This window comes from Trachypithecus francoisi, unplaced genomic scaffold (assembly GCF_009764315.1).
Source record: "Trachypithecus francoisi isolate TF-2019V2 unplaced genomic scaffold, Tfra_2.0 Lachesis_group12, whole genome shotgun sequence".
In the NCBI taxonomy this organism is placed as follows: domain Eukaryota; kingdom Metazoa; phylum Chordata; class Mammalia; order Primates; family Cercopithecidae; genus Trachypithecus; species Trachypithecus francoisi.
The window spans coordinates 11,412,370-11,484,458 of record NW_022681457.1 but is presented as its reverse complement, the minus strand read 5'-3'; the positions used below and the strand labels follow the sequence as shown (position 1 = coordinate 11,484,458).

The 72,089-nt window shown below is 46.4% G+C and overlaps 1 protein-coding gene across 1 annotated transcript; it reads right to left on the bottom strand.

Moving 5' to 3' along the window:
• Positions 1 to 12,244: 12,244 nt before the first annotated feature.
• Positions 12,245 to 70,503, bottom strand: NLRP5 (NLR family pyrin domain containing 5). The gene is made up of 16 exons (XM_033224525.1): positions 70,463 to 70,503; positions 68,552 to 68,562; positions 66,574 to 66,966; positions 62,689 to 62,754; positions 55,443 to 55,499; positions 51,540 to 51,596; positions 50,505 to 50,561; positions 48,551 to 50,144; positions 42,676 to 42,846; positions 41,714 to 41,881; positions 38,233 to 38,403; positions 35,353 to 35,523; positions 25,580 to 25,750; positions 21,661 to 21,831; positions 16,085 to 16,255; positions 12,245 to 12,499 (listed from the first exon to the last, which is right to left on the bottom strand). Exons 1-16 carry the CDS (start codon positions 70,501 to 70,503, stop codon positions 12,367 to 12,369), a joined length of 3,603 nt encoding a protein of 1,200 aa, XP_033080416.1. The 3' UTR covers positions 12,245 to 12,366.
• Between the last annotated feature and the right edge of the window lie 1,586 nt (positions 70,504 to 72,089).

The window sequence follows — 72,089 nt, the reverse complement described above, 5'->3', positions numbered from 1 at the left end:
GAACCTAGGAGGTGGAGGTTTCAGTGAGCCGCGATCACACCATTGCACTCCAGCCTGGGCAACAGAGTGAGACTTTGTCTCAAAAATAAATAAATAAAAGTTGATACAGTAAAAATGTTACAGTAAGCTAAGGTTAATTTATTCTTGAAGAAAGAAAAATATTTTATAGATTATTGTAGTCTAAGTGTGCAGTGTTTATAAAGTCTACAGCAGTGTAGACTAACATCCCAGTCTTCACGTCACCCACCACTCACACACTGACTCACCCAGAGCAGCTTCCAGTTCTGCAAACTTCATTCACGGTAAGCGCCCTATATAGGCATACCATCTTAAAATATTTTCTTCTGTATTTTGTTGTAACTTTTCTATGTTTAAATACACAAATACTTACGGTTGTGTTACCATTGCTACAGTATTCAGTACAGTAACACATTGTTGAAGTTTGTAGCCTAAAAGCAATAGGCTCTAAGAGCAAATAGGCTCCAACCTGTGCAACATAGCGAGAGCCCATCTCTACAAAAAATAAGAATTATTTCTTGAGACAGAGTCTTGCTCTGTCACCCAGGCTGGAGTGCAGTGCTGTGATCTCGGCGCACTGTAACCTCTGCCTCTCGGGTTCAAGCAATTCTCCTCCCTCAGCTTTCGAAGAAGCTGGGACTACAGGTGTGTGCCACCATGCCCAGCTAATTAAAAAATAATTATTTTCTGGGCCGGGTGTGGTGGCTCATGCCTGTAATCCCAGCACTTTAGGAGGCCGAGGCAGGTGGATCACCTGAGGTCACAAGTTCGAGACCAGCCTGGCCAACATGGAGAAAACCTTGTCTCTACTATAAATACAAAAAGTAGCTGGGCATGGTGGCACATACCTGCTTGGGAGGCTGAGGTGGGAGGATGGCTTGAGCCCCGTAGTTCCAGGCTGCAGTGAGCTGTGATTATGCCACCACTCTCCATATAGGCTAGGTGTATGGTAAGCTGTATTATCTAGTTGTGTGTAAATACACTTGATATTTGCACACAACTGATGACACAGCTCTCAGAACAGAGACGGGGTTTATTACGAGATTTGGCTCCCACGATTGTGGAGGCTGAGTCGTCTCACGATCTGCCGTCTGCAAGCTGGAGAACCAGGAACGCCTGTGGGGTGGTTCCAGTCCAAAGGCCTGAGAACCAGGGGAGCCGAGGGTGCCAAATCCCAGGTCCAAGGCAGGAGAAGATAGGTGTCCCCACTCCAACAGGCAGGCGGGCAGGAAGCAAACAAGGTGAATGACTCCCTCCCTCTACACCTTTTTGTTCTGTTCCGACTCTTGGATGAGATGAGTCCACTCACAGAAGGGAGGGGAATCTGCATTACGAAGTCCACAAATTCACACCCTAAACTCAACCGGAAATACCCTCCCAGATACACCCAGAAACAATACTTAATCTGGGAACCCCGTGGCTCAGGCACGCCAACACATAAAACCTACCATCACAGACAAGCAGGTCCAATGTGGTGGGTTCGGCCAGGGGATGGGCTAAGGCCTTAACCTGAGCAGTCCTGTGTACCTTCAACTGTTCAAGCTGCCAGGAGGCCCCCTTCCAGGATTGTACCACTGATCCCTGGCACCCAGCTCATAACCCTTTCAGAAACACAGGTAATAGCGGAACAGTCAGTCCAGGACAAACAGAACACAGACAAGCCAGTCTGCAAGATCCTCATATCCAGCAGGGGTCAGCAAAATGTCCCAAAGGCCAAATTGTGCCAGCTGCCTCTTTCTGTAAATAAAATTTCATGAGAACACAGCCACGCCTGTTTGCTTTTGTGTTTTGTTCAAAATGTTTATATGTTTTTAATTAAAAAAATTTTTAATGGACAAAATTATATATATTTATGGTGTGCAATCTGCTGTTTTGAAATATGTTTACAGCCAGGTGCGGTGGCTCACGCCTGTAATCCTAGCGCTTTGGGAGGCTGAGGCAGGTGGATCACCTGAGGTCAGGAGTTCAGGACTAGCCAGCCTGGCTAACATCATGAAACCCCATCTCAACTAAAAATACAAAAATTAGCTGAGCGTGGTAGCAGGCACCTGAAATCCCAGCTACTTAGGAGGCTGAAGCAGGAGAATCGCTTGAACCTGGGAGGCAGAGGTTGCAGTGAACCAAGATCCTGCCACTGTACTCCAGCCTGGGTGACAGAGAGAGACTCCATAAAAAAAAAAATAGAAAAAAGAAATATGTATACATTATGGAAAGGCTAAATTGAGCTGATTAACTTGTACATGACCTTGCATGCTTATTTTTTTGTGGTAAGAACATTTAACATCAGGGCTGGGCGTGGTGGCTCATGCCTGTAATCCCTGCGCTTTGGGGGGCTGAGGCAGGAGGATCCCTTGAGCCCAGGAGTTCAAGACCAGCCTGAGCAACATAGGGAGACCTTGTCTCAACAGAACAAAACAAAAAAACACTTAACATCTACTCACTTAGCACGTTTCAAGTACATGATATTTTGCTGTTAACTGTAGTCACCATGTTGTACAATAGCAGGTCTCCTGAACTTTTTTCTCCTGTAACATCAAAATTTATATCCTCTGACTAACACCTCCCCAGGCTCCACCTCCCCATCACTTTCAGCCTCTGGTAACCATCATTCTGCTCTCTGCTTCTGTGAGTTTGACTTTAGATTCCACACAACTGAGATCATACAATACAGATGCTTTTCAAATTATGATGGGGCTACATCCTGATAAACCCACTATACGTTGAAAATACAGATTGAAAAAAAAAATTAAGATGGAGTCCTGCTCTTGTCACCCAGGCTGGAGTGCAATGGTGTGATCTCGACTCACTGCAACCCCCGCCTCCTGAGTTCAAGCAATTCTCCTGCCTCAGCCTCCTGTGTAGCTGGGATTACAAGGTGCCTGCCACCACACCTGGCTAATTTTTGTAGTTTTGATAGACACAGAGTTTCACCATGTTGACTAGGCTGGTCTCAAATTCCTGACCCCAAGTGATCCACCCAACTCGGCCTCCCAAAGTGTTGGGATTAGACTTGAGCCACCACACCTGGCCTAAAAAGTTTTCAGACAGTGTCTCACTTTGTTGCCCTGACTGGAGTGCAGTGGTGCAATCATGACTCACTGCAACCTCGATCTCCTGGGCTCAAACCATCTTCCTGCCTCAGCTTCCCAAGTAGCTGGGACTACAGGTGTGTACCACCACACCTGGCTAGTTAAAAAAATTTTTTTTAGAGATGGGATCTCACTATGTTGCCCAGTCTGGGAAAATGCATTTAATATATTTAACCCACAGAAGATCATAACGTAGCCTAGCCTACCTTGCACCTGCTCCTAATGCTTACATTATCCTCCAGTTGGGTAAACTCATCCAACACACAGTCCATTTTATAGTAAAGTGTTGACTATTTCATGTGATTGATTGCACACTGAAAGAAAAGTTCTGTGGGTACTCAAAGTACAGTTGTCACTGAATGTCACTTTCATACCATTGTAAGGTCAAATCCATCACAAGTCAGGGACCATCTGTATCTTACTATACCTGACTCGCAAGTCAGGGACCATCTGTATCTTACTATGCCTGACTCATTAATGTAATATCCTCCAGGTTCATCCATGTTGCAAGTGACAAAATTTTCTTTGTATTTTCTATGCTTGCTTTTACATCAGCAGAGTTTAGCAGTTACAACAGAGACTAAATGACCCTCAAGTCTAAAATATTTACTGTTTGGCCTTTTTTTTTTTTTTTTTTGAGACAGGATCTCACTCATTGCCCTGGCTGGAGTGCAGTGGTGCGATCGTGGTTCACTGCAGTCTTGACCTCCTGGGTTCAAGTGATTCTCACCCCTCAGCCTCCTGAGTAGCTGGGACCATAGGTGTATGCTACCACGCCTGGCTAATTCTTTTCAAGTTTATTTTTTGTAGAGACAGAGTCTCACTACATTTCCCAGGCTGGTCTTGAACTCCTGGGCTCAAGTGATCCTCCCGCCTTGGCCACCCAAAGTGCTGAGATTATAGGCGTAAATCACCACATACCTAGCCTATTTGGCCTTTTACAGAAAAAAATTTACAGACCTGATTTACGGTCTTGGGACTTGTCTCAGCTCCTCTCCTCCAGAATTTCCTCCTCTTTTCTGTCTCCATCAAACAGGGTCCTCACCCTCCAGCCCTTATTCTCTCTGACCAATACGTGTGGTATGCTCAGAGCTTCCTTTCTGCATTTCTGGCTTTGAGAGTGTGATCCGAAGAGTACTTGCATCAGAATGGCTTAGGAAAGCTTTTTAAAATGCATAGTCCCAGGCTTCACCTAGGTTCCGCTATACAAGAATTGGCCATGGGGCCCAGGAACCTGAAGCTTGCTCTCTCCCCAGTTGAGACAGTCTCACTCTGTTGCCCAGGCTGGAGTGCAGTGGCATGATCTTGGCTCACTGCAACCTCTGTCTCCCGGGTTCAAGTGATACTCGTGCCTCAGTCTCCCAAGCAGCTGGGATTATAGGCGCCTGCCACCACACCCAGCTGAATTTTTTGTTTTTGATACAGACGGGGTTTCATCACATTGGCCAGGCTGATCTTGAACTCCTGACCTCAGGTGATCCACCTGCCTTGGCCTCCCAAATTGCTGGGATTATGGGCGTGAGCCACCATGCCCTGCCAGGTTTACTGTTATATTTTCAGGTTAATGAAAACTTCACAAGCCCTAGATACTGCGCTGATAATACCCCCTGCATAAAAGTACAGCCCTGAGCTCTCTCCACTCTGCACACCACATCTTTTTCACTTTCACCATCTAATAAATTTCCAGCCCAATTTCCTGTCTTTTAACTGCCTCATTTCCTCAGGAGTTCTGAATCAGATCTTGGATGGAGGCAACTATAGTGGTTCATCTTTGCTTTTTAAAAAATAATTTACAAACCATGTAATTCACCCATTTTCAGGTGTACAATTAAATGATACTTTATTATATTCACATAGCTGTACATCTATCACTCCAAAAGGAAATCCCCTACCAGGAACAGTCACTCATTCCTCCCTCCCCTCCCAGCCCTGGGCAAACTCTCATCTTGTGTCTGTGGATTTGCCTCTTCTGGTCATTTCGTGTCAATGGAATCATACGAGTGGCCTTTTGTGTCTGACTTCTTTACAGAACATAATGCTTGTGAGGTTGATCCATGTTGTAGCATTTATCTCTACTATATTCCTTTTTTCTTTTTTCTAAATTGAGATGGAGTCTTACTCTGTTGTCCAGGCTGGAGTGCCGTGGTGCTATCTCGGCTCACTGCAACCTCCGCCTCCCGAGTTCAAGTGATTCTGCTGCCTCAGCCTCCCGAGTACCTGCGATTACAGGCACACGCTACCACTCTGGCTAATTTTTGTATTTTTAGTAGAGACGGGGTTTCACCATCTTGACCAGGCTGGTCTTGAACCCCTGACCTCAGGTGACCTGCCGGCCTCGGCCTCCCGAAGTGCTGGAAGTACAGGAATGAGCCACTGCACCCGTTTTTTTTTTTTTTTTTGGGGGGGGGCTTTTTAATAAGACAGGGTTTCATTCTGTCACCCAAACTGGAGACCACAGTGGTACAATCTCCGTTCTCTGCAGCCTTGACCTACCAGGCTCAAGTGATCCTCCCACAGGGCTGAGACTACAGGCATGTACCACCACACCTGGTTCATTTTTAGTTTTTTTTTTTTTTTTTTGAGGCGGAGTCTCGCTCTCTCGCCCGGACTGGAGTACAGTGGCCGGATCTCAGCTCACTGCAAGCTCTGCCTCCCGGGTTTTTACGCCCTTCTCCTGCCTCAGCCTCCCGAGTAGCTGGGACTACAGGCGCCCACCACCTCGCCCGGCTAGTTTTTTTTTTGTATTTTTTAGTAGAGACGGGGTTTCACTGTGTTAGCCAGGATGGTCTCGATCTCCTGACCTCGTGATCCGCCCGTCTCGGCCTCCCAAAGTGCTGGGATTACAGGCTTGAGCCACCGCGCCCGGCCCATTTTTAGTATTTTTAGTAGCGATGGGGTTTCACCATGTTGCACAGGCTGGTCTCAAACTCCTGGGTTCAAGTGAGACTCCCAACTCAGCCTCCCTAAGTGCTGGGATTACAGGCATGAGCCACTGCACCCAGCCTGCATTCTTTTTTCATGGCCGAATAATATTTCATTGTGTGGATAGGCCACATTTTGTTTACCCGTTCATCTGTTGATAGACATGTGGGTTGTCTGGACCTTTTGGTTGTTGTGAACAAGGATACCCTACTTCATCTCTTACCTTGGTCACGGGCGGCCTACAGGTCATTAGGCAGCTTAAAGACGGGCTGTCTTTCAAATGCTCGCTCCTGGTCCAATCAGCTGCAATGGAGGCCAGCTGCTTGGGTCTGTGGCCTGAGCATTTCATCCAGGGCTCCAGCTCAGTATAGTGATTCACAGTCATCTTGAAATTCTTAATTTTTGAACAAAGCACCCACATTGTCATTTTACACCTGGGCCTCCAGATTATCTTGGTTGATTCCATTTTGACAATGGGGAATAAAGCTAGAGAGATAAAGAATAAACCTACATTCTTGAGTGTCTGCTAAGCAGCACTCACCTCCAATAGAACCAAAAAGGGGCTGATACCTTCTGAGCACCGCCGACACGGATTTCCTGTGAACCAGTCGCGTCCAGCGAGGGGAAGGGGAGGCCACTGGGTGTGTTGGTGAGGGAGGGTTTCCTGCTTCACGTGGACCAGCGGGTCTCAGGAAGGTGCCCCGGTAACATCTGGCTGTGTCTGAAGACTCTTTTGGTTGTCACAAGTAGGGGAGGGAAGGCACCTAGCAGGTAAAAGCAGGGACGTCACTGAACACCCTACAGCTCACAGGCGGGACCCCGATGTGGAAGTGACCGACCCCACTGTCAGCGGTGCCTGCGGTGAGAAAATCCACAGCAGTGGGGATGGCGAGGAGGAGCCCGCCCTGCTCCCCGGAGGGTCTCAGGGAAGATGACGCTCTGCTGCCACCCAGCGGGCATCAGGGGAAACTCACCAGCAGCACAGGGAGTTGGTGTCCGGCAGGGTTCACCGACCCAGGAAGCTTCTTTCTACTCAGTGAGCTCAGGTGGACGTTCTGTGCCATGCAGCTTAAAGCATCGGAGTTTGTGCGGCTGTACACACACCCCAGCTACAGAGCGTGGCAGGCGGGTGGAGGTGAAGTCTATTGACTCACGGATGAGGAAAGGGTCCTTCTTCAGAGATGATGACAAGAGCCCAGATCAGCAGGGAGACAGCGCTGCCATGTGTCCTACCCATGGTGTGATGCACCAGGCCGGTGTGGGGTCTGGGACTCACCACGGTTGCCCTCCAGGACCGTGTCCCTTGCCTTCCTGACGCTCTTGCCTCCCCGTGGTACAAATGTCAAAAAAACAAAAACAAAAACAAAAAAATAAACACTATGTAGGAAGGGGGAGGTTCTCATTTTTTTCATTGTATGTCATGTCCTGAACTTGATGAAAAAACAGTGCAGAAAAGTGTTTTTCTCTCAGACCTGGTAAAGACAGCTAGTCTAGAAAAACAGAATAGTCCTAGTCTCTTGCTAACCTGCCATTTTAGCTGTCAGAACACCTGCAGTTCACGTATTTGTCCATTAGAAGGTAATACATTTTAGGAGAACAGGGATCTTTGTGTTGCCCCATCAGCCTGAGGGCAGTGGCCAGCACATAGGGTTTCTACAGACTAATCATTACTTCAACCTCTACTTTTAGAATTTAGAGTAATAAACAAGGAGTTGGGTAGAAGTCAAGGTGTCATCCCTATTATTCAAAGCTCTGAGGCCAGCTGGGTATGGTGGCTCATGCCTATAATCCCAGCGCTTTGGGAGGATAAGGCGGGTGGATCACCTGAGGTCAGGAGTTTGAGACCAACCTGGCCAACATGGAGAAACCCCATTACTACTAAAAATACAAAAATTAGCCAGGCGTGGTGGCATGCACCTGTAATCCCAGCTACTCGGGAGGCTGAGGCATGAGAATTGCTTGAACCTGGGAGGTGGAGGTTGCAGTGAAGCTAGATCGTACCATTGCACCCCAGCCTGGGTGACAAGAGTAAAACTGTCTTTAAAAAAACAAAACAAAACAAAAAACCCCACCACACACACACACACACACACACACACACACACAGACTGAGGCAGGTGGCCTGTATCTGTAGCTTCCTAGCACTCTGCCACAATCAGTCTTCTGCCCACCCATCCCATCCAAAGCAAAGCTTGCTGCATGAAACAGGCAAGTGTGTACACATCTGGAGACAGGAAGCTTGTGAAGAGCACATAGAAGGTTCAGTTCCTCCCTCCCAGCCGTACCACCTGGGTAACTCCCTCCTCTACCCTTGGACATGGCCAAGAGGCTCAAGAGAAAGAAACTCTTTTCCAACAGGCAGCAGTGAGTAGAACACAGTTTTCTGCCAGTGTGGAACTCATCAGATTCTAGGCGGTTTCATGATCCTCACCCTGGTGTTCCCATCTTGCCAGATCCCCTTCCCTCGAGGGGCTTGTAACTTACTTCTGTCCAAACAGGATGCGGCAGGGTTGATGGGATCTGACTTGTGATGCCATGAGATTCTGTCTTGCTGAGCAACTGTCTTGCTGGCTTTGAAAACGCAATCTGCCATATGGAGAAGGCCAAGCAGAAAAGAGCTGGGGATGGCCTGGGGCTAACAGTCGAGAAACCAAGGCCCTCAGTCCAGCAGCCTGAAAATAGATGCTCCCGGGACCTGCATGAACTTGGAAGAGGTCCTTGTCCCGGTTGGGTCTCAGATGAGACCACAGCCCCGGTCAACACCTTCATTGCAGCCTTGTGAGACCCTGAGAGAGGATCCAGCTGAGTCGTATCTGGACTCAAACGCTGAGATCATGAGTTTTAACTGCCGAGTTTGTGGTAATGTTGTAAACAGCGACAGACAACTAATACATGTGGGTAAATATTGGTGGAGTGAATTCTCCAGCCACTTCTAGAGCTGCTTTACAGAGATTCATCTCTTGTTGAAACTCATTCTATAGGGTAAGTACAATTTTTCCTACTTTACAGATAAATCAAAAGCCCATGGAGATTGACCTTTGTATAGTGTCATGAAAGTTATTAAGAGCAGCCAGAATTTGAACACAGGTCAGCATCAAGAACTTGAAGCTGGGCACAGTGGCTCACACCTGTAATCGCACCACTTTGGGAGGCTGAGGCAGGAGGATCACTTGAGCCCAAGAGTTCAAGACTAGCCTGGGCAAGATAGTGAGATGTTTCTAAAAAATAAAAATAGGCCGGGCGCGGTGGCTCAAGCCTGTAATCCCAGCACTTTGGGAGGCCGAGACGGGCGGATCACGAGGTCAGGAGATCGAGACCATCCTGGCTAACACAGTGAAACCCCGTCTCTACTAAAAAAAAATACAAAAAACTAGCCGGGCAAGGTGGTGGGCGCCTGTAGTCCCAGCTACTTGGGAGGCTGAGGCAGGAGAATGGCGTAAACCCGGGAGGCGGAGCTTGCAGTGAGCCAAGATCGCGCCACTGCACTCCAGCCTGGGCGACAGAGCAAGACTCTGTCTCAACCAAAAAAATAAAATAAAATAAAATAAAACATTGTTTCTAAAACTTGGCTTTTCCCTTTGACCTTCCCTTTAGCTACAACTTTACAAAGTGAGATATTTGTCACAGTTGAGGGTGGGGTAGCAGCAGTGCTCAAGATAATTGACTGGACACAGGAGGAGGACATTGTGTATTTTTAGCTATATAAAAGGTGATAGACAAGACTAACATAGTAATGCTTTGTTAACACAAACATTAATGGTGGTTTTTTTTTTTTTTTTTTTTTTTTAAAAGACTGAGTCTTGCTCTGTCACCCAGGCTGGAGTGCAGTGACCGGATCTCAGCTCCCTGCAAGCTCCACCTCCCGGGTTCACCCCATTCTCCTGCCTCAGCCTCCCGAGTAGCTGGGACTACAGGCGCCCGCCACCACGCCTGGCTAATTTTTTGTATTTTTAGTAGAGACGGGGTTTCACCATGTTAGCCAGGATGGTCTCGATCTCCTGACCTCGTGATCCGCCTGCCTGGGTCTCCCAAAGTGCTGGGATTACAGGCATAAGCAACCGTGCCCAACCTCCTTGCCTTGTGTTTATGTTAGATGGACATGTGTCCCACGTGGGAGAAAAGGTATCCTGAAGACAGATATTCTGATTCGGAAGGGCTTTTTCCCCACTACTCCACCCATTCACCTCGTAAACCCCATCACACCGGTCCAATATCCAAGTATTTTATAAACAGACACTCCCAGAACACGCAAGTATTTAAAAAGTATTCCTGCGAAGAAACCATACGTTGAAGACAATGCTTAGAAGAACAAATAAACTGCAGAGTTGCCATTTCTCCTATACCTGATATAAACTTTACCAGCTGCATTGCAATGAGAGCAGAAAAGGGGCATGCCAGTCCTTGTCTAATATATGCTAACAGGGACTGATGCTAAAACATTCCCCAGTTTGAAAGGGGTTGCCGGAGTTATAGATTTACACACAGTACAGTGAGTGGCTCGTGGAAGGTGGTTGTATGGTAGAGGCAACATTTCAGTTAGTAGAATGAACCCCAGAAATGGATTTCCTGGGTCTGAATGGCAGCTCTGCTACTTATTGGCTGTGCATTCTTTTTTTTTTTTTTTTTTTTTGAGATGGAGTCTCACTCTGTCACTCAGGCTGGAGTGCAGTGGCATGATCTCGGCGCACTGCAACCTCCACCTCCCGGGTTTGGGTGATTCTCCTGCCTCAGCCTCCCAAGTAGGTGAGATTACAGGCATGAGCCACCACACTGGGCTAATTTTTGTATTTTTGGTAGAGACGGGGTTTCACCGTGTTGGCCAGGTTGGTCTCAAACCACCGACCTCAGGTATTCCACCTGCCTCCGCCTCCCAAAGTGCTGGCATTACAGGTGTGAGCCACTGCGTCTGGGCTTGCTGTGCACTGTTATTTTCTGTACCTCAATGTCCTCACTGCGTCTGGGCTTGCTGTGCACTGTTATTTTCTGTACCTCAATGTCCTCATCTGTAAGATGGAAGCAAGAAATATCCTTACCTCTAAGGTGTTGTAAAGATCAAATAAGTAATTCATACTGCTTAGGACAGGGCATGGTATACAGCAAGGGCTGTGTTAGATATCATCATTCATCATCGTCATCATGGATGAGAGAAATAAATACAATAAATCATAAGTACATTTTGGCAAGAATCTAAGAGTTTTCCACTCTTCTAGGAATAGACCGATGGTTCTGTAGCCATGGTAATAAATAACTACCTAGACAGGCTGAAATCCATTCAATGGATCCAAGACAATTTACCTCAGTGAACATGCTTTTTTGCAGGCCAACCAACAGTTGCTCTTTGCATCTGAAATTCAGCCAGTCGGGAAGGGATGCACTCTGAATAACACACCTGTACCAATCAGCCTCACCTGAGTAACCACAGGCTACCTTATACCTTCAAGGTTTAACCTCACTCTGTACCCTCCCCAAATTCCTGCCTACAAAGATCAGAAGTCTGCTCTACTCAGAGAGACTGTGGTAGACCAAGTTTTCATTACACTAAGGAATAAATTCGACTTTATGTTTATAGTTCAGATATTGAGTGACAGTAACACCATCCTTTGGTATTCAGGTATGTGCTTTAAAAAACCAGTAGTTGGCCAGGTGCGGTGGCTCATGCCTATAATCCCAGCTTGGGAGGCTGAGGTGGGCGAATCACGAGGTCAGGAGATGGAGACCATCCTGGCTAACATGGTGAAACCCCATCTCTACTAAAAACACAAAAAAATTAGCCGGGTGTGGTGGCGGGCGCCTGTAGTCCCAGCTACTCGGAAGGCTGAGGCAGGAGAGTGGCGTGAACCCAGGAGGCGGAGCTTGCAGTGAGCGGAGATCATACCACTGCACACCAGCCTGGGTGACAGAGCAAAACTGTCTCAAACAAAACAAAACAAAAAACAAAAAAAAACACCACTAGTTGTGGTACCCAAATTCAGGGGCTGCTTTTGAAGATCTAGGTCCTCCTAACCTCTCTACTCCTAAACCATATCCCCACTAGTTAAGAAAACCACTACTTGACACCTTTTCCAAATGCTCTGTGTTTATTTCATTCCCTCTGTATGCTCTGAGGTAGGACTGACATTTCACAGATACTCAGTCCTACGACTTGAAGGTCTCCAGCCTTCAAATCCAGTAACCAAGGTATATTGAACAAAGAATCACTACCATTGAGGGCTTCATGAGAATCAGAAATCATTCTCCATCTTTGAGAAGGAACTCCCAGGGGCATGGCTTGCTCTGAGAAAACAGCATTTAAAGTTCCTCCATTAGATGGGTGTGAGTGGGGCAGGTTTCCGTATCTTCAGTTTTTCCACCAGTACCGGTCATCTTCATCAAAAGAATGCCAACTACCGTCAATTACGATTCGGGGCTTGAGCAGCTGCACTTCCTCCAGCAGCTTCTTTATTTGCACAGGGTACTGCCATTTCCACAGCCTGGGGAGACAGGGGGAGGACTTGCTACTGAGACGTTGCTTTCGACTCTTCTCCCTTCCTCAAAATTCCTGGAAGCCTCATCAAGGATCTCAGACCTTTTCTTGTACTCTTAAGGAACAGTAGTTAAGAGTTAAAGAAACCAATGACTAACAGAAATTCTTGAGTTTGCAGGATGGCAGACAATAAAAGAAACAGCTTGCTGAAACATGGAGACTCCCCCCTCTACTTATGAAACAACTGGCTAAAATTGGCGAGAAAAAGTATGGCAGGCTAGAGTTTGCAGAGAATGAGCTTGCTGATGTCACAGCCTGAATTTCCACCAGGTTTTATACTAATTCTCCCTAAATTGGCACATGCAACCCATGAGGTAGCATGAATAGATCATTACACATGCCCAAGAACTTTCCAGACCTCCCCTTTTCTTCCAATCACCTACTAATCTCAGAATCTACTTCCTGAACCTTTTCTAATAAAAATACTGCCTTGAAGCCAGCATGGGGAAACAGATTTGAGCTTGACTCCTGTCTCCTTGTGAGCTGACCTGCAGTATAGGGCTTTTTTCCCCCTCAAATCTCCAATGTCACAGTACTGGCCTCTAGCACATCAGGCAGTGAGCCACTTTTGCTTGATAACAGTAGCATGTTCCCTATAGAATAAAAGTAATTCTCTGCATGTAAAGAATCTTGGACATGTCAGATACTATGCTGAGCTTTTAAAGGCATCTGTTCCTCACAACAGTCCTAAGATGCAGGCATGATCCTTCAGTCCATTCATGAATTCCTTCCTTAGAGTCTCTGTGCCAGGTCCTGTTACAGGGTTTGGGAAGGTACAGTAAGTTCTCCCTTAATGTCATTGATAGGTTCTTAGAAACAGTGACTTAAAGCAAAACTACTACAGCAGATTCTCAAAGAATGTCATTTTCTTCAGAGTCATTGTCATAACCATGAGAAAACATTGGTTTCATTATATGTCGTTTTGCTTAAAGTCACAGTTTTTTTTTTTTTTTTTTTTTTTGAGACGGAGTCTTGCTTTGCCACCCAGGCTGGAGTGCAGTGGCCGGATCTCAGCTCACTGCAAGCTCCGCCTCCGGGTTTACGCCATTCTCCTGCCTCAGCCTCCTGAGTAGCTGGGACTACAGGCGCCCGCCACCTCGCCCGGCTAGTTTTTGTATTTTTTTAAGTAGAGACAGGGTTTCACCGTATTAGCCAGGATGGTCTCGATCTCCTGACCTCGTGATCCGCCCGTCTCGGCCTCCCAAAGTGCTGGGATTACAGGCTTGAGCCACCGCGCCCGGCCAAAGTCACAGTTTTTAAGAACGTATCCATGACACTAAATGAAGACTTCCCATATAGGGATGGGCAAGGTAAAATTCCCACCCTTACCAAGCTTACAGTCTACTAGAGGAGAAATAAACATATTTAAATAGATACGTAGCACCACCTCCATTTCACAGATGGGGAAACAGAGCCACAACAGATCAATCAGTAAATCTAGGTCTGACTTCTGTCCTACTTCAACTGCTAAGTCCCAGTCACCACTGATCTTGTCAACGGCTATCATGCCTCGTACATCAAGGATACAAACACATTCTTTCGACAGTACTCCACACCTTTTCAGCTCATTTTGTCACTGTAACAGTTCTGACCACACCAAGACTCCCAGATTCATTGAGCCATGTTTCTCAATCCATCTTCCCCATCCTGTCTTCACTTTCCTCCTATGATTCCAGGGTCTACCACAGCCACTTTTGACTTCTTCCTGGTTAGACTCATGTGCTAGAATTTGAACCCTGGATGAACTCAACTGCCATCAGCTGGACCATACCGGGGAAAACAGTTACTCAACTGAGAAATTTTCTATTGATTATAAATATACCACAAGGAGGTCAGGTGTGGTGGCTCATGCCTGACATTCAGCACTTTGGGAGGCTGAGGCTGGTGGATCAGATGAGGTCAGGAGTTTGAGACCAGCCTGGCCAACATGGTGAAAACCCGTCTTTACTAAAAATGTAGAAATTAGCCGGATGTGATGGCATGTACCTATAATCCCCACCACTCAGGAGCCTGAGGCAGGAGAATTGCTTGAACCCGGGAGGCGGAGGTTGCAGTGAGCTAAGATTGCACCACCACACTCCAGCGTGGGCAACAGAGTGAGACTCCATCTCAAAAAACTTGAAGTAAAATACATAAATACACCACAAACAACCTCAAATGGGCTATCAATGCTGCCAGCTATATATTTCTCAAGATTTTACTCCCTTCAAGTACAACTGTGTTCCTTCATGCTCAGGGATATCTCTGAACTCCTGTTTGTGAATATGAGGTCCTACATGACAAATGCGTTTTCTACCACTAAACACTGAAGACATCAATGAACTGCCACTTTCTCATGAAATAAACTTCTAGTCTTAAGAGATGGTCCTGAATAACTTCTGTGAACTCCACCAGCTCAGCCTTCCAGACTTGTACAAGGAGTGAGAGGGGAGGCTGAAATGTTGTATGGGAGCTACTGAAGAAACTTTCTGCTAGGTGAGTTGTTCAGTGGTGTTAAGTACATTCATACGGCTGTGCAACCATCACCACAACCATCTATCGCCAGAATTCTTCATCTTGCAAATCAGAAACTCTGCACCTGTTACACAACTCCCCAACCCTTTGAAAATCACCATTCTGTCTCTATGAATTTCACTCTTCTACGTACCTCATAGAGATAGAATTCTACAGTATTTGTCTTTTTAGGACTGGCTTATTCTACTTGGCATGTCAAGATTCCATCATGTAGTATGCGTCAGAATTTTTTTTTTTTTTTTTTGAGGTGGAGTCTCACTCTGTCACCCAGGCTGGAGGGCAGTGGCGCCATCTTGGCTTACTGCAAGCTCTGCCTCCTGGGTTTACGCCATTCTCCTGCCTCAGCCTCCTGAGTAGCTGGGACTACAGGTGCCCGCCACCTCGCCTGGCTAGTTTTTTGTATTTTTTAGTAGAGACGGGGTTTCACTGTGTTAGCCAGGATGGTCTCCATCTCCTGACCTCGTGATCTGCCCGACTCGGGCTCCCAAAGTGCTGGGATTACAGGCTCGAGCCACCGCGCCCGGTCAGAATTTTCTTCTTAAGGCTGAATACAATTCCATTGTAGGTATAAGACCACATTCTGTTTATCCTTTCATCCATGAACGCCTGGGTTACTTCCACCTCTTGGCCATTATTGTGAATTAGGCTGCTATGAACATGGGTGTGAAATCTGAGATCTTGCTTTTAATTCTTTTGGGTACATACTCAGAAGTAAGATTGCTGGATCATACAGCAATTCTAGTTTTTCAGCATAAACATTTATAATGTTCTTTCTGTTCCCTTTCCAACATACTCAGAAGTAAGCTCCATGATATTAGGCACCTGGCCTCTATCTCCCGTATTCCTGTATCTCCAGCATCCAGCATGGTACTCAGAACATTGTGGTCACTCACCAACAGAGTAAAATCTGGCTGCCAAGCCATGACCTCAACTTTTCCCCTAAACTGCTTCTCCACCAGCTAACAAGCTTGGAACAGAAGCAGGTCTGTGTTTCAGAAGACAATTGCTGGAAACTTACCCAATTATTTGTAGGTTAGATGTGGGACAGGCAAAGGCCGAACACAGCTTCATCATTCCTTTGGGACTGAAGTTATTCTGCACCAGGTTTAGACTGGTCAGGTGCCGGTTGCAAGAAAGGGCCAAGGAGAGTGCCTCACAGCAATCAGAAGTCAATCCACATGCCTTCAACCTGCAGGGTCAGGACACCCAGGAAATAACCCCAAAGATCAATGATGGATCTTTCATTCAACCCATATGAATTTCACCTTGATACTTTTCCTTTGGAAAAAAAAAAGTGGTGGGCTCTGTCTCCCAGTTTTTGTTTAGTTGTTCTGATGAAAGACCCAAATATTTGTGTGTTTTTTTTTTTTTTGAGATGACGTTTCACTCTTGTTGCCCAGGCTGGAGTGCAGTGGTGCAATCTCGACTCCCTGCAACCTCCACCTCTGGGGTTCAAGTGATTCTCCTGCCTCAGCTTCCCAAGTAGCTGTGATTACAGACACATGCCACCAAGCCTGGCTACTTTTTTGTGTTTTTAGTAGAAATGGGGTTTCATCATGTTGGCCAGGCTGGTCTTGAACTCCTGACCTCAGATAATCCACCTGCCTCAGCCTCCCAAAGTGCTGGAATCACAGGTGTGAGCCACCGCGCCCAGCCAGATATTTGCATTTCTAACGAGTTCCCAGGTAAAGCAACCGTGCTTGGTTCTCACTTTGAGAAACGGCAGGTAACTCAAAGTAGAGTTGTAGAAAACAATGAAAGAAAGGCTGAGTGTGCCTGTCGCAAGGGAACGTAACCAGGAACGCAGACCTGCAGAGAAAGCAACACGGCACCTGAAGAAAGGTGAGAAGGCAAGAAGGACATTGACAAATGCACGGATATAAAAATTCACCTCTACACAGTGCTTGTGGAAAGAAGGGGACACATCTGAGAAACAAAGATGACTAGATAGCCAGAGCAGAGCCAGACAGTAGTGAGAGTAGAGGCTGGGCACGCAGGTCATACTAAGCGTTTAGAATTTCACCTTAAGAGCAACAGAAAGCCAAGGGACTTCATTAAATATAATCATGGCATTATATAGGAGTGTTCTCCTATTTTGAGGGGAACATGCTGGTTATTTTGGGGCGGGATGTCAAAATCCATAAGTTGCTATGAAATAGTTCACCTGAGACTGGGCACAGTGGCTCAAGCCTGTAATCCCAGCACTTTGGGAGGCCGAGACGGGCGGATCACGAGGTCAGGAGATCGAGACTATCCTGGCTAACACGGTGAAACCCCGTCTCTACTAAAAAAAAAAAAAAAAAAAAAAAAAAAAAAACTAGCCGGGGGAGGTGGCGGGCGCCTGTAGTCCCAGCTACTCGGGAGGCTGAGGCGGGAGAATGGCGTAAACCTGGGAAGCGGAGCTTGCAGTGAGCCAAGATCACGCCACTGCACTCCAGCCTGGGTGACAGAGCGAGACTCCTTCTCAAAAAAAAAAAAAAAAAAAAATGTTAACTCAAATAGATATACTAAAAGACTAATGATTGTTTAAATTAGGTGGTGGCTATATAGGTTTTACATGTCCTAATCATTCTAGATTGTGCATTTTGGATTTTTTTTGTTTTTTTTTTTTGAGACTGAGTCTTGCTCTATCCCTCAGGCTGGGGTGCAGTGGCATGATCTCGGCTCACTGCAACCTCCACCTTCCCAGTTCAATCGATTTTCCTGACTCAGCCTCCTGAGTAGCTGGATTACAAGAGCCCGCCTGTATTTTTAGTAGAGATGGGGTTTCATCATGTTGGCCAGTCTGTTCTCAAACTCCTGACCTCAAGTGATCCACTGGCCTCAGCCTCCCAAAGTGCTGGGATTACAGGCATGAGCCACCGCACCCAGCCAAATTCTTATGATAGAGTAAAAAGTTAATGAGATGCAGCTCAAGTTATTTTAGCCACGTATGGCTAGATGGTGAGATTAGATTGTTTTTCATTTTGCTTTTAAAATAGTATCTGAACATTTATAAGACAAAACATGCAGCAGGGAGGCTGAGGATAGATGCAAGGGGAGGTAAATCCGTGAAGGTAAAAGGTGCTGCACACAAATGACTGTGGGATTCCCAACGTGGAGGAAACTAACCTCTGATTAACATGGGTCAAATTAACTACTGCAGGGATACTTTTGTTTTTTTGAAATGGAGTCTCGCTCTGTTGCCCAGGCTGGAGTGCAGTGGTGCAATCTCAGTTCACTGCAACCTCTGCTTCCCGGGTTCCAGCGATTCTCCTGCCTCAGCCTCCCCGAGTAGCTGGGATTACAGGTGCCCGCCACCAAGCCTGGATAACTTTTATATTTTTAGTAGAGATGGGGTTTTGCCATGTTGGTCACACTGGTCTCGAACTCAACTTCAGGTGATCCAACCCCTTTGGCCTCCCACAGTGCTGGGATGACAGGCATGAACCACCACGCCCGGCCATGCTTTATTTATTGTGGGTAAATAAAGACATAGGGAAACCCTGTCTCTACTAAAAATACAAAAATTAGCTGGGCGTGGTGGCAGGCACCTGTAGTCCCAGCTACTCAGGAGGCTGAGGCAGGAGAATCGCTTGAACCTGGGAGGTGGAGGTTGCAGTGAGCCGAGACAGTGCCACTGCACTCCAGACTGGGTGACAGAGCTAGACTGTCTCAAAAAATAAAAAAGGAAGTGCTGATATATGCCACAACATGGATGAGCCTTGAAAATGAAGGAGCCAACCACAGAAGGTCACATGGTGTATAATTCCATTGGTATAAAATACCCAAAATAGTCAAATTCATACAGAAAGTAGAAAGGTTGCCAGGGCTAGAGGGAATGGGAAATAGAAGGGGGGACAGCTAAATGGGTACAGGGTTTCCTTCTGGGGCGATGGAAATAGTCTGGAAGCTAATAGAGCTGGCTGCACCGCACTGTAAACTACTCTGGAATGTTTGCTACTACGTGTGAGCACTGACCATCCACTAGTCTTGTATGTATGCTGCTTATAACTCTCCGTGGCTCGGGGGGGGGTCACATTCCTATTGTGTTAGTAAGAGGCTTTAATCTGGGCACACACCCCCCTTTTTTTCGCACAACAGTCTCTGTCACCCAGGCTGGAGCGCAGTGGCACGATCTCAGCTCACTGCAACCTCCACCTTCCGGGTTCAAGCCTCAGCCTCCCGAGTAGCTGGGACTACAGGCACCTGCCACCACGCCCGGCTGTGTGTACTGGTGCAGATCAAAGTTGGCTTCTCGAGAGGTCGTTGAGGGCTTTCAAAGTAAATGGTTTTATATTATTTGAAGGGGTGGGGGTCGTTTGTTAAGCATCCAGAAGAACAAGGTAGGTGCACATGTCTCCAGGGAATGAAATTGTTGTGAAATTGTCTCAGGTAGTGGGGAAAATGAGTAGACCAGATGACTAATGCTGGGAAAACAAGTTTATATCCATAACCCCTGATTGCACAGGACAGCAACTTGCCACGGCCTGTTTTGGTCCTGCGATTCTCAGCTACCGAACGGCAGGTGCTGAGAGGGTGGAGAATGTGGTTCATTGAAGCTTGGAGTGTTTGTAGGTGGACACACCCAAGAACAGAAGGCTAAGGGAGAGACTACATTTAAAAGAAAAACAGGCCGGGCGCGGTGGCTCACACCTGTCATCCCAGCACTTTGGGAGGCCGAGACGGGCAGATCATGAGGTCAGGAGATGGAGACCTTCCTGGCTAACACGGTGAAACCGCGTCTCTACTAAAAATACAATAATTAGCTGGGCATGGTGGCGGGTGCCTGTAGTCCCAGCTACTCGGGACGCTGAGGCAGGAGAATGGCATGAACCCGGGAGGCGGAGCTTGCAGTGAGCTGAGATCGCGCCACTCACTCCAGCCTGGGCCACAGAGTGAGACTCCGTCTCAAAAAACAACAAAAAAATGCAGAAAAAGAAAAATAGAACATGGAGCCAAAAGATAAGTGACGGTATTACAGTAAGATAAATAAGCCTTGATTTAATAAGAAATAAGATAAAGTTTAATAAAATCGTAAAAATAAAACACAAAGCTAGATAGAAGGGGAACTAAAGAAGGGGCATGACCACACAGAAAGATGTTGAGGGGACAGAGAACCAAGGCATGATGAACTTGAAGAACAATGCGTGACTTCAAGAAGGAAAGGGGTCCTGGCCAGGCGCGGTGGCTCACGCCTGTCATCCCAGCACTTGGGAGGCTGACGCCGGCGGATCACTTGAGATCAGAAGTTTAAAAGCAGCCTGGCCAACATGGTGAGACCTCGTCTCTACTATATGTATTAAAAAAATTAGCTGGGCGTGGTGGCGGGCGCCTGGAGCCCCAGCTACTCAGGAGGCTGAGGCTTGAACCCGGAAGGTGGAGGTTGCAAGTGAGCTGAGATCATGCCACTGCACTCCAGCCTGAGTGAGAGAGAGAGACTCTGTCACACACACACACACAAGTTTGGGGGGTGCCCAGATTAAAGTCTCTTAACACAATAGGAATGTGACCCCCCTGGTGCCACGGAGAGTTACAAGCAGCATACATACAAGACTAGTGGATGGTCAGTGCTCACACGTAGTAGCAAACATTCCATTCCAGAGTAGTTCACAGTGCGGTGCAGCCACCTCTACTAGCTTCCAGACTATTTCCATCACGCCAGAAGGATACCCTGTACCCATTTAGCTGTCCCCCTTCTATTTCCCATTTCCTCTAGCCCTGGCAACCTCTCTACTTTCTGTATGAATTTGACTATTTTGGGTATTTTATACCAATGGAATTATACACCATGTGACCTTTGGTGGCTGGCTTGTTTTCAAGGCTCATCCATGTGGTGGCACGTAGCAGGACTTCCCTTTCTTTTTTTGAGACAGAGTCTAGCTCTGTCACCCAGTCTGGAGTGCAGTGGCACAGTCTCGGCTCACTGCAACCTCCACCTCCTGGGTTCAAGCGATTCTCCTACTTCAGCCTCCTGAGTAGCTGGGATTACAGGCATGTACCACCATGCCTGGCTAATTTTTGTATTTTTAGTAGAGACAGGGTTTCCCTATGTTGGTCCAGCTGGTCTTGAACTCCTGACCTCAAGTGATCCACCCGCCTCAGCCTCCCAAAGTGCTGGGGTTACAGGCATGAGCCACCGCGCCCAGCCTCAGCACTTTCCTTTTTACGGCTGAACCATAGTCCACCATACTGGAGGTCTGTCTTAAGCCCCCGGGTGGTTCTGATGCTCAAAGAAGTTTTAAGGACCACTCAGGTCATCACTTGCTTTCTGCCCGTCTTTGTCTCTAGACTGTTCACACTACAACACCAAGGTCTTTTCACTTCCATACTTCTGCCACTTAGCACCAGGACTAGCACACAGGGGTCGTTCAAAGGGCAGCTGAGGGTTTTCTACCTCAAGACCTTATTCCCAAGCATTTGCCACTTCCTCCGTCTCATCCGTAGGAGCCGAGCTGGAACTTACACCCAGATCTGTGGTGCTGCAAAGGTTGCCCTCCATCTAACTTGATGGACTTATGGAAACCAGATCATCACCCTTGTTCAAGCAACCTCCCACTGGGGTCCCCCCGCTCCTCCCAGCCCGGCCCGCAAACAGGCGCCCCAGGAAGTTACCCGAGTCTCGTTAGAACGCTTTTCTTTTGCTTCAGTCCCTCGCACAGCGCAGTGACCCCACCGTCACCCAGGGCATTGTCCGTGAGGTCCAGGCTCTTCAGGTGTCTGCTTCTTGAGATCACACAGGACAGACTCTCACAGCACGCGGCGGTGAGATGACACTTTACCAACCTGCAAGAGGCGGGAAATAGAGCCGGTCTGCTCCTCTCCAGGAAAGTGAAACAGCGGTAGAAGGTTCAGCAGCATCAACTGCAGTTTCCTTTATTCCCTCCTGACGGGCCACGGTTCTGTCCACTCCTGTGAACGGCTTAGACCATGTGGTATCTGTTGGCTCGAGAGAGGGTCGACAGCGGAGGGTGGGGAAGTGTCTGGTGTGATTGAAGGTATATTTTTAAAATTATTATTCTTATTTTTTGAGAAGGCGTTTTGCTCTTGTTGTCCAGGCTGGAGTGCAATGGCACGATCTCAGCTCACTGCAACCTCCACCTCCTGGGTTCAAGCGATTTTCCTGCCTCAGCCTCCCGAGTAGCTGGGATTACAGGCGCCTGCCACCACGCCCAGCCCAGCTGAAGGTATCTTTAAAAGAAATGAGCATAGCAGAGTTTGCTTCCACTTGGAGATGAGGTCAAGATTCTCCATGGGGGAGGAGGAGGGAAATGCAGGGAGGAGGAGAAATTGGAAAGTCTCTGACAGAGCTGAGACGGAGAGAAAAGGGGACGGAAGTTACTGAAATGCTGATAGGTCTAGAATCCAAAAAGGGAAGTTTTGTGCTTGTATTCCTAGGAAAAATGGGGAAAATGGGGAAGATGGGGTGGGTAGCCCCCAAAATAACATCTGAATGGTTTATCGCAGGAGAAATGACTGAAACGGCCTCCAAGTCTATCTTCAGCTTGGGAGGTTAAGGGTAGAATGATAGCACTGGGGCTGGGAGGGTCCATCTTCAGGAGCCATCAGGTCAAGAATAAAGAGGGATGCAGCTGGGTGCAGTGGCTCATGCCTCTGATCCCAGCACTTTGGGAGGCCGAGGTGGGAGGATCACCTGAGGTCAGGAGTTTGAGACCAGCCTGGCCAACATAGTGAAACCCCATCTCTACCAAAAATACAAAAAATTAGTTGGGCGTGGTGACAGGTGCCTATAATCCAAGCTACTCGGGAGGCTGAGGCAGGAGAATTGCTTGAACCTGGGAGATGGAGGCTGCAGGGAGCTGAGATTATGCCATTGCACTCCAGCCTGGGCAACAAGAACGAAACCCCGTCTCAAAAAAACAAAAACACAAAACACACCAAAACCAAACAAAACACAAACACAAAACAACAGTAACAACAGAACAAAACAACCCCAAAACAAAACAAAACAAAAAAAACAAAACCAAAAAACAAAACAAAAAAACCAGATGCAGTTGTGAGGGCCAACCCTTGAGGCTGACCCAGTCTTTGGTGTCAGCATGGATAAATGGTGATGGAGGGATCCAGATAGCCTCCCAGCACTTAAATGCCATCTCAAAAAAAAAGATGTCTCTAACTGACTAAGATTAAGATTCTACACCATGCAGAAGGAGGGCTTGAAACAACTCAAACAAATGGTGGAATTAATACTTGCGGGCACTCAGAAGTTTGTGAACTCGAATCCATACCAAAGACCTTTCTTTTGTTCTTGGGAAGAGAGAAATCTCAAAATGATACCTCACTCATGGACCATTAATTCTACCTTTGTAATGAATACGCAGATGCTACCAAGTACACGAAGGTTTAGAATGAAATCATTTATGCTCATGATGGAAACACTAGATATAAGGTACGTGTCCAGCTTTAGGAAACTTTTAAAGTTTAGGAGATTTTTTGTTTTTTCTTTTTTTTTTTTTTGAAACAGAGTCTCGCTCTGTCGCCCAGGCTGGAGTGCAGTGGTGCCATCTCGGCTCACTGCAAGCTCCGCCTCCCGGGTTCCAGGTTCACGCCATTCTCCTGCCTCAGCCTCCTGAGTAGCTGGACTACTGGTGAACGCCACCATGCCCGGCTTTTTTTTTTTTTTTTTTTGGTATTTTTAGTAGAGACAGGGTTTCACTGTGTTAGCCAGGATTGTCTCGATCTCTTGACTTTGTGATCCACCCGCCTTGGCCTACCAAACTGCTGGGATTATAGGCATGAGCCACCGCACCCGGCCAGAGATTTTTAAAGAATATACCATTCAATGGAATACCTCACCATACTTCATTTATTATAATAGACATATCCTCAGATGCAATGTGAGACCAATGCCAAAAGTTTTGGTTTCTTGGGAGTTCTAGTTCTCCACTGGATATGATGGGGGGTAGATGAGACTACATGAGGTTAGATATACAAAATATTTAGTGCTCTGCCTGCCACATGTTAAGAATGCATTAAGGCTGGGTGTGGTGGCTCAAGCCTGTAATCCCAGCACTTTGGGAGGCCGAGACGGGTGGATCACGAGGTTAGGAGATCGAGACCATCCCGGCTAACATGGTGAAACCCCGTCTCTACTAAAAAAAAAAATACAAAAAACTAGCCGGGCGAGGTGGCAGGCGCCTGTAATCCCAGCTACTCGGGAGGCTGAGGCAGGAGAATGGTGTAAACCCGGGAGGCGGAGCTTGCAGTGAGCTGAGATCCGGCCACTGTACTTAGCCTGGGCGACAGAGCGAGACTCCATCTCAAAAAAAAAAAAAAAAAAAAAAAAGAATGCATTAAGTGCTTGGCAGGGTGCGGTGGCTCACACCTGTAATCCCAGCACTTGGGGAGGCCAAAGTGGGTGGATTGCCTGAGGTCAGGAGTTCGAGACCAGCCTGGCCAACATGGTGAAACTCTGTCTCTACTAAAAGTACAGAAATTAGCCGGGCATGGCAGCACACGCCTGAAATCCCAGCTACTCAGGAGGCCGAGGCAGGAGAATTGCTTGAACCCCGTATGTGGAGGTTGCAGTGAGCCGAGATCATGCCACTGCATTCCAGCCTGGGCAACAGAGCAAGAGTCAATCAATAAATAAACAAATTAAAAAAAAGAACGCATTAAGTTGCATTCAGTGCTGACTACTACGATCCTTTCTTTGTAAACCATCAATCAAATGCACGTTTGCGTCTAGGACCAAAGAACTCCCGAAGAAAGCCGGGCGCGGTGGCTCAAGCCTGTAATCCCAGCACTTTGGGAGGCCGAGACGGGTGGATCACGAGGTCAGGAGATCGAGACCCTCCTGGCGAACACGGTGAAACCCCGTCTCTACTAAAAATACAAAAAACTAGCCGGGCGTGGTGGCGGGCGCCTGTGGTCCCAGCTACTCGGGAGGCTGAGGCAGGAGAATGGCGTGAACCCGGGAGGCGGAGCTTGCAGTGAGCTGAGATCCGGCCACTGCACTCCAGACCGGGCGACAGAGCAAGACTCCGTCTCAAAAAAAAAAAAAAGAACTCCCGAAGACATTCAAACCACTAACAGGGACGACTGCATGGCTGTGAGACTGAAGATTGATTTGTGCTCACTGAGCTCTTTTACTTTTTCCACAGTCTGTTTAATGACGGGATATTCCGATTCAATAGAAACATTTCAACCAAGGGTGAAGACATTTGAGACCCAGAGGGAAGGAGATTAAGAGACAAGCACTCTCCCTTCTCCATATGGATAAATAACTGAAGATGAACTTAGGACAAGATGCCTTCCTCTGAGGAACGGACCATGTTTAGGGACCAAGGGTGATTCGGAACTCATGGTTTCTCCCATGAGGCTCCACTGGCCCTTTCCGTGCTCACCGTGGTGTTCACACCTCAACTTACCTAGGATGCCGTCAGAAAAACGAGTGTCAGAGCTCACCCTGAAAGCGGTTTTTGGTTCCAGTCTCCCTGCTCCTATCTCCTGACCTTTCAGGAACTCCAGACCCCATATGATCGAGTTGACCCAACACCCATGGAAAACTCACTCCAGGTCCTGGAGATGACAAGATGGTTCTCTCATGACCTCGCACAGAAGCTTCATGCCGTTGTCTTCCACGGGGTTCATGCTAAGGCTCAGGTGCGTCAGCCACGCGTTACCCATCAGCGCAAGTGCAAGAAAACCACAGCCAGCCGTGTCCAGGTTGCACCGATTCAGCCTGTGGGCGCACACACGGGAAAGAAGATCGGGACACTCATTCCCCAGCATGACCTCAAGTGAGCAGCTGCTCTCCTCCCAGCTCCAGTCTGCTTCTGTGTAGGAGGGGGTCATATTTGTTTTTCTTTTTTCTTTTTTCTTTTTTTTTTTTTTTGAGGAGTCTTGCTCTGTCACCCAGATTGGAGTGCAGTGGGGCAAGCTCTCAGTTCACTGCAGCCTCCACCTCCTGGGCACAAGCAATTCTGCTGTCTCAGCCTCCCGAGCAGCTGGAATTACAGGCATGCACCACCACGCCTGGCTAGTTTTTGTATTTTTTTTTTTTTTTTTTTTTTTTTTTTGAGACGGAGTCTTGCTCTGTCGCCGGGGCTGGAGTGCAGTGGCCGGATCTCAGCTCACTGCAAGCTCCGCCTCCCGGGTTCACGCCATTCTCCTGCCTCAGCCTCCCGAGTAGCTGGGACTACAGACGCCCGCCACCTCGCCCGGCTAGTTTTTTGTATTTTTTTAGTAGAGACGGGGTTTCACAGTGTTCGCCAGGAGGGTCTCGATCTCCTGACCTCGTGATCCGCCCGCCTCGGCCTCCCAAAGTGCTGGGATTACAGGCTTGAGCCACCGCGCCCGGCCTAGTTTTTGTATTTTTAGTAGAGATGGGGTTTTACGATATTGACCAGGATGGTCTCGAACTCCTGACCTTGTGATCCGCCCGCCTCGGCCTACCCAAAGTGCTGGGATTACAGGCGTGAGCCACTGTGCCTGGCCAGGTTTAAGACCTTCCCTCTGACAGAACGTACTCAAATGAGAAGGAATCAGAAAACCAACTCTGGTAATATGACAAAACAAGGCTGTTTGACCTCCCCCCAAAATCACACTAGTTCACCAGCAATGGATCCAAACCAAGAAGACATCCTTGATTCTCCTGAAAAAGAATTCAAGAGGTTAGTTATTAAGCTAATCGGGGAGGGATTGGAGAAATGTGAAGCCCAATGCAAGGACATCCAAAATATGATATAAGCGAAGGGAGAAATATTTAAGGAAATAGCTTAAAGAGAAAACAAATAATCAGGAAACTTCCGACAAATTTTTTTTTTTTTTTTTTTTGAGACAGAGTCTCGATCTGTTGCCCAGGCTGGAGTGCAGTGGCATGATCTCGGCTCACTGCAAGCTCCACCTCCCAGGTTCACGCCATTCTTCTGCCTCAGCCTCCCGAGTAGCTGGGACTATATGCGCCGCCACCACGCCCAGCTAATTTTTTGTATCTTTAGTAGAGACGGGGTTTTACCGTGGTCTTGATCCTCTGGCCGCGTGATCCGCCCACCTCGGCCTCCCAAAGTGCTGGGATTACAGGCATGAGCCACCTCGCCCGGCCTGGACACATTTTTAGAAATGCAAAATGGTCTGGAAAGTCTCAGCAAGAGAATTGAACAAGTAGAAGAAAGAAATTCAGGCTGGGCACAGTGGCTCACACCTGTAATCCCAGCAGCACTTTGGAAGGCCAAAGTGGGAGGATCACCAGGTCAAGAGAGTGAGACCATCCTGGCCAACATGGTGCAACCCTGTCTCTACTAAAAATACAGGCTGGGCACGGTGGCTCACGCCTGTAATCACAGCACTTTGGGTGGCTGAGGCAGGTGGATCACTTGAGGTTGGAAGTTCGAGACCAGCCTGACCAACATGGAGAAACCCCGTCTCTACTAAAAATACAAAAAATGAGGCAGGCATGGTGGTGCATGCCTGTAATCCCAGCTACTCAGGAGGCCGAGGCAGGAGAATTGCTTGAACCCAGGAGGCGGAGGTTGCAGTGAGCCGACATCATGCCATTGCACTCCAGCATGGGCAACAAAAGTAAAACTCCATCTCAAAAAAAAAATAAAAAAAATAAAAAATAAGTTAGCTGGATGTGGTGGCACGTACCTGTAGTCCCAGCTACTTGGGAGGCTGAGGCAGGAGAATCGCTTGAGCCCAGCAGGCAGAGGTTGCAGTGAGCCGAGATCACACCACTGCACTCCAGCCTGGGTGATGGAGCGAGACTCTGTCTCAAAAAAAAAAAAAAAAAAAATTCAGAGCTCGAAGTCAAGGTCTTTGGACCTTGTCCAAAAAGTCCAAGAATTGATTCAAAGGTCTTTGAATCAATCCAATCCAACAAAGACAAAGAAAAAAGAATAAGAAAATAAGAACAAAGCCTCCAAGAAGTCTGGGATTATGTTAAATGCAAACCTAAGGATAATTGGTATTCCTGAGAACAAAAAGAATTCTAAAGGCCTGGAAAACATATTTGGGTGCATAATTGAGGAAAACTTCCCTGGCCTTTCTAGAGACCTAGACCTCCAAATAGAAGAGCACAAAGAACACCCGGGAAATTAATCACAGAAAGATCTTTACCTAGGTATGATGTCATCAGGTTATCCAAAGTTAAGATGAAGGAAGGAATCTTTAACAGTAGATTTCTTGACAGAAACCCTGTAAGCTAGAAGGGATTGGGGCCCTATCTTCAGCCTCCTCAGACAAAACAATTATCAGCCAAGAATTTTGTATCCAGCGAAACTAAGCATCTTATATGAAGGAAAGATACAGTGTTTTTCAGACAAATGCTGAGATAATTTGCCATTACCAAGACTCCACTAAAAGGAGCTCTAAATCTTGAAACAAATCCTGGAAACACATCAAAACAGAACCTTTTAAAGCATAAAAAATTACCAACAAAAAAGTCCAAGAACACAGGACCTATAAAACAAAAATACAAGTTAAAAAGCAGAAACAAAAAAACAAAAAACACAACCCAAGGTACACAGGCAACAAAGAGAATGATGAATTCAACAGTACCTCACATCTCAATCCTAACATTGAATGTAAACGGCCTAAATGCTCCACTTAAAAGATACAGAATGCAGAATAAATAAGAACTCACCAACCATCTGCTGCCTTCAGGAGACTCACCTAGCACATAAAGACTCACATAAACAAAGTAAAGGGGTAGAAAAAGGCATTTCATGCAAATGGACACCAAAAGTGAGCAGGGGTAGCTATTCTTAGATCAGATGAAACGAACTTTAAAGCAACAGCAGTTAAGGAGACAAAGAGGGACATTACATAACCATAAAAAGGCCTGTCCAACAGGAAAATATCACAATTCTAAACACATATGCACCCAACACTGGAGGTCCTAAATTCATAAAACAATTACTAATAGACCTAAAAAGTGAGATAGACAGCAACACAATAATAGTGGGGGACTTCAATACTCCACTAACAGCACTAGACAGGTCATGAGGCAGAAAGTCGAAGATACAATGGATTTAAACTATACTTTGGAACAAACGGACTTAACAGATCTATACAGAACATTTCATCCAACCACTGCAGAATACACATTCTAATCAACAGTGCATGGAACTTTCTCCAAGATAGACCATAACAGGCCATGGAATGAGCTTCAATAAATTTAAGAAAATTGCAATTATATCAAGCACTCTCTCAGACCACAGTGGAATAAAACTGGAAATCAACTTCAAAAGGAACCTTCAAAACCATGCAAACACATGGAAATTAAATAACCTGCTCCTGAATGAGCATTTGGTCAAAAATGAAATCAATATGGAAATTAAAAAATTCTTCAAACTGAACAACGACACAATCTATTAAAACCTCTGGGATACAGCAAAGGCAGTGCTAACAGGAAACTTCATGGCCCTAAACGCCTACATCAAAAAGACTGAAAGAGCACAAACTGACACTCTAAGGTCACATCTCAAGGAGGTAGAGAAACAAGAACAAACCAAACCCAAACCCAGCAGAAGAAAGGAAATAACCAAGATCAGAGCAGAATTAAGTGAAACAAACAAAAAAATACAAAAGATAAATGAAACAAAAAGCTGGTTCTTTGAAAAGATAAGTACAATTCAAAGACCATTGGTAAGATTAACCAAGAAGACAAGAGAAAATCCAAATAACCTCACTGAGAAATCGAACAGGAGATATTACAACTGACACCACTGAAATACAAAAGGTAATTCAAGCCTACTGTGACCACCTTTATGCACGTAAACTAGAAAACCTAGAAGAGATGGATAAATTCCTAGAAAGATATAACCCTCCTAGCTTAAATAAGGAAGAATTAGATATCCTCAACAGACCAATAACAAGGAGTGAGATTGAAATGATAATTTAAAAATTGCCAACAAAAAAGTCCAAGAAGAGACAGATTCACAGAATTCTACCAGACATTCACAGAAGAATCGGTACCAGAATTGGTACCAATCCTTTTGACACTATTCCACAGGATAGAGGAAGAAGGAACCCTCCCTAATTCATTCTATGAAGTCAGCATCACCCTAATACCAACACCAGGAAAGGACATAACCAAAAAAGAAAACTACAAACCGATATCCTTGATGAACATAGATGCTAAAATCCTTAACAAAATCCTAGCTAACCGAATCCAACAACATATCAAAAAGATAATCCACCATGATCAAGTGGGTTTCATACCAGGGAGGGTTTAACATGTACAATGAATGTGATACACCACATAAACAGAATTAAAAACCACATGATCATTTCAATAGATACAGAAAAAGCATTCGACAAAATCCAGCATCCCTTTATGATGAAAACGCTCAGCCAAGTTGGCACAGAAGGGACATACCTTAATGTAATAAAAGTTATCTATGACAAACCCACAGGCAACATAATACTGAATGGGGAAAAGTTGAAAGCATTCCCTCTGAGAACTGGAACGAGACTGAGGTCTGAGCCGACTGCACCATGGTCAAGCCACCGTGTCCTCTGTGACCCACACGTACACATCCAGAAGGCCTCTTGGAGCCAGAAAGTCTAGGACAACAGGAAAACCACAGAAGAAAAACAGCTAGCTCCTGTCTTAGCTGATTAGCCAGCCTTGAACTTTCTACCATTGCAACATGTTGTATCCTAACTGATCAACCTAGTGACATTGTGCCCTGTGACGCCTCTCACCTTGTGACAATGTACCTTGTGACATTCTTCCCCTGCCCACAATAAACGGCCCCAAACTATAACTTTCCAGTGCTTACCCCTAACCTATAAAACTAGCTCCAATCCCACCACCCCCTTCGCTGACTCTCTTTTTGGACTCAGCCCGCTTACACCTGAGTGAATAAACAGTCCTGCTGCTCACACTTAGCCTATTCAGGATGTCTCTTCACTTAGGCACGTGCATGACAAAGACAAGGATGCCCACTCTCACTACTCGTCTTTGACATAATACTGGAAATCCTAGCCAGAGTAATCAGACAAGAGAAAGAAAGGGCATCCAAGGCAGTAAAGTGAAAGTCAAACTGTCGCTGTTGGCTGACGATATGATCCTTTACCTTGAAAGCTTTAAGGACTCCTCCAGAAAGCTCCTAGAACTGATAAAAGAATTCAAGTTTCCGGACACAAGATTCATGTGCACAAATTAATAGCTCTTCTATACACCAACAGCAACCAAGTGGAAAATCAAATCAAGAACTCAACCCCTTTTACAACAGCTTCAAAACAAAACACAACACAACACAACTTGGGAATATACCTAACCAAGGAGGTAAAAGACCTCTACAAGGAAAACTACAAAACACTGCTGAAATTGACAACACGAACAAATGGAAACACAGCCCATGCTTGTGGAAGGGTAGAATCAATATTGTGAAAATGACCATCCTGCCAAAAGCAATCTACAAAATTCAATGCAATCCCAATACCACCATCGTTCCTCACAGAATTAAACAATTCTAAAATTCAAATGGAAGCAAAGAGCCCACATGGCAAAGCAAGACTAAGCAAAAAGAACAAACCTGGAGCCATCACACGACCTGATTTCAAACTATAAGGCATAGTCACCAAAACAGCATGGTACTGGTACAAAAATGGGCACATAGACCAATGAAACAGAATAGAGAACAGAAATAAACCGAAATACCTACAGCCAACTGATCTTTGACAAAGCAAACAAAAACCTAAAGTGGGAAGGACACCCTTTTTGACAAATGGTGCTGAAACAATTGGTTAGCCACATGTAGGAGAATGAAACTGGATCCTCATCTCTCACCTTATACAAAAATCAACTCAAGGTGGATTAAAGACTTAAACCTGGCCGGGCGCAGTGGCTCACGCCTGTAATCCCAGTACTTTGGGAGGCTGAGGCAGGCAGATCAGGAGTTTGAGACCAGCCTGGCCTACATGGCAAAACCCCATCTCTACTAAAAATACGAAAATTAGCTGGGCATGGTGATGGGTGCCTGTAATACCAGCTACTGGGGAGGCTGAGGCAGGAGAATCACTTGAACCTGGGAGGTGGAGGTTGCAGTGAGCTGAGATCATGCCATTGCACTCCAGCCTGGGCGACAAGAGCAAAACTCGTTTTTTTTTTTTTTTTTTTTAAAGACTTAAACCTAAGACCTGAAACTCTAAAAATTCTAGAGGATAACATTGGAAAAAATCTTCGAGACACTGGCTTAGTCAAGGATTTCATGACCAAGAACCCAAAAGTGAATGCAATGAAAACAAAGATAAGTAGCTGGGACTTAATCGAACTAAAGAGCTTTTGCACAGCAAAAGGAACAGTCAGCAGAGTCAACAGACAACCCACAGAGTGGGAGAAAATCTTCACAGTCTACACATCTGACAAAGGACTAATATCCAGAGTCTACAATGAACTCAAATCAGTAAGAAAAAAACAATCCCGGCCGGGCGCGGTGGCTCAAGCCTGTAATCCCAGCACTTTGGGAGGCCGAGACGGGCGGATCACGAGGTCAGGAGATCGAGACCATCCTGGCTAACACGGTGAAACCCCGTCTCTACTAAAAAAAACTACAAAAAACTAGCCGGGCGAGGTGGCGGCGCCTGTAGTCCCAGCTACTCAGGAGGCTAAGGCAGGAGAATGGCGTAAACCCGGGAGGCGGAGCTTGCAGTGAGCTGAGATCCGGCCACAGCACTCCAGCCTGGGTGACAGAGCGAGACTCCGTCTCAAAAAAAAAAAAAAAAAAAAAAAAAAAAAAAAGAAAAAAACAATCCCATCAAAAAGTGGGCTAAGGACATGAATAGACAATTCTCAAGGTACACAAATGGCCAACAAACATATGAAAAATGCTCAACATCACTAATAATCAGGGAAATGCAAATCAAAACCACAATGTGATACTCCCTCATCCTTGCAAGAATGGCCATGATAAAAAACAAAACAAAACACAGTAGATGCTGGGGTGGATGTGGTAAACAGGTAACACATTTACACTGCTGGTGGGAAAGTACATTAGTCCAGCTGCTATGGAAAACAGGGTGGAGATTCCTTAAAGAACTAAAAGTAGACCTACCGTTTGATCTAGTAATCCCACTACTGCGTATCCACTCAGAGAAAAAGAAGTCATCATTCGAAACAAATACTTGCAACCCTTATGTTTATAGTAGCAGAATTTACAATTGCAAAATCTTGGAACCAACCCAAATGCCCATCAATCAGTGAGTGGATAAAGAAACTATGGTGTGTGTATCAATGAGTGGATAAAGAAATTATGGTGTGTGTGTATACATATATATTAATGAGTGGATAAAGAAACTATGGTGTGTGTGTGTATACATATGTATCAATGAGAGGATAAAGAAACTATGGTGTGTGTGTGTATACATATGTATCAATGAGAGAATAAAGAAACTATGGTGTGTGTGTATGCATATATATACACACACACATATATACATATCTCTCACACACACACACACATACATGATGGACTACTACTCAGCCATAAAAAGGAATGAATTAACAGCATTTGCAGTGATCTGGATGAGACTGGAGACTATTATTCTAAGTGAAGTAACTCAAGAATGGGAAACCAAAGATTTTATGTTTTCACTGATATGTGGGAGCTAAGCTATGAGGATGCAAAAGCGTAAGAATGATACAATGGACTTTGGGGACTTGGCAGGGAAGAGTGGGAGAGGGACGAGGGATAAAAGACTACAAATAGGGTGCAGTGTATACTGCTTGGGTGATGGGTGCACCAAAATCTCACAAATCACCACTAAAGAACTTACTCATGTAACCTGGCCAGGCATGGTGTCTCACACCTGTAATCCCAGCATTTTGGGAGGCCGAGGTGGGCAGATCACCTGAGGTCAGGAGTTTGAGACCAGCCTGGACAACATGGCAAAACCCTGTCTCAACTAAAAATACAAAAATTAGCCAGGCATGGTGGTGCATGCCTGTAATCCTCATCTACTCGGGAGGCTGAGGCAGGAGAATCGCTTGAACCTGGGAGGGGAGGCAGAGGTTGCAGTGAGCTGAGATCGCGCCACTGAACTCCAACCTGGGCAACAGAGCAAGTCTGTCTCAAAAAACAAGAACTTACTCATGTCACCAACCACCACCTGTACCCCAATAACTTATGGAAAAATAAAATGAGAACTGCATTTGTCTCTATCACTAGCAATGAATAAACACAGTAGTAATCAACACAATTGATCCTCGTTATTCATGGTTTCTGTATTTGTGAATTTTTCTACTTGCTGAAATGGGTTGGTAATTCTCCAAATCAGCACCGGGAGTGCTCAGTCCTTCCTGGACACGCATGTGTGCAGAGCAGAGAACGTGAGTCGCCAGGCACCCATGTTGCTCCCAGTGGAGGCTGAACTGATTTCAGCTCTCCACTGTCAACAAGTATCCTTTGTGAGGGTCTTTAGTGCCGTGTTTGTTGGATTTTTGTGCTTTCTGTGGGCAATTTTCTTTTCTTCTTTTTTTTTGTGATGGAATCTCACTCTGTCGCCCAGGCTGGAGTTCAATAGTGTGATCTCGGCTCACTGCCACCTCCACCTTGCAGGTTCAAGTGATTCTCCTGCCTCAGCCTCCTGAGTAGCTGGGATTACAGGCATGCATCGCCACATCCGAATACTTTTTTTGTATTTTTAGTAGAGACAGAGTTTCGCCATGTTGGCCAGGCTGGTCTCGAACTCCTGAGCTCAAGTTATCCACCCACCTCAGCCTCCCAAAGTGCTGGGATTACAGGCGTGAGCCACCGCACTCCGCTGCAATTCTGTTGTTTAAAATGACCTCCTAGCATAGCGCCAAAGTATCCTCCAATGCTGGGGAGGGTGGGGAGGCTGTGAGTTCCATCACTTGTGTCAGTTGGGCTTTGTCAGGCACGAGTCACGGTGCCGTTGGTCATGCGCTCAATGTTAACGAATGAACAATGTGTATCAAGTAAAAGCCACTGAACGGAAACAAGAAATACAAAGTTTTCGATGGATGAAAACGTGAGTAGAGGTTCACAGGAAGCTAACCCTGTATCTCTCCCAGGGGCAATGGCTCTGTGTTGGCTGGTTCAGTGCTCAAGGGTGACTTTGCAGAACGTGATGACCTCCAATTATGAGAACTGACTGTTCCTGAACAAATGACTTTCCCACTGTAAGATAACACAAAGGCAGACACAGAATTTTCCAAGAAAGGATGAAATCTAGGAGATGTGAACAGAATTCGGCACATACTAGGTCCCTTCATATGACGATGTCCACACCCCACCCCACGGCTTTCTGCTGAGAGCTACACCACGCTATGTTAGAAAGCTAGGATGTCCTCACAGGGGAGCAAGCCAGACTCACATCAGCCTCCGCAGACTACAGTGGGGAAGTCTCATGGATCGACACAGCAGATTCACACCTTCGTTCCCCAGGTCGTTGTTGGATAGGCACAGGTGTGTCAAGCTCCGGTTGTTGACGAGGGCTGAGGCCAGGCTCTGGCAACCCGTGGCCGTGATGCCACAGTCCTCCAGTCTGCAAGGAGAGCACGCCAGAGAGGACATGATGAGGTGCCTTCTTCACGTTCCATCTCTCCCCCTCCTTCGCAAAGAGGGGAAGACGTATCACCCCCATAGCTGGCATGTCCTTGCAGACATATGGTGAAGTCACATCCTCTGTGCCTTTGACTTGCAAACTCAACTCCAGCGTATCAGTCCCAAGAAAATACTCTAAGTGTCATGGGTGATTAGATCTACCAGTCACAACGGGGAATGGCTGGGCAACCTGGGTCTGCTCGCTCCTCGGCCATTTCCAGTCCTCACATGGCCATGATGTAAGGCTTTGCCGAGTCATGTTTCCAATTTATTTACTTATTTATTTTTATTTATTTGTTTGAGACAGAATCTCACTGTTGCCCAGGCTGGAGTGCAGTGGCATGGTCTCAGCTCACTGCAACCCCCACCTCTCGGGTTCAAATGATTCTCCTGCCTCAGCCTCCTGAGTAGCTGGGATCATAGGCGTGCACCAGCATGTTTGGCAAATTTTTGTATTTCTAGTAGAGACAGGGTTTCACCATGTTGGTCATGCTGGTCTCGAACTCCTGACCTCAGGTGATCCAGCTGCCTTGGCCTCCCAAAATGTTGGGATTACAGGCTTGAGCCACTGTACCGTGCCAATTTTTCCAATTTAAAAGTACACTTAGGCCGGGCACCATGGCTTATATGTTTGTAATCCCAGCACTTTGAGAGGCTGAGGCGGGAGGACTGCTTGAGCCCACAAGTTCGAGATCAGCCTGGGCAACATATCAAGATCCTGTGTCCAAAAACAAATTAGCCAGGCATGGTGGTACATGCATATAGTCCCAGCTACTTGGGAAGCTGAGGTAGGAGGATCCCTGAAGCCTGGGAGGTAGGGGCTGCAGTGAGCTGTGATTGTGCCACTGTACTCCAGCTGGGTGAACAGAGAGCAACATAAACTAGATACTCTGCTTTTTCAAAGCTTAAGCAGTGTTTTTTTTTTTTTTTTTTTTTGAGATGGAGTTTCACTCTTGTTGCGCTGGCGGGAGTGCAATGGAATGACTTTGGCTCACTGCAACCTCTGCCTCCTGGGTTCAAGCAGTCTCCTGCCTCAGCCTCTTGAGTAGCTGGGATTACAGGTACCCTCCACCACACCCAACTAATTTTTTTGTATTTTTAGTAGAGATGGGATTTCACCACATTGGCCAGGCTGGTCTTGAACTGCTGACCTCAGGTGATCCACCCGCATCAGCCTCCCAAAGTGCTGGGATTATAGGCGTGAGCCACCACACCTGGCCATTTAAGCAGCTTTTTATGTAGCACTGAAGTGATTCCAGACACAGTCCGCTACATGAGTGATACACATTTTGCTGTAACAAGAACTTGGAGTGAACGCCCCTTCCTGTTGAGAATATGACACCCAAGACTGAGAGCTCAGGGTGTGATGGGGCCACACCCCGTCACCTTCTAAGCCTGGATGTCTCATTGGTGATACCAGCACTGCCATCCAGCTAAGATTAAAGATCACCTAGAGCTGTGCTGTCCAGAATGGGAGCTGCTAGCTCCACGTGGTTACTGAGCTCTTGACATGGGTCTAGTGTGATGAGGAAACTGACTTCCCCATTTAATTTAGATTTGGCTGGCCACTCGTGGATACTGGCTGCCACACTGGGTGGCTCAGCTGAATCGGACCCACCCTTGACTCCTGGCATCACCATCCAAGCACCGTCCAACTGTGGGACACATGACACAGCCTTTCCGAAGCTGTGTCATCTGTCAACTGGATTATCAATAGCACCTGCTCCGTAGACCTGTTCTGAGAACTCAGCGAGGAAGGGTTGGAGGAATTTTAGCGCAGTGCTTGGCACAGCTCAGTAAGCATTGAATAGTGGGTGCTGTAACTCTGCTGCTGCTTCTCCTCCCTCCCTAGATCAGTTATCAGTAAGCAAGTCATATCCTTTGGGCCAGGCACGGTGGCTCACACCTGTAGTCCCAGAACTTCGGGAGGACAAGGCAGGAGGATCGCTTGGGCCCAAGAGGTCGAGGCTGCAGTGAGCTAGGATCTTACCACTGCACTCAGCCTGGGCAACAGCAAAACTAACACGGAAAAGGAAAAAGGTGATATCCCTTTAGGTGTCAGGGTACAGAACTGCCACCCCTCGCATTTCCACTTGGAGGCATTTCTGCTAGAACAACACAGGCCTGGGTTCATCCCTGCTCTGGGTTCCCTTGTCTCCAGAGGAGGAGGTGGGATTGGGATTTTGGGTGATGCTCTGCTCAGACCCTCTTTTTTGAGACTCTCTGTGCCCAGAATCCCAGAATGCATGAGCTCTGGCCTGGACTTTACCAGGCAGAGGGGAGCCTGACCCCCACCCAAGTTCTTTGAGTGACTGAGTGGACATCTCTGTCCAGTCGTGGGGCCAAGCATTCACTAACCCACAGTGTAAGCTGCACACATAAGCCTCACGCCCAAGAGAGCTTTATCAGGAGGGAAGGTCATTATTCAATTTCCATCTGGCTGATTCCCGCTTCCACCTTGTATCTCCCATTTAGAGTTTGGCAGCAAGAACAGATGTTTATCAGGTCACTCTTATACCCTGACACTGGGGCAGTCTCGGGAGGTCCCAACTTCCTTCCTCACCCTGTTTGTGCATCTGCTTATTCCCCTCCCACCATGACTGGAGAATCGAAGTTACGATAATCCCGGCGGAAAGGAAGTGGCACTCACGTCAGCTTCTGCAGGGTGCACTGGGAGACCCTCAAGGCATCACTGAGAGGCGTCACTCCCTGGTCTGTCACCTCGTTTCCTGCCAGGCTCAGAGACTTTAGGCTGGGAGAGGTTGTAAGGATTTGGGAGATCTTCAGGTAACAGGCGTGGGTCAATCCACAGCGATCCAGCCTGCAGAGACAAGCAGCATGAAGCAATCCCAGCTCTCGCCCAAAGCAGCCCATTTCCCCTCTACTCAGCACACGCCAGTGGCACTGGCCATTTTCCTGGTCCTCGGACTCTGTCTGCTCCTGCCTCTGGGCCTGAAAAGTTGCTGTTCCTTCCATTGCAACCTCCCCTCCTCCCCTGCCTCAGGTCTTCATGGGGCTTATGTCCTCGTTCATGTCTCTTGAAGGTTGCCTTTTGGGTAAGCCAGACCTTAAACAGTGCCTGCCCCACCTCCTTCCGTTGTTTCAACATTCATAGCAACGCACCCGAGCCAACTTTTTTTTTTTTTTTTGAGACAGGGTCTTGCTCTTGTCACCCAGGCTGGAGTGCAGTGGCTCAATCTTGGCTCACTGTAACCTCCGCCTCCCGGGTTCAAGCAAGTCTCCTGCCTCAACCTCCAGAGTAGCTGGGATTACAGGTGCCCACCACCACACCCGGCTAATTTTTGTATTTTTAGTAGAGATGGGGTGTCACCATGTTGGCGAGGCTGGTTTTGAACTCCCGACCTCAGGTGATCCACCTGCCTCGGTCTCCCAAGGAGCTGGGATTACAGGCGTGAGCCACTGTGCCTGGCCTGTGTTGAATTTTAGACAGAACTTTTAGAGCTCTCCAAGCCTACACATGCTCCTGCCATGTGTGTGCACACATCATTCTTTTTGTCTTGTTTTGTTCTCCCTGTGCTGGCCTGTGAGCATCAGGAGAGCAGGAATCTTGTATCATTCATCAGCACATCCCAGGAACATGTCACAGTACTATATGCAGAATCAAGCATCTGTCGTTATTGAACAAAAATCTTATTTCGGCCGCGCGTGGTGGCTCAAGCCTGTAATCCCAGCACTTTGGGAGGCCGAGACGGGCGGATCACAAGGTCAGGAGATCGAGACCATCCTGGCTAACATGGTGAAACCCCGTCTCTACTAAAAAAATACAAAAAACTAGCCGGGCGAGGTGGCGGGCACCTGTAGTCCCAGCTACTCGGGAGGCTGAGGCAGGAGAATGGTGTGAACCCGGGAGGCGGAGCTTGCAGTGAGCTGAGATCCGGCCACTGCACTCCAGCTTGGGCGACAGAGCGAGACTCTGTCTCAAGAAAAAAAAAAACAAAAAACAAAAAATCTCATTTCATCCATCAGCACATTCCTGGAATATATTGTACTACACGCAGAATCAAGCATCTGTCATTATTGAATAAAAGGCTCTTGTTTCATTCATCAGCACATCCCAGGAACTTGTCGTACTACACGCAGAATCAAGCGTCTGTCGTTATTGAATAAAGGAAAGTTCCAACTCCTCAATGTGATAGTGAATAGAAACCCTCTACAATGTGGCCCAAACCATCTTTCAATGTCAAAGTCTACCGTTTAGAGACTTAAGCTCATCACCCCATCCCTCTACACAGTAAATACTTTGGGGAATACGGGCCAAGTGTTAGGAATAGAGCAGTTCTAGGTTCTGGGACTACAGGAGTGAAGAGAATAGAACAATACCCCTGCCCCTGTGTGTTTTGAATCCAGGCTCCAGCTCTCTGCACTTGTGGTACAGAGAGTGAGCAAAAGAGTGAGCGTGTAGCTTCCTCGAATCTGTTCCCAGATAAACCCCACGAGGTCAGGCACAGCATTTCCGTCCTGAGACAACATCTATGCTTTGGCCAATTTCCCTGGGTTACATCTTTTTAAAGTACAGTTCCCTGGTTACCAGGCACACACACACATGGTGCAAAGCAAATTCTTCTTTCTTATTATTCTTCGATGTTAGCTGATGTGCCAACTAACAAAGCTCAAAGCAGGGCTTGTACTTGTCTGTCCCAGAATACCATATTTGGGAGGGTGCAGCAGGTAGATCACTTGAGGTCAGAAGTTCGAGTCCAGCCTGGCCAACATGGTAAAACTCCCCATCTCTACTAAAAATACAAAAATTAGCCAGGTGTGGTGGTGCACACCTGTAATCCCAGCTACTTAGGAGGCTGAGGCAGGAGAATCACTTGAACCCGGGAGGCAGAGGTTGCAGTGAGCTGAGATCACACCACTGCACACCAACCTGAGCAACTGAGCTAGACTCAGTCTCAAAAAAATGAAAAAGAAAAAGAAAAAAAAAGGAAAAGAAAAAAGGAAAAGAATACTATATAAACATTAAATAGTTGTATCTCTAGACCAAGCTAATCTAATGAACAAACCACCTTCCCAGGACTTACAAACCACAGTGAGAGCCCCAAACCGGAATCAACCAACCAACCAATGTGTCCCTGGACAGGGGAATGGTTCAACTGTGGTACTCCATAGCATCAAACGGCTGTCGCCAAGAGAAAGGAAGAAAATGTGGAACACTTGACTGCTTGGGTGGACCTCAAGCACTGATGGAGCAAAGCCGTCTCAGGCGACAATGTACCACACTGATTTCATTGTAAGAGCATTGTCGAGGCAGGGCGCAGTGGCTCACACCTGTAATCCCAGCACTTTGGGAGGCTGAGGTGCACAGATCATGAGGTCAGGAGATCAAGACCATCCTGGCTAATATGGTGAAACCCTGTCTCTACTAAAAAAAAGAAAAATAGAAAAAATGAGCCAGGCGTGGTGGCAGGCACCTGTAGTCCCAGCTACTCGGGAGGCTCAGGCAGGAGAATGGTGTGAATCCAGGAGGCAGAGCTTACAGTGAGCCGAGATCGCGCCACTGCACTCCAGCCTGGGTGACAGAGCAAGACTCCGTCTCAAAAAAAAAAAAAAAAAAAAAAGACCGGACTGGGCAACCAAACCAGACCTTGCCTCTGCATAATTTTTTTTTTTTTTTTGAGATGGAATCTTGCTCTGTCACCCAGGCTGGAGTGCAGTGGCACCCTCTTGGCTCACTGCAAACTCTGCCTCCCGGGTTCATACCATTCTCCTGCCTCAGCCTCCCGAGTAGCTGGGACTACAGGCACCCGCTACCAAGCCCAGCTAATTTTTTTTTGTATTTTTAGTAGACACGAGGTTTCACCATGTTAGCCAGGATGGTCTCAATCTCCTGACCTTGTGATCCGCCCCACCTTGGCCTCCCAAGAATAAATATTTTTAAATGAAACTTTGAGTTTTTTTATTGTGATAAAGTATTTATAACCGAAAATGAACTATTTTAATTATTTAGGTGTGCAATTCAGCGGCATTAAACTCCTGCAACCATCACCACCATCCATCACCAAAACTTTTTCATCTTTGCAGCTCTTTAATTTTTGCCTCTTTCTGTAATCATTTCAAACAAAAGTAAAAACGAAGAAACAAAGGCAAAAGCCCTACCAGAGACGTACCTCAAAGACTCCAACAAACATTTTGGGTGTTTTAAGGCTTCACACGCCATCCTTACATGCTCTTCCTTCAGGTGGGTGCCTCCCAAATTGAGGCATTTTAGGTTACGGTTGGCAATGAGGGTTCTCCAGAGGTGCTGCAGACCAGGGGCAATCTGTGCATTCCTAAACCTGCAGGAGGCAGGAAAGGGGAGATGCATGTAACGCTGGTGACGTTTTGTTGTGACCTCACTTATCCTTCCCAGCCTTCTTCCACTCTAACTGGCAAATTTCTAATTGTATTTCCTTGTAAAGCAATGAATACCTGAGTGCCTGTGATAGGCCAGCTACTGGGAATAGTGTATGAAGCAGTATTAACCATCCCTGCCTTGAGGAGCTTTAACCATCCAAACCCATCCAAACCCATCCAAACCCATCCAAACCCATCCAAACCCGGTGTCAAGGAACCTGCTTCAGTAACACCACAAGGTTTTTGTTTTGTTTTGTTTTGAGATAGAGTCTTGCTCTGTTGCCCAGGCTGGAGTGCAGCGGCGTGATCTTGGCTCACTGTAACCTCCAACTCCCTGGTTCAAGCAATTCCCCTGCCTCAGCCTCCCAAGTAGCTGGGATTACAGGCACACACCACCATGCCCTGCTAATTTTTTTTTTTTTTTGTATTTTTAGTAGAGCTGGGGTTTCACCATGTTGGCGAGGCTGGTCTTGAACTCCTGACCTCAGGTGATCCGCCTGCCTCGGCCTCCCAAAGTGCTGGGATTACAGGCGTGAGCCACGGCGCCCGGCCGAACACAAGGTCTTTAGCAACTCCCCACTCTGTGCTTTTGGGAACTTGGTTCCTACACCTTTGGTGGCACTGATGCCCTCAGGCTGAGCTTGAGGGGTTTCAGAAGGGTCTTCTCTCAGGAGTAGGGGAGAGCTGGGACAGCGTCATGGGAAGGGATTCTCTCGTAGGGGGCGGACAGCCTTACATCAGGGTCTGTATCTTGCAGGTGGAATGCCTCAGCTTGGCACACAGGGTCTTCATGGCCCGCTCTGTCAGGATGCTGCTGCCCAGGTCCAGCTGCCGCAGGTGGGGGTGGGTGCTGAGCACGGAGCAGAAATCTTCCCACTGCTCCTCCATAAGGGTCTTACCCTGCATCCTACATCAGGGGGATAGAAACAGGGGCTCGTGGGATGGAGTTTAAGGTGAGCAATCGTGGCAACACGTGGGAGGAGAGGGACCGAGCTATCGAGGTGAGACCAGGGCAGCTTTAGAGACTCTGAGGCAACTTAGCAGCTGCCATCATGCTTTGCAAGACTAGCCCTGTGTCCACCCTGCCTCCTGGGCATATTGATACCTGAGGGGTGTGCAGGCATGACTAGGAACCACCAGCTCCTGAATCAGATTTTTTTTTTTTTTGAGATGGAGTCTCACTGTCTCCAGGCTGCAGTGCAGTGGCGTGATCTCAGCTCACTGCAACTTCTGCCTCCCGGGTTCAAGCGACTCTCCTGCCTCAGCTTCCCGAGTAGCTGGGACTACAGGCACCCGCCACCATGCGCAGCTAATTTTTGCATTTTTAATAGAGATGGGGTTTCACCATATTGGCCAGACTGGTCTCAAACTCCTGATCTCATGACCTGCCCCTGCCTCGGCCTCCCAAAGTGCTGGGATTATAGGTGGGAGCCATCATGCCCGGCCCTGCATCAGATCTTTGCTTGAATTCCAGCTCCACTTGAACGTAAAACTGTGCAACAGCTTTGGAAAAGAGTATAGAGGTTCCTAAAAAAATATTAAAATAGAGCTACTGGAGGACCTAGCAATCCTACCTCTGGGTATAAGCCCAGAAGAACTGAGATCAGGATGCAGAAGAGGTATTTGGTCTCCCGTGCTCACTCTGACATTATTCATAACAGCTCAGATGTGGAAAACTTACATGTCCATCCACGGACAAACAGACAAACAACATGCGATACGGCCAGGCGTGGTGTCTCACGCCTGTAATCTCAGCACTTTGGAAGGCTGAGGCGGGCAGATCACTTGAGGTCAGGAGTTGGAGACCAGCCTCAATGTGGAGAAACCCCGTCTCTACTAAAAACACAAAATTAGCCAGGCGTGGTGGTTCATGCGTATAATCCCAGCTCCTCGGGAGGCTGAGGCAGGAGAATCGCTTGAACCTTGGAGGCAGAGGTTGTAGTGAGCCGAGACCGCGCCGTTGCACTCCAGCCTGGGCAACAAGAGGGAAACTCTGTCTCAAAAAAAAAAAAAAAAAAAAAAAAAACCATGACTATACATACGTAAATGGAATATTACTGATCCTTAAAGGAAGACATTCTACCGTTTTTGACAGCATGGATGAACCTGAAGGATATTGTTGGGTGAGCTATACCAGTCACAGAAGGACAAATACTGCATGATTCTACTTTGTTTTGGAGACGGAGTCTCTGTTGCCCAGGCTGGAGTGCAGTGGCATGATTTTGGCTCAACCTCTGCCTCCCAAGTTCAAGTGATTTTCCTGCCTCAGCCTCCCAGAGTAGCTGAGATTACAGGTGCCCGCCACCATGCCCAGCTAACTTCTGTATTTTCAGTAGAGACGGGGTTTCACTGTGTTGGTCAGGCTGGTCTCGAACTCCTGGCCTCAGGTGATCCACCCACCTCGGCCTCCCAAAGTGCTGGGATGACAGGTGTGAGCCACCACCACACTCGGCTCATGATTCTACTCTGAAATATCTAAAACTGCAGAAAGTAGAATGGAGGCTGCCAGGTGACTGGAGAGCCGGGGAGATGGAGTTATTGTTCCATGGCTGTGAAGTGTCAGTTATGTGAGATGAATAAGTTCTAGAGATTTGCTGTACAATGTTGTGTCCGTAGTTAATATTGTATTGTACACCTAAAAATTGGAGCAATTAGTCTCCCGTCCACTGGCAATCATCTCCTATCTGAGTTTATACCTTCCTACGTTTGTGAACAGGGAGCTAACCTCATGGGTTTGCCCTGAAGAATAAAAGAAACAAAGGCTAGGCGCGGTGGCTCACGCCTGTCATCTCAGCACTTCGGGAGGCTGAGGCGGGAGGATCACAAGGTCAGGAGTTCGACACCAGCCTGACCAACATGGTGAAACCCCGTCTCTACTAAAAATACAAATGTTAGCTGGGTGTGGTAGTGGGCAACTGTATTCCAGCTACCCAGGAGGCTGAGGCAGAACTGCTTGAACCCAGGAGGCAGATGTTGCAGTGAGCCAGGATCTTGCCACTGCATTCCAGCCTGGGTGACAGAGACTCCATCTCAAAAAAAAAAAAAAAAAAAAAATGATGAATAGATGACCCTGGAGGACATTAAGTGAAACAAGCCAGGCACACAGAAGTACAAATACTGCCTGATCTTCCTTACACGTAGAATCTAAGAACATGAACCCCACAGAAGCAGAGAGTGAAATGGTGGTTACCAGAGACTGGAAGGGAGGGACTCGGGAGATGCTGGTCAAAGGATACAAAATTTCAGTTAGGAGGAGTAAGTTTTAGTGACATACTGCACAGCAGGGTGATTGTAGTTAATAATGTGTATCTTAAAATTGCTAAAAGGGTAGTTTTAAAATATTCTCACTACAAAAAGTTACACATAGGGTAAGATAATAGATGTATTATCTTGATTTATTCTACAGTGTATATACATGTACCAAGCTATGACAGTGTACCCCATAAATACACACAATTATTGTCAAAGAAAAAGGTGAATACAGCCGGGCGTGGTGGCTCACGCATGTAATCCCAGCACTTTGGGAAGCCAAGGTGGACAGATCACCTGAGGTCAGGCGTTTGAGACCAGCCTGGCCAGCATGGTGAAACCCTGTCTCTACTAAATATGCAAAAAATTAGCCGGGCATGGTGCTGTGTGTCTGTAATCTCAGTTACTCAGGAGGTTGAGGCAGGAAAATTGCTTGAACCCAGGAGATGGAGGTTGCAGTGAGCCGAGATCACGCCACCGTACTCCAGTATGGGGCAACAGAGGGAGACTGTTTCAAAAAAAAAAAAACAGAAAAAAGTGAATGGTAAGTGTAGCACAGGGTTTGTGAACACAAGTAGCTGTGATTTTTTATGACATGCAAACTTCCCATCTCAGTGCTTAGCCTTGTCGCCGTGTACATTTTCAGTCCATCTACAGGAAAACTGCCCAGGTTGTAACTCCCCTGATTGCCAAAAGAACATAACGGGCAAGCTAATCTTTGTCTGCACTGACATGAGCTCTTCTCTCACAAAGCAAGCATCTGTACTTAATTGTTTTCCAACCAAGGGTAGCTGCCATGTTATCAAGGCCTTAGCACACACCAGGTGGTGTGCTGGACCTGTTTCATGTGAGGTGTTTTTTTTTGTTTTTTTCTTTTGAGACGGAGTTACGCTCTTTTTGCCCAGGCTGGAGTGCAATGGCACGATCTCAGCTCACCGCAACCTCCGCCTCCCGGGTTCAAGCGATTCTCCTGCCTCAGCCTCCCGAGTAGCTGGGATTACAGGCACGTGCCAACACGCCCAGCTAATTTTGTATTTTTAGTAGAGACAGGGTTTCTCCATGTTGGTCAGGCTGGCCTTGAACTCCCGACCTCAGGTGATCCACCCACCTCGGCCTCCCAAAGTGCTGGGATTACAGGAGTGAGCCACTGCGCCCGGTATTTTTTTTTTAAGACAGAGTCTCACTCTGTTGCCCAGGCTGGAGTGCAGTGGCATCATCTCGGCTCACAGCAACCTCTTCCTTCCTGGGTTCCAGCAATTCTCCTGCCTCAGCCTCTCTAGTAGCTATGATTACAGGCACTTACCAGCGTGTCCGGCTAATTTTTGTAGTAGTTGATCCACCTGCCTCGGCCTCCCAAAGTGTAGGGATTACAGACATGAGTCAGCATGCCCAGCCCCACTTGAGAATCCGATGCTGTTTTAAACCCGTGAGGTTGGCGCCATTTCCCCCATATCGTCAATGGCAACAGGGCCAGTTAGTGGCAAAGCTAAAATTTAAAACCAGGTTTGCCCAGTGTACCATATACACCAGCACTCCATTTAGCTCTGGTAGTATCATTAGCTGACATCTGTTAGTAAGTGCCAGGCCCAGTACCTGAGTGCTGCAGCTGTGTACACTGTCTCCTGACAACTGGAGAGGTAGCTGCCATGACCTCTGTTTTAGATGGGGAAACTGAGGCACAGAGCAGCAGAGTAACTTGCCCAAGGTCACACTACCAGGAAGTAGCAGATCTGGGCTTCACATATTAGCAGATGGGTGGCCACTTTCACTTTTTAAAAAAGATTTTCCTAACAACTAGACCACGAGGGAATGTCCACATTCTTTTTATTATTCATTTTTTTTTTTCCAGGGACAGGGTCTCACCGTGTCACCCAAGTTGGAGTGAAATGGTGTGATAACTCACTGAAGCATTCAGTTCCTAGGCTCAAGTGATCTCCCTGCCTCAGCCTCCTGAGGAGCTGGGATCACAGGCACACACCTCTACCCTGGCTAGTTTTCAATTTTCTTGTAGAGACAGGGCCTTACTTTGTTGCCCAGGCTGGTCTCAAAAACCTGGCCTCAAGCAATCCTCTTCCCTCGTCCTCCCAAAGTGCTGGGATTACAGGTATGAGCCGCTGCACCCAGCCTGTCCACAGATAGGGCCTTACTTTGTTGCCCAGACGGGTCTCAAAAACCTGGCCTCGAGCAAGCCTCTTCCACCCAGCCTGTCCACATTCTTCGCTGCTGTGTTCTGGGTCATAGGATGACGTTGAGATGGTCCAGCAAAGTATGTTTTCTAGACCGGCATTATTCAGTAAGCATTAGCTACGTGCGACTATTTAAATACAAATGAGGCCAGGCACGGTGCCTTACGCCTGTAATCCCAGCACTTTGGGAGGCTGAGGTCAGGAGTTTGAGATCAGGCTGGCCAACATGGTGAAACCCCGTCTCTACAAAAAATAGGAAAGTTAGCCAGGTGTGGTGGGTGCGGCCTACAATCCCAGCTACTCCAGAGGCTGAGTCAAGAGAATCACTTGAACCTGGGAGGCAGAGGTTGCAGTGAGCTTCCACTGTACTCCGGCCTTGGCGACACAGTGAGACTGTCTCAAAAAAAACAAAAAAATACAAATGAGTTGAAATGGAGTAAGATAAGTTTCACCTCCAAAGTCTCACTCACCACATTTCAGATGCTCAACAGGCTTATGAGGCTGGTGACTGTCTTACTGGACAAGACACATGGAATATTTCCATCACAGAACCCTGTACTGGACAGCACGACCTGGACTCCATACCACACAAGCAGTCCACAAACCTGAGTGATCACATTGACAGGAGGAGCTTGCTCATGCCTGTCATCCCAGCACTTTGGGAGGCTGAGGCCGGTGGATCACCTGAGGTCAGGAGTTTGAGACCAGCCTGGCCAACGTGGCAAAATCCCATCTCTACTAAAATTACAAAAATCAGCTGGGTGTGGTGGTGTGTGCCTGTCGTCCCAGCTACTCAGAAGGCTGAGGCAGAAGAATCGCTTGAGCCTGGGAGGTGGAGTTTGCAGTGAGCCAAGATCACCCCACTGCAGTCCAGCCTGAGCAACAGAGTGAGACTCTGTCTCAAAAATAATAAAATAAATCACATATTCCTGGGTTTCAACTCCAGATCCTTTCCTTTAGAGTCTTGGGCAGGGCCCTGTATTTTGAAAGACCTTTCCCAGTTATGGACAATGAGCTGGATTCGGGTCCTGGCATTTTAGCCAGCTGGACATCTGGGCAACTCATCCTGAAAGGATTATCTGGGACCTTGAAGTTCCTGGAAGTCCTGTCAAGTCCCAGCAGTAGGGACACCGAGCTCAGCACAAGGCATAGGATAAAATTGCCTGGGGTACTCACCATTGAGGAACCACAGGCCATGCCTCCGCTAACTCATCTCTTGGGAAGATCCCTTTGACATCCATCCGAATTTTCCGCAAAGACGGACAGTGCTGGAGGCAGAAGGAAGATGCTATCAAGTCGAGGTTCTGGTTAATCGGAAGCCACACTTCTTGGAAGCCGTTTAATGCCAAGCGAACAAACTCTTTGTCTTGAGTCTCGAAAAGACAGTGGAAGGCATCCAGGGTGTCTCCTGGGGCGGCGGCATTGGGCTGCTGACCCAACAGAGACACCCAGTGCAGAATTTTCTGCTTCACCCCCAGGGGAACGGGACAGCCCAGCAGGACCTCCAGTGGCCTCCTTACGTCTTCGCTCACGAGGCCAAACAAGAAACGCTTCATCCAGAGCAAGTGGATGTGGAAGCCTGCTTGTTGAAGTTCCATGGACCTCTTCGTCTTCTCAACGAACAGAGGGCAGAGAGCCGGCTCGATTTCCAGCCCCTCTAACACGTAGTACAAGGCGGCACAGAAGTCCTGGAGACTGAGGTGGAAGAAGGTGTAGAACTCCTCGCAGCGGCTGTCTCGGAGAAGGATATTCATGTGAAACAGAGTACGGAGTTCAGACTCCCCGAGTCCGTGAACCATGAGGTCGTCACCATCAAACACAGACTTCATATTCCACACTCCCTCCACAGCCATGCGGCAGAAACGCTTCAGGACAACTCTTTCCTCTAGGTTGAGGCAGCGCCGGACCACGCCTTGAGGGGTGAGCTGATGAAACACAAAAGCTGCGTACAAGCCTGTGAGCGTTTGGCCGAAGGGGGCGATGTTCTCCCCCATCACATCCTGCAGCTGCAGAGCCACGCAGATCAGAGAGCCCACGGCAGGGACCTGACACTGGTCGAACAGCTTACGGTTGTTTATTATCGCACGCAACCCTTGCGTCTTCTGATGCTCACCGATCCCGCGCTCGAGGAGCAAGTGGATTCTTTGTTCTGCAGAGATTCCTCTAACAAACAGGTAACGGGGAGACACCACCTCCGACTTGAGCTTCTCTATGCCCACGTCTCTGACGGTGACCATCAGGAAGGACTCAGGGAGCAGGACTTTCCTCAGCAGACTCTGGATGAGGATGAACGGGGGCTGCCTCTCAGCCCAGTCTTTGCAGAGCTTGGTGTCACTGTTGAGGACAGAGCCCAGGTCATCGAAACCATCAATGATGAACAACAGCCTTTCTGGTCGGGACATGATCTCCGTCACTGGAGCCTGGGAGTCTGGCCATTCCCTGGAGATGAACTCTGCGACACTGCTCTCCTTCTTCTGCTGCATCTCTCTAACGGGGAGGAAGAAGACGTAGGAGAACATTCCCTGGTAGAGTCCACCTTGTGCCCAGCACAGCACGATCCTTCTGGCCAGAGCTGATTTCCCAATTCCTGACTTTCCGTGTAGAACCACCGTGTGAGGCTGGAAGCCCCACTGGTCTGAATTAAAAGCATCAGCCAACATTTGCATTTCTGGCCAGTCAGCAGTTTTTTCAAAACCACAACGTACATCCTCCTTCACGGCAAATTTGGTCACCACGTGACTCTTGTAGTCCCATTTGTCACCTCCATATTCTGAAGTCAGAGAGGGTAGAAAGAAAATCAGGAAACAGTTTGAAGAAAGCACTTGACTACTCTCGGCCATATGTTTAGCATCCATCAAACAAAGTTGTGTGATTGACTCGAGTCCTCTAGAATTATGGGTTCTTTAGAATTTTGTCTTCATAATATCTGACTGTAGATAATCACAGTAAATGTGCATAGCTCTAGCCATGGGACAGATCAAGCGCGTGAAGGGAAGGGGTTGACACCAGAGACAAATGAGAATGAAGAAAGGCAATCTAAACTACATACTCCGGCAACTAAACTACTTACACTTCTTTCACCCAACTTTCTTCCAGGAGGGCAACCAAAGAATAAATCTGTTTTCCTCACCTTGTTCTTCTGTCTCTGCTGCTGTGGCACCTTCTTGTTCCACAGCTTGTGAAATTTCTGCAAAAGAATGAATTCCAACATACTTATGTTATTATTCAAATCAGATATGTCAGACACCCCCAAGATAAGCTTAGTCATGCCATATTTAGTTTTCTGGCCAGTTTAAAGCATGGCAACCACTGGCTCAGCTAGAAGACAGAGTGTGCTAGTACAATGAGCACTAATTCAAGGCTTGAGGGTGAGAGTCCCAGGCTCATTTCTCCTTGGAGAGCCTTGCACAAGTTATTAAAATGAGGGGTAGGTCGGCTTGGTGGCTCACGCCTGTAATCCCAGCACTTTGGGAGGCCAATGCAGGAAGATCACGAGGTCAGGAGTTCGAGACCAGCCTGGCCAATATGGTGAAACCCCATCTCTACTGAAAATACAAAAACCAGCCGGGCACGGTGGCAGGCGCCTGTAATCCCAGCTACTCGGGAGGCTGAGGCAGAATTGCTTGAACCCGGGAGGCAGAGGTTTCAGTGAGCCGAGATCGTGCCATTGCACTCCAGCTTGGGTGACAGAATGAGACTCCTTCTCAAAAAAAAAAAAAAAAAAGTCATGAAGGTAAGGCATGTTTTTCTTACCACTGTAATTCCATCACAATTCTTCAAAGGCAGGTGTTCATGTACATATTAGTTGATAGAAGGAATTAAGAAAATAATTACTGCCACTTAAGTTTGAAGAAAGCACTTTACTACTCTTGGCCATATGTTTAGCATCCATCAAACAAAGCTGTGATTGACTCGAGTCCTCTAGAATTATGGGTTCTTTAGAATTTTGTCTTCATAGTATCTGACTGTAGATAATCATAGTGAACTTGTGTAGCTCTATCCATGGGACAGATCAAGAGCATGAAGGGAAGGGGTTGACACCAGAGACAAATGAGAATGAAGAAAGGCAATCTAAACTACATACTCCGGCAACTAAACTACTTACACTTCTTTCACCCAACTTTCTTCCAGGAGGGCAACCAAAGAATAAATCTGTTTTCCTCACCTTGTTCTTCTGTCTCTGCTGCTGTGGCACCTTCTTGTTCCACAGCTTGTGAAATTTCTGCAAAAGAATGAATTCCAACATACTTATGTTTATTATTCAAATCAGATATGTCAGACACCCCCAAGATAAGCTTAGTCATGCCATATTTAGTTTTCTGGCCAGTTTAAAGCATGGCAACCACTGGCTCAGCTAGAAGACAGAGTGTGCTAGTACAATGAGCACTAATTCAAGGCTTGAGGGTGAGAGTCCCAGGCTCATTTCTCCTTGGAGAGCCTTGCACAAGTTATTAAAATGAGGGGTAGGTCGGCTTGGTGGCTCACGCCTGTAATCCCAGCACTTTGGGAGGCCGAGGCGGGCACATCACCTGAGGTCAGGGGTTCAAGACCAGCCTGACCAATATGATGAAACCCGGTCTCTACTAAAAAAATACAAAAATTAGCTAGGCGTGGTGACATGTGCCTGTAATCCCAGCTACTCAGGAGGCTGAGGCAGGAGGATCACTTGAACCCGGGAGGCGGAGGTTGCAGTGAGCTGAGATCGTGCCACTGCACTCCAGCCTGGGTGACAGAGCGAGACCCTGTCTCAAAAAAATAAGAATACAAAAATTAAATAAGGAGTGAAACCTACAGTTAAGAATTAAGGATCTTAGGATCTTAGAGCCAGATGTTGTGATACATGCCTGTAGTCCCAGCTACTTGGGAGACTGAGGCAGGAGGCTCACTCGAGCCCAGCAGTTTGAGGCTGTAGTGTGCCACGGTCGTGCTTGTGGATAGCCATTGCATTGCAGTCTCAGCAATACAGCAAAACTCTGTCTCTTAAAAAAAGAATTAAGGATTTGAGTCAGACACAGGATTCAAATGTGAACTGTCATATACTACTTGTAAGATCTTCATCAATTACTGAGGTTACATGTTTCTGGATGTTCATCTACAAAAGTGAAGAAATTATTCCTACGTTGTCGAGTTGCTGTGGACATGATTTAGTAGAGTAATAGCACAGCCTGTGGCACATAGTAGCTACCACTGACTGAGAATAACCACTATATATATTTATCAGGACATAGTTACCATGTGAGGCTAAATACAAATTCCTCTTAGGATCTATGAGAATAGATTTGCCATTTTAAAGAATAATCATTAGGGTGGTCTTTGTCTTGTAAATTAGAGAAAAATTATCTTTTTTTTTCAAAAAAATCACAAACAGAATAAAAACCATTTAAGGATTTTAAAGCATGGGAGTAAAGTTACAGATGTAAATTTTTAGATCACCTTGGTTATTGTATGAAAAATGGATTGTATGTAAAAATGAATTATGTTTGAGATGTAAATGAAATGCCTTTAAATACAGCAGATGGGAAGAACTGTGAACAAATGGGTCATATATTACAGGTAGAGACCATGTGATTTTCTGATTTGCTAGATATAAGGTGGAGAAAAGAAATATTAAAAAATAGAGCTACTCAGGAAGTCGAGGCACGAGAACTGCTTAAACCTGGGAGGCGGAGGTTGCAGTGAGCCAAAATTGCACCACTGCACTCCATCCTGGGAGACAGAGTGGGACCCCATCTCAAAACCAAATCAGAAAAAAAAAAATGACTAAGCTTTTGGTGTAAATGACCAGGCATATAGCGATGCTATGTACCGACATGGAAGACGGTGGAGGCAGATATCAAGAGAATACTCCACCCAGAAGCAGAAAACATGCCCTTCTCAACTGCAAACAGACCTTCTCCAAGATAGATCCATCAGGCATAAAACATGTTTCGAGTTGATGTGCTTTGAAATTATACAAAGTATGCTCTCTTAACACAATGAAATAAGATGAGAAATCAGTAAGAAAATCTGAAAATTTCCAAATACATGGAAGTGAAGCCATATGATCCTCAACAGGTCAAAGCAGGGAAACAGAAGGGAATTAAATACTTTGAAATGAGTGGAAACAAAACACAGCAGTATTATGGTGTGTAGATAGAGCTGTGCATAAAGGAAAATTTTTTTTTTTTTTTTTTTTGAGGCGGAGTCTCGCTCTGTCGCCCGGACTGGAGTGCAGTGGCCAGATCTCAGCTCACTGCAAGCTCCACCTTCTGGGTTTACGCCATTCTCCTGCCTCAGCCTCCCGAGTAGCTGGGACTACAGGCGCCCGCCACCTCGCCCGGCTAGTTTTTGTATTTTTAGTAGAGACGGGGTTTCACCGTAGTAGCCAGGATGGTCTCGATCTCCTGACCTCGTGATCCGCCCGTCTCGGCCTCCCAAAGTGCTGGGATTCATAAAGGAAAATTTATAGCTATAAATACCCAAGAAAGATCTGAAATATAACGTAACTTCCCACCTTAAAGCAGGAAGGAACCCCCTTTGGGGTTAGTGTGCAGCAAACTGACCCCAAAACGGACAGAGAAAGGGAATAAAGAACCGAAGTAAACAAAATACAGAATGGAAATACAATAGAGAAAACAAACCCAGCAGTTTGTTCTTTGAAAAGAACAAAATTGACAAGCCTTTAGCCAGACTGACCAAGTAAAAAAAAAAACAAAACCAAACGGCTAAAATTACTGCAGTCGGGAATGAAAGAGGGTCACAACTAACAACCTGAAAGAAATGAAAAGGATTTTGGCCGGACACGGCGGCTCACGCCTGTAATCCCAGCACTTTGGGAGGCCGAGGTGGGTGAATCACGAGGTCAGGAGTTTGAGACCATCCTGGCTAACACGGTGAAACCCCATCTCTACTAAAAATACAAAAATTAGCCGGGCCTCATGGTGGTGGGTGCCTGTAGCCCCAGCTACTCAGGAGGCTGAGGCAGGAGAATAGCGTGAACCCGGGAGGTGGAGGTTGTGGTGAGCTGAGATTGTGACACTGCATTCCAGCCTAGGTGACAGAGCGAGAATCCCTTTCAAAAAAGATGTGGTATATATACGCAATGGGTTATTCAGCCCAAACACACAGGATATTCTGTTATTTGCTACAATGTCGAGGAACCTAGAGGACATTATGTTAAGTGAAGTAAGCCAGGCACAGAGAAATACCAGCAGATCTGACATGTGGAACCTAAAAATATCTAACTCAGAATTGGAGGGTGGGACGGTGGTTACCAGAGGCTGGTGGGGCAGAGAGTGGACTGGGAAAGGTGGAAAACATTAGTCAATGGGTACAAAGTTACAGCTAGACAGGAGGAGTAAGTTCTGGTGTTCTACTGCACAACAGTGGTGACTGGTTAATAACAACGTATATTTCAAAACAGCTAAAAGAGGATTTTAAATGTTCTCAGCATGGCTGGGCGCGGTGGCTCAAGCTGGTAATCCCAGCACTTTGGGAGGCTGAGGCGGGCAGATACCCGAGGTCGAGAGTTCGAGACAAGCCTGGCCAACATGCAGAAACCCCGTGTCTACTGAAAATACAAAATTAGCTGGGTATGGTGGCGCACTGCTGTAGCCCCAGCTACTCGGGAGGCTGAGGCAGGAGAATTGCTTGAACCCAGGAGGCGGAGATTGCAGTGAGCCGGATTATGCCATGGCACCCCAGTCTGGGCCACAAGAACTGAACTCCGTCTCAAAATAAATAAAATTTTCTCAGCACAAAGAATATTTGAGGTGATGGATACGCTAGTTACCCCAATTTGATCATTCTACAATATATACATGTATTGAAGCCTCATGATCCCATAAATATATACAATTCTTATTTTTCAGTTAAAAATCAAAAAACAGTAGTGTAAATAATCAGAGAACCTGCACGTTTCTGTCCATGGTGCTGATCCCAAGATCGCTTAGGGAAGGGACTCACACACCAGAGACAAATGAGAATGAAGAAAGGGAAAGTAGATTTCCCAGTCATTTGAACTGCACGGACTTCTCGCACCCAACTTTCTTCCAAGAGGGCAACAAATGAATAAATCTATTTCCTTCACCTTGTTCTTTTGTCTCTGCAGCTGTGGCACTCTCTTGTTGCACAGTTTGTGAAATTCCTGCAAAAGAGAAGGGAGAAGAAGAAACACAAACATACTGTGTATATTATTCAAATCAGAGATGTTGGTCACCCCAGATAAACTTAGCCTTGCCATATTTAATTTTCTGACCAGTTTAGAGGACAGAACCACTGGCTCAGCGCCAGGGCAGAGTGTGCCAGTAACATAAGCCCTGGATTCAAGATCAGACTATTCAAAATCAAAAGTATTTCTATACACTGGCAGTAAACAAAATAAAATGAACAACTTGGCCTGGCACAGTGGCTCATGCCTGTAATCCCAGCACTTTGGGAGGTTGAGGAGGGCGAATCATTTGAGGTCAGGGGTTTGAGACCAGCCTGGCCAATATGGTGAAACCCCATCTCTACTAAAAATTCAAAAAAAATTAGCCAGGTGTGGTGGCATGTTCCTGTAATCCTATCTACTGGAAGGCCGAGGCAGGAGAATTGCTTGAACCCAGGAGGCAGAGATTGCAATGAGCCGAGATCACGCCATTGCACTCCAGCCTGGGCAACAAGAGTGAAACTCTGTCAAACAAACAAAAAAAGAACTCCACTTATAATAGCATGAACAAAATATTTCAGAATAAATTTGACAAATGAGAGACTTGTATCCTGAAAGCCACAAACATAACAGAAAAAAATTAAGAAAACCCTAAATTAATGGAAAGACCACCCTGTGTCCATTGAAGACTTAATGTTGTTACTGTGTCATATACCCAACATTAATCTACATGACATAATGCAATCTTATCAAAATCCCAGCTACCTTGTTTGCAGAAATTGTAAAGCTGATTGATACTAAAATTCACATGGAAATTCAAGAGACCCAGAATAGCCAACCTATCTTGAAGTCAAGTCGGAGAATCACACTGAGTTCAAAACTATAAGGCAACAGTAATTAAGTCAGTGTGGTTCAGGTATAAGGTCAGATATAGAGATCAACGGAATAGACTTGAAAGTTTAAAAGTAATCTCACACATCTATGATTTTAGACAAGAATATAGACAATGAGAAAGAATAGTGTTTTCAATAAATATTGATGGAGAACTGGTTATCTACACACAAAAGGATGAAGTTGAGCCCTCTATTTCATGCCATATACAAAATTAGCTCAAAATGTTTAAAGACCTAAATGTTTTTAAGAGCTGTAACTACAAAATCCTTAAGAGGAAATATTGGTGTAAACTTTCTGATTTTGACTTTCTGATTTTGGGTTAAGCCCTTTTTTTTTTTTTTTTTTTAAGATGGAGTGTTGCTTTGTCACTAGGCTGGAGTACAATGGTGCGATCTCAGCTCACTGCAACCTCTGCCTCCCAGGTTCAAGTGATTCCCCTGCCTCAGCCTCTCAAGTAGCTAGGACTACAGGCATGTGCCACCATGCCCAGCTAATTTTTTGTAGAGATGGGGTTTCACCATGTTGGCCAGGATGGTCTCGATCTCCTGACCTCATGATCCACCGCCTTGGCCTCCCAAAGTGCTGGGATTACAGGCGTGAGCCACTGTGCCCAGCCAGGTTAAGTAATTTTTTAAAGATAACACCAAAAGCACAATCAATCAAGGAAATAAATTTGTCTTCATAAAATTAAAGCCTGCTATGCTTCAAAGGACAGCATCAGGAGTGTGAAAAGACAATCCAGAGAACAGGGAAATATATATTTTAAATCACGTCTCTAATCTGGATAGAACCTTAGTAAAGTATTGCAAGTCAACAATATAATAAAGTTAAAAATGGACCAAGGATTTGAATATATTTCTCTGAAGACACAGAAGCGGCGAGTTAGCACATGAAAAGATTCTGAACATAATTAGGGAGATTCAAATCAAAACCACAGTGCATATTTCATACCTACTAGGATGGTTACAATAAAAAACAGAGGAGCAAACATTACTGTAGCTTTCATTAAGGTGTTGGTGAGGATGCAAAATGGTGCAGTCACTTTAGAAAAACCGTTTGGCAGTTCCTCAAAAAGTTAAACATAGTTGCCATATGACCCGCCAATTCCACTCCTAGGTATACACCTCCCTGAATCGAAAACACATCTACACAAACACACGCATGAGAATCCATAGCTGCATCATTCATAATAGCAAAAAAAACCAAATGTCCAATCCATCATGTGATAAATGAACAAGAAGTGTTTTATATACATAAATGGAATACTGTTTTTGTTTGTTTTTTGTTGAGACGGAGTCTCACCCTGTCGCCCAGGCTGGAGTGCAGTGGCATGATCTGGGTTCGCTGCAAGCTCCGCCTCCCGGGTTCACACCAGTCTCCTGCCTCAGTCTCACGAGTAGCTGGGACTACAGGTGCCCAACACCGCGCCCGGCTAATTTTTTGTATTTTTAGTAGAGACGGGGTTTCACCGTGTTAGCCAGGATGGTCTCGATCTCCTGACCTCATGATCCGCCCGCCTTGGCCTCCCAAAGTGCTGGAATTACAGGCGTGAGCCACTGCGCCCGGCTGGAATACTGTTTAGCCGTAAAAAGTTATGAAGTCCTGAAACAGGCTATGATATTGACAAATCTTTAAGGCATTATGTTAAATGAAGGAAGCCAGTCGCAAAATACAACAAAGCATCCGGTTTCATTTACATGGAAGGTCCAGAAAAGGCAAAAATCAGACACAAAGTAGATGACTGAGTTCCAGGGCTTGGGTGTGGGGGAATGACGGCTAATAGGTATGTGGTTTTCTGGGGTGATGAAAATTTCCCGAAATTCGATAGCAGTGATCGTGGCACAACTTTGTTAATACATAAAACACTGAATTGTATTAGGATAAGTTTTATGATATGTGAGTTTTCTCTCAACTTTAAAAAAGCAAACAAAGTACATGAAGAGATTACAGACCGGTTCACTCAAACACAGACGCCAAATTCGAAGTGATTCATCAGCAAACTGTGTCCAGAAGTGTATCAAAAGGTATGTAATGCTGCTTATGTCACATGTATTCCAGGAAAGCAAGAGCGGTTTAACACTGGAAAGAAGTCTAAGTATCATTCATTACAGTAACAGTTTCAGGGACAGTAATTTTAAGATCATTCCAAATTATGCAAAAATAAAACAGGCCAATTTTCTCCACCTTGTTCTTTTGTCTTTCCTGAAGGATATTTTTTTGGGTGATAGGAAAGTCCTAAGACTGGACTGTGGTGATTGTTTCATGTTTACAAATTCTTGAACTGTATTAAGATCTTATGATACATAAACCTGCATCGAGTTATCTGGAAAGAAAGAAAAAAAAAGTTGAGCGCAGTGGCTCATGCCTATAATCCCAGCACTTTGGAGGCCGAGGTAGGCGGATCACAAGGTCAGGAGATCGAGACCATCCTGGCTAACACGGTGAAATCCCCGTCTCTACTAAAAATACAAAAAAATTAGTTGGGCATGGTGGCGGTTGCCTGTGGTCCCAGCTGCTTGGGAGGCTGAGGCAGGAGAATGGTGTGAACCTGGGAAATGGAGCTTGCAGTGAGCCGAGATCGCGCCACTGCACTCCAGCCTGGGTGACAGAGCGAGACACCATCAAAAAAAAAAAAAAAAAAAAAAAAAAAAAAGCAAAACAAAAAGCCACTAGGAGAGGCACACCTTTCCTTGTGGGGGTGGATTTCTATTCGGAGCTATGTTGTGAGCATCATAATACATTTGATCTGTTAGACTAAATAGATTTGTCATGTAAGAGATGCAAGAATCTGAAGTTACATAGAATTTATAAGATCTAGGCCAGGCGCAGTGCTCAAACCTGTAATCTCAGCACTTTGGGAGGCCGAGGTGGGTGTATCACCTGAGGTCAGGAGTTCGAGACCAGCCTGGCCAACATGGCAAAACCCTGTCTACTAAAAATACAAAAATTAGCCGGGCGTGGAGGCAGGTGCCTGTAATCCCAGTTACTCAGGAGGCTGAGACAGAAGAATTGCTTGAACCCGGGAGGCAGAGGTTGCAGCGAGCTGAGATCCTACCATTGCGCTCCAGCCTGAGTGACAGAGTGAGACTCTGTGTGGGTGGGGGTGGGGGTGCGGAGAAGTAAAGAAATAGAAAAAAAGATCTAGCACAAAGATGGTGTCTCAGTCTGGAAAAAAAAAAAAGAAAATCAGACTTTCTCTTGGCTGATCTACCATGGGCAAATCTGTCTCTGGGCTTTGGAGTCATATGTACAATGCTGACTTCAGATGGATGTATCTTACTGCCTTCTCTAGAGTTTTGTGATAGATTTATGGAAACAAATTTCACAAACCATACAATTCACCCATTGAAAGTATGCGATCATGATTGAGAATATTCAGATTGTAACTATCACTACAATTTTAGAACATTTTAATCACCCTCAAAAAGAATCCCTGCCCTTAGTCCTCACTCTCTAGGTTTCCCCATTCACCCCAGCCCTAGGCAACCACTAACCTACTTTTAGTATTTAAATGGATTTGCTGATTCTAGACATTTTATATGAATGGAATCATTCAATACGTATCCTTTTGTGATAGTTTCCTTCACTTAGCCTAGTGTCTTCAAATCCATCCATCTTGTAGCATGCATTAGTATATTCTCCTTTTTAAGACACAGTCTCGTTTTATCACCCAGGCTGGAGCACAGTGGCACAGTCATGGCTCACTGCAGCCTCAAGCCCCCTGGACTCAAGCAATTCTCCTGCCTCAGACTCCCAAGTAAGCTGGGACCACAGGTGCTCACTCCCACACCTGGCTGATTTCAATTTTTGTAGACATGGGGTCTTGCTACATTGCCCAGGTTGGTCTCAGACTTCTGGGTTCAAGTGATCTCTGCCTGCCTCAGCCTCCCAAAGTGCTGGGATCACAGGTATGAGCCACCTTGTCCAGTTACATCATTTCTTTTTATGCAAAGTAATATACTATTATATGCATATACCACATTTGATTCTATAGCTTGATAAACAGCTGCATTTATTAGGTTGGCTTAGTTTCAAGGAACATCTTTCTTTTTCCCTCCTAGATGGAGTTAACCTCTTGTTGCCCAGGCTGGAGTGCGGTGGTGCAATCTTGGCTCACCACAACCTCTACCTCCTGGGTTCAAGTGATTCTCCTGCCTCAACTTCCCAAGTAGCTGGGATTACGGGCATGTGCCACCACGTCTGGTTATTTTCTCTTCTTTTTGTATTTTTAGTAGAGATGGGGTTTCTCCATGTTGATCAGGTTGATCTCGAACTCCCAACCTCAGGTGATCCACCCACCTCGGCCTCCCAAAGTGCTGGGATTACAGGCATGAGCCACCAAGCCCAGCCTTGGAGGAACATCTTTGCATACCCAGCCAATGAGGAGTGATGACGAAAGCTTGTGACCCCCTGTGATGTAAGCTTCTTGAGGGTAGAGTGTCTGCCTAACCTTTGCACGTAGGTAACACCTGAAGTCAAGTCTTTCTGGCACAAGCCCACCTTGCCTCAATTCAACCATGTGAGATTTCAGCATGCCATTGAGCTTCTGGGTCTCACTGGACAACTAACGACTGTCACTACCACGTAGGATTGAGAAGCATGAGCTTCTCACGCACTGGCACAGTGCATGATCCACATGGTCTCGAGAAGCGGTAGTTCTTGTGTCCAGGAGGAGTTCAGAGGGTTCCTAATGTGGCTGACGGCAAGAGCCCCGGCTTTTGTCAGGTTTGTTTCAGTCCTGTCAAGGTTAGTCTGTGTGTTTATTTTATGCTATCTCTAAGCCACCATTCAGTAACTGATAAAACCTCTAAGACGCGGTGTTTTTTTCTTTTGTTTTGTTTTTGAGATGGAGTTTCACTCTGGTTGCCCAGGCTGGAGTGCAACGGCACAATCTCAGCTCACTGCAACCTCCGCCTCCCGGGTTCAAGCGATTTTCCTGCCTCAGCCTCTCGAGTAGCTGGGATGACAGGCGTGCACCACCATCCTGGCTATTTTTGTACTTTTTTTTTTTTTTTTTTTAAGTAGAGACGGGGTTTCTCTATGTTGGTCAGGCTGTTCTCAAACTCCCAACCTCAGGTGATCCACCCGCCTTGGCCTCCCAAAGTGCTGGGAATACAGGTGTGAGCCACCGCACCCGGCCGTCTAAGACGCAGTTATATCACATGAAGGATAATGCAGTTATATCACATGAAGGATAACACGTCACACTCACCTTGTGAAGCCTGGATTGACATCAAACTCTGCGCAATGCCGAACCTTTGGGACTCAGAGTCTCTGACTCAGACGCCAGTTACTCACATATTAGCTTTGAATAGTTCTTTCCCACCCACAGCCTGAGCAAAGCTCTATCAAAACGGAGGTTGGTTTCAACCCCTTCCAAACCAGATTAGGTTTCACAGTCAACACTGGCTGCTGGGAGATGAGCAAGACGGTGGTGGTGCAGGTAGCAGCAAAGAATGTATGTTGTCTACACAAGCCTGCTTTTCTCCCTGTGTATTTTGCCTTCCCTGGTGTCAGTTTTTTGGTTTGTCTTTCCTGTCCCACAGCGTGTGAATTTCATGAACACGTGTGCTTCAGCCAACGATGTATTGTAAATATGCAGAGCGGTGGCTGGCACGTGGTCAGTGCTCAGATGTTTGGGGAATTGTATTGAATCTGGTTTCATGCTATCTGGTTCTTTCCACCAAAGCCCCCAAACTGGGTTACTGGGAGGAGTTTGTCATAGTAGGGTCATAAGGTTACCCAAACTGAAGATGATGGGAAGTCTTCAAGTTGTAAGAAAGCCTGAAGACTACAGAACTCTTTTTTTATTTGGAGATGGAGTCTCGTTCTGTCACCCAGGGTGGAGTGCAGTGGTGCGATCTTGGCTCACTGAAACCTCTGCCTCCCGGGTTCAAGCGATTCTCCTGCCTCAGCCTCCTGAGTAGCTGGGATGACAGGCGCTCGCCACCACGTCTGGCTAAATTTTTTGTATTTTTAGTAGAGACAGGGTTTCACCATGTTGGCCAGTCTGGTCTGGAACTCCTGACCTCAGGTGATCCACCCACCTCGAAGTGTTGGGATTACAGGCATGAGCCACCAAGCCTGGCCCCAGGTCACAGAACTCGAACTTGGAAAGAGAAAGACCAGAATTACCAGGTCCTCAGAACCCATCACGTCAGTTAATGGCAGGGTAGTGAGACTAGAAAGGACACTGGACTATTGGAAGTCATGGTTCTAACCCCTAGAGATGCAAACTGGCTGCCATGTGTCTTTAAGCACATCCTATTTCCCCCTACTCCACCCCACTCACCTGGCACTTCTTCCTTGCTTGGTCCTTGGCCAGTCGTCATTGGTTCAAGATCTTCTGGTGAATGTCCTGCAAGACAAAGAAAAAGGGAGATTGGCCTCAATGAAGTCACTGTAATTACCCAAGCCAAGGATAAGAATGTCCTGTGCCCAAATTATGGAGGGGAACCAAGCCAAACCTCAGGATCTCAGTTTATTCCATGATTGGCCTATAACAGAGACAACAGAGTCAGACCTTCCTGTGCTAGCAGTGGCACACTTCAGTGTGCTGAAGTTTATAAAGAATTATCTGACCTCAGTTTTGCTGGATGGCCTTGGGTAAGTCACACAATGAGGTTAATCATAGTGATTGTTTCTTTTCAGTCACCCTCAAGACCTGTTTTTTTTTTTTTTTTTGAGACGGAGTCTTGCTCTGTTGCCCAGGCTGGAATGCAGTGGCCAGATCTCAGCTCACTGCAAGCTCCGCCTCCCGGGTTTACGCCATTCTTCTGCCTCAGCCTCCCGAGTAGCTGGGACTACAAGTGCCCGCCACCTCGCCGGGCTAGTTTTTTGTATTTTTTAGTAGAGACGGGGTTTCACCATGTTAGCCAGGATGGTCTCCATCTCCTGATCTCGTGATCCGCCTGTCTTGGCCTCCCAAAGTGCTGGGATTATAGGCTTGAGCCACTGCGCCTGGCCTCAAGACCTGTCTTGAACGCCAGACCCAGTTTAGTCAATGACTCACTGCGTGTCTACGAGTTACCCAAATACAGGTGCCTTCAATATAGAAGATCCAACCTTGACTACCCACCCCCCCAATCTACTTTCCATAAAACATCTCTTCCATGGGATGAGGTCATGGAACCCCATCCACTCAGTTTATCATGCCAGAAACTTGGGGATCACCCATGACACTGTATTCTCTCTCTGAATTTAGTTCTTAAAAACTGTCTTGTATACTTCTGAAGCATCTTCCATTTCTACTTCTTTCTGTGCCATCACCCTATGCTAAGCCACCTTTATCTGATGGACACTAGAAAGATCTCAGACTCATCTCCCTACGTCTGTCCACGACTCCCTCTGGGTCACTGGTCACTCAACACTTTGCAACAGTGCTGAAATAAAAGTTTATTTCTACTATCACCCCTTTAAAACTATGTAATTACTTCTACTTACTATTACAAACATTTTCAAAATGCCATGTTATCTGACTTCTAGTCCGTCCATCTTTATCTCCTGCTCATTCTCCGTGGCCCAGCCAAGCCCTCCGTTAGAGGCTTTGGAATGTCCCTACTTTGTGCTCAGAATGTTTTTCTCTACCATGCTGAGGCAACTTGGCCAACTCCTTTTCCTTTGTCTAAGCCTAAAGCTCACTTCTTCTAGGAAGTGACTCTAGACTTCCCTGTAATCTGGAATAGGAACTATAGTTTTTTTTTTCTTCTCTCTCTCTCCCTTTTAAGACAGAGTCTCACTCTGTCGCCCAGGCTGGAGTGCAATGGCATGATCTTGGCTCACTGCAACCTCTGCCTCCCAGGTTCAAGCGATTCTCCTGCCTCAGCCTGAGCAGCTGGGATTATAGGCACCCACCAAGCCCAGCTAATTTTTTGTATTTTAAGTAGAGATGGGGTTTCACCATGTTTGCCAGGCTCGTCTTGACCTCAAGATCCTGACCTCAAGTGATCCGCCCGCCTAGGCCTCCCAAAATGCTGGAATTACAGGTATGAGCCACTGTGCCCGGCCGTAAGACATTTTTATATAACTTTTTTTTTTTCTTTTTTAAATATAGAGTCTCACTCTGTTGCCCAGGCTGGAGTGCAGTGGCTTGATCTTGACTCACTGCAATCTCTACCTCCCAGGTTCAAGCGATTCTCCTGCCTCAGCCTCCCAGGGAGCTGGGATTAGAGTGCGCCACCATGCCCAGCTAATTTTTGTATTTTTAGTAGAGACAGGGTTTCACCATGTTGGCCAGGCTGGTCTCAAACTCCTGACCTCAAATGATCCAGCCACCTTGGCCTTCCAGAGTGCTGGGATTACAGATGTGAGCCACCCCCACCTGGCCTATATCATCCATTTTCTCTCTCTACCTCACAGAAAGCTGCAGCTCTCTGGCACTTGACATATGAGAATTTAAACATATGCCATGGTAGATGAATGTTAAACAACAAATCTCATCTTTGTTATGTATTAGCCCATGAAGTTGGTCAAGTTATGTAACTTGGAAGATCCTCTATTACAGCTTCAGCTACAGGGAAACCCATTTCACTGGGTGGGGTTGAGAGTCAGATGCGGGAGGCATGACAGTTTCAGTGCAGTGCTGACTCGATAAATCCCAGCTCTCATTTTTATGCTCTCTTCCTGTGAATACCAACATGCCCTCCACATGGGGCCTCTTCCAAGTTCAGAAGACAGAGCTCTTGAAGTGCTTTACAGCTAACGCTGCTGAGCTGCATCAGGTGACTGATGTGCAGCCATGCCACCTGTGTGTGTATAAATATATATATGTGTGTATAAACATATGTGTATATATAAACATGGATGTGTGTATGTATGTGTATAAATATATATGTGTATATATAAATATATGTATGTGTGTATATGTGTGTAACTATACATGTGTGCATATAAATATGTCTATGTATATATGTGTATAAATGTGTATATAAATATGTGCATATAAATATATGTGTGTATATAAATATATGTGTGTATGTGTATATATGTATATATAAATATGTGTATATATAAATATATGTGTGTATGTGTGTATATATATGTATATATAAATATGTGTGTATGTGTGTATATAAATATATGTGTGTATATGTGTATAAATATGTATATATGTATATATAATGTATATTATATATATACACACATATACGTATGTGTGCATGTATGTATATATGTGTATATATACATTTTTTGAGACAGTCTCATCCACTGCCCAGGCTGGAGTGCAGTGGCATGATCTCAGCTCACTGCAACCTCTGCCTCCTGTGTTCAAGTGATTCTCCTGCCTCAGTCTCCCAAGTAGCTGGGATGACAGGCATGTGCCACAACGCCTGGCTAATTTTTTGTATTTTTAAGTAGAGACGGGGTTTTGCCATGTTGACCAGGCTGGTCTTGAACTCCTGACCTCAAGTGATCCTCCCACCTCAGCCTCTCAAAGTGCTGGGATTACAGCTGGGAGCCACCACGTCCAGTCCACACCTGTATTTGTAGGGCCAATTCAGGGGCTCAGTCAAGGGATTTGTTTTCAGTCTACAGTTGAAGGGATTCTCCAGATAAAAAAGAACTACTATTTTCTAAATGACCTTTCTCCTAAATACCCTAAAATAACCACAGAATCTGATCTGAATTTCTGCTGCACTATGGACACCAACAGTCTAAGAAAGACCAAGCCTTAGAGATCAGCACCTGGAACCTCAGTCCTTCATCTCATGGCCAAGTGTGAGACTCACACCGAACCACTATTAGTGTTTTCAATCGAGGTTCTTAGCCACTTTCTACTCCTTGCATTATTGAACTCTTGCAATGGCACACACAGTATCACATTTCCTGTTCCAAGATGTGGGAACCAAGGGTCAGAACAGAAGGAGACACTCCTGAAGTCTCATGACCGACACGTGATAGTGCCACTCAAGCTTAGCACTTACACCTCAAATCCTATTAACTTTAGTGGAAGTCCGTGTGAGTGGAGCCGTTGTCACCCATTTCTCCCTCCTCCATCACTTTACAGGCTAAAGACTGCACTAATTTCCAGCCAATGACGATGACCAATGAGATCCTTCTCACAGCTCAGACTCACACTGCAGAGGTGGACCCGGTTACTGAACAATGATCCTCCCCTGTTCCCATGAGAACCTGAAATCACCTCCCCTGCCCTAGACTTGCCGCAAGTCTCACTTACTTTTCATGTCATCCCTTGCTTTCTCCGAAAGGGTTGGCAGGTTCATATTTTCAAAGATGCTAATGGACGTAGCCCAGGCGAGCGATGCTCCGTAATACTCATGCAAGAGGAGTGCCAGGCATTCCACGTTGGCGTTCTCGATTTCAAACTGTGGAATAGAGCATGTGGTCGATTCTGAAGATTTCTTCTTTAGTAATTCCTTAAATGTCTGAAATTCTTCCTTGTCTAGCTCATGGAGACACCACTGCAGCCCGTAGCTGGAAAAGGTGAGCGATTTGTCTCCTTCCATCTTGAGACAAGGCTGAGAACTCAGGTTTTGGGGGGAAAGTGGATTCTTTGGTAACACGGAGCAAGTAGGACCTGTGGAAAGAGTGACAAGATTCAAAAGAGGATCTCGCAGCAAATCCTAGAGTTGATACAACTAATGTCAATCACCTCACTAGATGAACAGTCTTCTCTCTCTTCAGTTCTTCATGGAAGAAGCATTTGTTGCCAAAATATCTGTTTATCCTGTTACTAGAACATCAGTGCTGGGATATGTTGTTTTCTGTACCCTTAGTTCCCAAACGGCATCTTAGAATAAAATTGGACATGCATGCCACAGATGCTCTTGGCTAGTATGTCATACTCAGAAACACTGGCTGTGGCCGGGCGCGGTGGCTCACGCCTGAAATCCCAGCACTTTGGGAGGCCAAGGCAGGTGGATCCCTTGAGGTCAGGAGTTCGAGACCAGCTTGGCCAACATGGTGAAACTCCATCTCTATTAAAAATATATTTTAAAAAATTAGCCAGGAATGGTGGCACATGCCTGTAATCTCAGCTACTCAGGAGGCTGAGGCAGGAGAATCGCTGGAATCTGGCAGGCGAAGGTTGCAGTGAACCGAGACTGTGCCATGGCACTCCAGCCTGGACAAGATTGAAACTCCATCTCAAAAAACAAACAAAAAACCACTGGCAAATAGATTCCTACCAGTTACTAATAGCCGGTTACAGGATTCTTCCATCAGCTGATTTCTGTTACATCTGTTAACATCGAGTTCCATCAACACAGTCAACAGTCTTGGTGTAAAAATAAACTGATAAATACTTGAAAGTCATATCTGATGAGGGATTTATATCTAGATAATATACATGCAGTAATAGGGAGACAAAGAATCCAATTTAATACGGGCAAAGGATCTGAATATCCATTTCTCCAAAGAAGCTATGCAAATGCCTAACGCGCACATGGGAAGATTAACGTCGTAAGTCACCATCGGGCCAATTCTACCCCTATTTGCTGACTCATTTTATAGATAAGCATCCAGGACCTCTGCTACGAATTGCTTCTCCAAGTTGTCAAGAAGCCTGGTCTATGATGACATCAAAAGGTAGCAGTTGTTTTAAGACCCCACGAATAATCCCTAAATCTCTCAAATTTCTTTTTTTTTTTTTTTTTTTTTTGAGACGGAGTCTTGCTCTGTCGCCCGGGCTGGAGTGCAGTGGCCGGATCTCGGCTCACTGCAAGCTCTGCCTCCCGGGTTTGCGCCATTCTCCTGCCTCAGCCTCCGGAGTAGCTGGGACTACAGGCGCCCGCCACCTCGCACAGCTAGTTTTTTTTTTTGTATTTTTAGTAGAGACGGGGTTTCACCGTGTTAGCCAGGATGGTCTCGATCTCCTGACCTCGTGATCCGCCCGTCTCGGCCTCCCAAAGTGCTAGGATTACAGGCTTGAGCCACCGCGCCCGGCTCAAATTTCTTTCTTTTTTTTGTCATAAGAGCTCTATAAATAGTGACAACCAGTACTCGTTGGCCAGTTAGAACAGATCCTTTGCCCCCACCATTACTTTGTGGTAGACAACCAAGCAATCGAAGGAATATCACGTAGTGAAACATTTTAAAGACTCAGGTAGACAGCAGCTTGTCACTTTCTGAGGGGCCGTATTGGTGTGAGGTCACCCTAGCTTGACACCTGTGCATTAATAGTTTTTGAGCTAGACTTGCAGATACGCTGTAAGGTCCTGTCAAGTCACCTCCCTGGACCTGGAAGCATCCCACCAAGGGAAGAAATCAGCCTGCAGGGGGCAGGTTCTGTTAACACTGATTTTTTGCTCTGCTCGCTTAGACAGGGCACCTGCTTTATACTCCCTCGACCTGCAGGGACAAACTCGTCCCCAGTAGTTAGCCCGTTTTTCCTTCTGCCTACCGTTCTTTCCATGGGAAAGTTTTAAGATGGGCTTAACTGAGATTACTTCAATTAATTAGAGTCAGAAGATAAATCATAAAACACACAGAAGAAAGTATTTAAAGGAGAGTAGAGATGGGAGACAAGAGCCTAGAGATGTCATGGTAGCTAAAATCTATTCAATGAGTTTTTTTTTCCCCTAAGACTGAGTCTTGCTGTTGCCCAGGCAGGAGGACAGCGGTGCAGACAGAGCTCACTGCAGCCTTCAACTCCTGGGGTGAAGCCATCTTCCTACCTCAGCCTTTCTAATAGCTGGGACCAGAGACTTGCTGTCACTGCACCAGCTTTGTTTTGTTTTTTTGTTTTTAGAGACAACGTCTCACTATGTTGCCCAGTCTGGTTTCAAACTCCTGGGTTCAAGCAATCCTCTTGCCCTGGCCTCCCAAAGTGTTGGGATTGCAGGCTTGAACTACCGCACCCAGCCAAACTTGATTTTTTCTTTTTTTTTTTTTAGACGGGGTCTCGCTCTGTCACCGGGCTGGAGTGCACTTGTGCAACCTTGGCTCACTGCAACATCTGCCTCCCAGGTTCAAGCGATTCTCCTGCCTCAGCCTCCTGAGTAGCTGGAATTACAGGTGTGCACCAGCACACCCAGCTAATTTGTGTTTTTAGTAGAGACAGGCTTTCACCATGTTGGCCAGGATGGTCTAGATCTCTTGACCTCGTGATCCACTAGCTTCCCAAAGTGCTAGGATTACAGGTGTGAGCCACTGCACCCCACCAGGTTTGACTATTTCTAACCCTGTTCCGATTTAATAATTTAATTTGCTTTACAAGATGAGGTGATATATGTGGGTACACGTTTCCGCCTGAGACACAGGAAACAGGTTATCACAAATACCCTCTTTACAGGAAGGGCCTCTGAAAAGAGTGGAGAGGTGACAGTCCCTGGACAACTGTCACTGAAAAGATTGGAGACATGGTATTCCCCAGACAACTGTTACTGAAATGAGTGGAGAGGTGACAGTCCCTGGACAAGTGTCACTGAAAAGAGTGGAGAGGTGGCATTCCCTGGACAACTGTCATTGAAATGAGTGGAGAGGTGGCAGTCCCTGGACAACTGTCACCGAAAAGAGTGGAGATGTGGCATTCCCTGGACAACTGTCACTGAAAAGAGTGGAGAGGTGGCAGTCCCTGGAGAACTATTACTGAAATGAGTGGAGAGATAACAGTCCCCAGACAACTGTCACTGAAAAGAGTGGAAAGGTGACAGTCCCAGGACAACTGTCACTGAAAAGGCTGGAGGTGGCAGTCCCTGGACAACTGTCACTGAAATGAGTGGAGAGGTGGTAGTCCCTGGACAAGTATCACTGAAAAGAGTAGAGAGGTAGCAGTCCCTGTACAGCTGTCATTGAAAAGAGTGGAGAGGTGGCAGTCCTTGGACAACTGTCACTGAAACGAGTGGAGAGGTGGCAGTCCCTGAACAACTGTCATGGGTTGACCAACTTCCTGGAGAAGTGAATATGGCTTTTTCCCGCATTCTTTCATTTTCTTTCTACCCCGGGAAGTGTTCTGCTGCAACGAATTGGTAATAACATTGCAACAAACAGCAGCTAAGGCAGGGAATTAGATCCATGTGTCATGGTACCAAGGCTGAGGATTGGTTTCCTCACAGGTAACTCAACTCTAAGAGGCTGTCGACTCCTCCTGTAGTGATCCTCAGAGCAGGGCGACAGCTGCAAGTTCAAGTCCTTGTGCAACCTTCATCATACATCCCCATAGAAAGTACCTGAACATCTAAGGCTGGGCTCTCCTCTGGAAGCTGGAAATCAGAGTACCTGCCTCTTCAAGGATTACTATGGGGTTTCAGTGAAGCAACAAGTGAGGCAGAAGGGCTGGCACAGAACATGCATGGGAACCCTGACCAGCACCTGCTCTAAAGCTACCTACCAGACCGAGATGTCCTGAGCAGTACAGTATGTTACAGCACACAAGCATTCAGGCTTAAGACGCTACTGCCGAGGAAGGCAGATCACCTGAGGTCAGGAGTTTGAGACCAGCCTGGCTAACATGGTAAAACCCCATTTCTACTAAAAATACAAAAAATTAGCCAGGCATGGTGGCATGCACCTGTAACCCCAGCTACTCGGGAGACTGAGGCAGGAGAATCACTTGAACCGGGAGGCAGAGGTTGCAGTGAGCCGAGACTGTGGCATTGCACTCCAGCTTAGGCAACAAGAGTGAAACTCTGTCCGCCTCCCCCCGCCCCACCCCCCAAAAAAAATTTAGTAGGATCTCAATTTTGATTCTAAAACAATCAAATTCATAGCAGCAGAGGGTAGAATGGTGGTTGCCAGAGACTGGGGGAAAAATGGGGAAAAAGGAAATGTTGATGAAAAGATACAGACAAGTTTCAGTTAGATCAGAGAAATGAGTTTTAGGGATCCCCTGCATAACATGGTGACTAGAGTTAATAATGATGTATTTAACCTGCCATGGAATTCAAGAAAACATGTATTACTACATGCTCCGAAGTTGCTAAAAGTAGATTTTAAACATCCTCACCACAAAAAGTAACTAAGGTGATGGACATGTTAGCTTTTTTCTGCAGTGTATACATATATCAGAACATCGCATTGTTCCCCGCAAATATATACAATTATTGTCAATTAAAAATCAAAGTGGATTTAGGATTGCTTCAATTTGTCAATCTGCGGGTGAGGCTAAAGTGTGTGTATATATATATATGCACACATATATGTTGTGAGATGAAGTCTCATGTTGTTTTCCGGGCTGGAGTACAGTGGCACAATCTCAACTCACTGCAACCTCCGCCTCCTGGGTTGAAGCAATTCTCCTGCCTCAGCCTCCCAAGTAGCTGGGATTACAGGCACCTGCCACCATGCCTGGCTAATTTTTTGTATTTCTAGTAGAGACGGGATTTCACTAGGTTGACCAGGCTGGTCTCTAACTCCTGACCTCGTGACTCGCCCACCTCGGCTTCCCAAAGTGCTGGGATTACAGGTATGAGCTACCACACCTGGCCTCATATATATTTTTAGAGACAGGGTCTCAACTCTGTCCCCCAGGCTGCAGTGCAGTGATTATCATAGCTCGTCATAGCCTTGAACTCCTGGGCTCAAGTGATCTTCCTGCCTCAGACTCCCAAGTAGCTGGGACTACAGGTGCATGCCACCACACCTGGTTTCTTTTATTTTTCTAATTTTAGAATGTCTGAAATTCAGGACTGAGGTAAGATAAATCTAATCCAACCTTTGTAATTCCTACTTAATTTCATTAAAAGAGGCAAGGTTTTCATTAACCTACCTACCCTCCGGGAAAAGATGTTTTCT

What these genes read in the sequence shown, in the direction of transcription:
- NLRP5 (XM_033224525.1), bottom strand. Translation starts at nt 70,503, where the DNA reads ATGAAGGTTGCACAAGGACTTGAACTTGCAGCTGTCGCCCT. An exon ending in TGCACCCTGCAGAAGCTGAC is followed by an intron (nt 35,524 to 38,232) that starts GTGAGTGCCACT and finishes CTCTCCTTGCAG; the next exon opens with ACTGGAGGACTGTGGCATCA. An exon ending in AGCGTTCTAACGAGACTCGG is followed by an intron (nt 16,256 to 21,660) that starts GTAACTTCCTGG and finishes CTGACCCTGCAG; the next exon opens with GTTGAAGGCATGTGGATTGA.